Source organism: Stegostoma tigrinum, unplaced genomic scaffold (genome assembly GCF_030684315.1).
Source record: "Stegostoma tigrinum isolate sSteTig4 unplaced genomic scaffold, sSteTig4.hap1 scaffold_160, whole genome shotgun sequence".
Classification (NCBI taxonomy): Eukaryota; Metazoa; Chordata; class Chondrichthyes; order Orectolobiformes; family Stegostomatidae; genus Stegostoma; species Stegostoma tigrinum.
In genome coordinates, this window is record NW_026728101.1 from 1 (window position 1) to 67,500 (window position 67,500).

General features: G+C 49.1%; 1 protein-coding gene and 1 long non-coding RNA gene across 2 annotated transcripts in view; both read left to right on the top strand.

The window, feature by feature from the left end:
• Positions 1-17,174: 17,174 nt before the first annotated feature.
• LOC132207800 (utrophin-like) lies at positions 17,175-47,159 on the top strand. Its single transcript, XM_059643653.1, has 4 exons — positions 17,175-17,345; positions 30,128-30,264; positions 38,688-38,956; positions 44,391-47,159. Exons 2-4 carry the CDS (start codon positions 30,192-30,194, stop codon positions 44,457-44,459), a joined length of 411 nt encoding a protein of 136 aa, XP_059499636.1. The 5' UTR covers positions 17,175-17,345; positions 30,128-30,191; the 3' UTR covers positions 44,460-47,159.
• A 16,436-nt stretch (positions 47,160-63,595) lies between these two features.
• Positions 63,596-67,500, top strand: part of LOC132207799 (uncharacterized) — a 47,600-nt gene continuing 43,695 nt past the window's right edge. Inside the window, exons 1-2 of the long non-coding RNA XR_009443839.1 lie at positions 63,596-63,662; positions 67,425-67,500. The exon at positions 67,425-67,500 is cut by the window's right edge and continues 84 nt beyond it. This is a non-coding gene — a long non-coding RNA (uncharacterized LOC132207799). The remainder of the gene's footprint in view (positions 63,663-67,424) is intronic.

The following is a 67,500-nucleotide window of genomic DNA, read 5'->3' on the forward strand; positions in this document are numbered from 1 at the left end:
CCTCACAGCCACTTGCCCCCTCCGTCCCCACCCGCGGACAGCCACTTGCCCCCTGCAGTACTTAGCAACTGACAGCGACTTGCCTCCTCTGTCATTACCCGTTCCCAGCCTCTTGCCCCTGCTGTCCTGACCCCCTCACAGCCTCTTCCCCCTGCAGTCTTCACCCGTCCACGGCGACTTTCCCCTTTCCGTCCTGACTCGCTCACAGGCGACTTGCCCCCTCTCTCCTGACGCACTCAGAGCCAGTTGCCCCCGCAGCCCTGACCCGCTCACGGGGACCGGCCCCCCGCAGCCCTGTCCCGCTCACAGGGACCGGCTCCCCCGCACCCCCTGACCCGCGGACAGCTATTTGCCACCACAGCCCTGAACCGCTCACAGGGTCTTACCCCGCAGCCCTGACCCGCTCACAGGGACTATCCCCCGCAGCCCTGACCCGCTCACAGGGACTATCCCCCCGCATCCTGACCCGCTCACAGGGACTAGACCCTGCAGCCCTGACCCGCCTGAGAGCGAATTGCCCTAGCAGCCCTGTCCCCGCTCACAGGGACTGTACCCCGCAGCCCTGACCCGCTGACGGGGACCGGCCCCCGCAGCCCTGTCCCGCTCACGGGGACCGGCTCCCCCGCACCCCTGACCCGCGGACAGCTATTTGCCACCACAGCCCTGAACCGCTCACAACGGTCTTAACCCGCAGCCCTGACCCGCTGACAGGGACTAGACCCTGCAGCCCTGTCCCGCCCACGGGGACTGTCTCCCGCAGCCCTGTCCCCCTCACGGGGACAGGCCCCCGCAGCCCTGACCCGCTCACGGGGACCATACCCCGCAGCGCTGACCCGCTCACGGGGACTGTCCCCGGCAGCCCCGTCCCGCTCACAGGGACTGTCCCCGGCAGCCCCGTCCCGCTCACAGGGACTGTCCCCCGCAGCCCCGTCCCGCTCACAGGGACTGTCCCCCGCAGCCCCGTCCCGCTCACAGGGACTGTCCCCCGCAGCCCCGTCCCGCTCACAGGGACTGTCCCCCCGCAGCCCCGTCCCGCTCACAGGGACTGTCCCCCCGCAGCCCCGTCCCGCTCACAGGGACTGTCCCCCGCAGCCCCGTCCCGCTCACAGGGACTGTCCCCCGCAGCCCCGTCCCGCTCACAGGGACTGTCCCCCCGCAGCCCCGTCCCGCTCACAGGGACTGTCCCCCGCAGCCCCGTCCCGCTCACAGGGACTGTCCCCCGCAGCCCCGTCCCGCTCACAGGGACTGTCCCCCGCAGCCCCCGTCCCGCTCACAGGGACTGTCACCCGCAGCCCCGTCCCGCTCACAGGGACTGTCCCCCGCAGCCCCGTCCCGCTCACAGGGACTGTCCCCCGCAGCCCCGTCCCGCTCACAGGGACTGTCCCCCGCAGCCCCGTCCCGCTCACAGGGACTGTCCCCCGCAGCCCCGTCCCGCTCACAGGGACTGTCCCCCGCAGCCCCGTCCCGCTCACAGGGACTGTCCCCCGCAGCCCCGTCCCGCTCACAGGGACTGTCCCCCGCAGCCCCGTCCCGCTCACAGGGACTGTCCCCCGCAGACCCGTCCCGCTCACAGGGACTGTCCCCCGCAGACCCGTCCCGCTCACAGGGACTGTCCCCCGCAGACCCGTCCCGCTCACAGGGACTGTCCCCCGCAGACCCGTCCCGCTCACAGGGACTGTCCCCCGCAGACCCGTCCCGCTCACAGGGACTGTCCCCCGCAGACCCGTCCCGCTCACAGGGACTGTCCCCCCGCAGACCCGTCCCGCTCACAGGGACTGTCCCCCGCAGACCCGTCCCGCTCACAGGGACTGTCCCCCGCAGCCCCGACCCGCTCGCGGGGACCGGCCCCCGCAGCCCCGACCCGCTCGCGGGGTCCGGCCCCCGCAGCCCCGACCCGCTCGCGGGGACCGGCCCCCGCAGCCCCGACCCGCTCGCGGGGACCGGCCCCCGCAGCCCCCGACCCGGTCGCGGGGACCGGCCGCCGCAGCCCCGACCCGCTCGCGGGGACCGGGCCCCCGCAGCCCCGACCCGCTCGCGGGGACCGGCCCCCGCAGCGCCGACCCGCTCGCGGGGACCGGCCCCCGCAGCGCCGACCCGCTCGCGGGGACCGGCCCCCGCAGCGCCGACCCGGTCGCGGGGACCGGCCCCCCCAGCCGTGTCCCGTTCACGGCTACTTGCCCACCCCAAGTCCTGTCCCGCTGACAGCGTACAGTCCCCTGCAGCCGTGTCCCGTTCACAGCAGACTGGCCCCCGCTGCCCTGACCTGCTGACAGGGACTGTCCCTCGCAGCCCTGACCCGATGGCAGGGACCGTCCCCCGCAGCCCTGACCCGCTCACGGGGACTGACCCCCGCAGACCTGACCCGCTTACCGGGACTTGCCCCCACAGCTCTGACCCGCTCGCAGTGACTGTCCCCCGCAGCCCTGACCCGCTCACTGGGACAGGCCCCCGCACCCTGACCCCCTGACAGCTAATTGCCACCACAGCCCTGACCCGCTCACAGGGACTGGCTTCCGCAGCCCTGACCCGCTAACAGCGATTTGCCACCTCGCCCTGACCCGCTCCCAGGGACTGTCCCCCGCAGCCCTGTCCTGCTCACAGGGACTTGCCCCCTGCAGCCCTGACCTGCTCACATCGTCTTGCCCCCTCGGTCCTGACCTGCTCACAGCGACTGGCCCCTGCAGTCCTGATCCACTCTCAAACACCCCACCCTCCTCCTCCTCCTCCCCACCCACCCTCCTCCTTCTCCCCCCAGACCCTCTTCCTCCATCCGCCCCCCCCACACTCCTCTTCCTTCACCCCCCAACCTCCTCCTCCTTCCACCCCCCCAACCTCCTCCTCCTTCCACCCCCCCAACCTCCTCCTCCTTCCACCCCCCCAACCTCCTCCTCCTTCCACCCCCCCCACACTCCTCCTCCTTTCCCCACCACCCTCCTCCACAACCTCCTTTGCCCCCACCTTCCACCTCCCCCCTCACCACCCTCCTCTTCCTCCCCCCACCCTCCTCCTCCTTCCACCCCCTACCCTCCTCCTCCTTCCAGCCCCTACCCTCCTCCTCCTTCCAGCCCCTACCCTCCTCCTCCTTCCAGCCCCTACCCTCCTCCTCCTTCCAGCCCCTACCCTCCTCCTCCTTCCACCCCCCACCCTCCTCCTCCTTCCACCCCCACCCTTCTCCTCCTTTACCCCCAACCTCCTCTTCCTTTACCCACCAACCCCCCTCCTTTCTCCCCCCCAACGCTCCTCCTTTCCCCCCTAACCCCCCTTTCCTCGACCCCCCTCCTCCTTCCACCCCCGACTCCACTCCTCCTTCCACCCCCGACTCCACTCCTCCTTCCACCCCCGACTCCACTCCTCCTTCCACCCCCGACTCCACTCCTCCTTCCACCCCCGACTCCACTCCTCCTTCCACCCCCGACTCCACTCCTCCTTCCACCCCCGACTCCACTCCTCCTTCCACCCCCGACTCCACTCCTCCTTCCACCCCCGACTCCACTCCTCCTTCCACCCCCGACTCCACTCCTCCTTCCACCCCCGACTCCACTCCTCCTTCCACCCCCGACTCCACTCCTCCTTCCACCCCCGACTCCACTCCTCCTTCCACCCCCGACTCCACTCCTCCTTCCACCCCCTATCCTCCTCCTCCTTCCACCCCCTATCCTCCTCCTCCTTCCACCCCCTATCCTCCTCCTCCTTCCACCCCCTATCCTCCTCCTCCTTCCACCCCCTATCCTCCTCCTCCTTCCACACCCCTATCCTCCTCCTCCTTCCACCCCCTATCCTCCTCCTCCTTCCACCCCCTATCCTCCTCCTCCTTCCACCCCCTACCCTCCTCCTCCTTCCACCCCCTACCCTCCTCCTCCTTCCACCCCCTACCCTCCTCCTCCTTCCACCCCCTACCCTCCTCCTCCTTCCACCCCCTACCCTCCTCCTCCTTCCACCCCCTACCCTCCTCCTCCTTCCACCCCCTACCCTCCTCCTCCTTCCCCCCCAACCCTCCTCTTGCTCCTCCTTTGTTATCACGGAGCAGGAGGAGGGTGGGTTGGAAGGAGGAGGAGTGGGCTGGGGGGCAATGGAGGAGTTGAGGAGGAGGAGGAGGAGAGATATGGGGAACTGCAGATGCTGGAGAATCCACGTGAACAAAGTGTGGAGCTGGATGAACACAGCAGACCAAGCAGCGCCTCAGGAGCAAAAAGCTGACGTTTCGGGCCTAGACCCTTCTTCAGAGACGGGGATGGGGAGAGAGAGCTGGAATAAATCGGGAGAGAGAGAGAGGCGGACCGAAGAAGGAGAGAAAACAAGATAGGTAGAGAGGAGAGTATAGGTGAGGTCGGGTGAGGATAGGTCAGTCCAGGGAAGATGGATAGGTCAAGGAGGCAGGATGATGTCGAGGTAGGAAATGGAGGTGTGGCTTGAGGTGGGACAGAGGGATGGGTGAGAGGAAGAAGAGGTTTGGGATGCAGTGGGGGGAGGGGACGAGCTGAGCTGGTTTTGGGATGCAGTGGGGGAGGGGACGAGCTGAGCTGGTTTTGGGATGCAGTGGGGGGAGGGGACGAGCTGAGCTGGTTTTGGGATGCAGTGGGGGAAGGGGAGATTTTGAAGCTTGTTTTCTCTCCATCTTGGGTCCGCCTCCCCCCTCTCCCTATTTATTCCAGTTCCCCCACCCCATCCCCGTCTGTGATAGAGGGTCTGGGCCCGAAACGTCAGCTTTTGTGCTCCTGAGATGCTGCTTGGCCTGCTGTGTTCATCCAGCTCCACACTTTGTTCAACTGGATTCTCCAGCATCTGCATTTCCCATTATCTCTCCCCCCCGCCCCTCCCCCCCCCCCCCCCCCCCCCGACCACCCTCCTCCTCATCCTCCTCCTTACCCTCTCCCTCCTCCTTACCCTCTCCCTCCTCCTTACCCTCTCCCTCCTCTTCCTCCTCCTCTTCCTCCTCCTCCTCCTCCTCCTCCTCCTCTTCCTCCACTTCCTCCACTTCCTCCTCCTCCTCTCCACCCACCCTCCTCCTCCTCCTCCCCCCACCATCCTCCCCTCTCACCCCCACACTCTTCCACCCCCTCCTTCCCCCCCCGACCCTCTTCCACCCCCTCCTTCCCGCCCCACCCTCTTGCTCCTTCTTCCCGCCCCACCCCCCTCCTCCTCCTTCCCGCCCCACCCCCCTCCTCCTTCTTGCCGCCCCACCCTTCTCCTTCCCCCCCAACCCCCCCATCTTGGACCATACCCTTCCTCCTACTCCTCGTTTCCCCCACCCTCCTGCTCCTCTTCCTATTCCCCCCACCCTCCGCCACCCCCCCTCCTCACAGCCACTTGCCCCTTCCGTCCTCACCCGCACACAGCCACTTGCCCCCGTCCGTCCTCACCCGCACACAGCCACTTGCCCCTGCAGTACTTAGCAACTGACAGCAACTTGCCTCCTCTGTCATTACCCGTCCCCAGCCTCTGGCCACTGCTGTCCTGAACCCCTCACAGCCTCTTGCCCCTGCAGTCCTCACGCGTCCACGGCGACTTGCCCTTTCCGCCCTGACTCGCTCACGGCGACTTGCCCCCTCTCTCCTGACGCACTCAGAGCCAGTTGCCCCTGCAGCCCTGACCCGCTCACTGGGACTGGCCCCCCCAGCCCTGACCCGCTCACAGCGATTTGCCCCCGCAGCCCTGACCCGCTGACGGGGACGTGCCCCCGCAGCCCTGACCCGCTCACATCGACTTGCCCCCTCAGCCCTGCCCAGCTGACAGCAACTTGCCCCCTCAGTCCTGATCCGCTCTCAGCGACTGGCCCCTGCAGCCCTCTCCCGCTGAGAGCGATTTGCCCCGTCAGTCCTGACCGGCTCACAGGTACCGGCCCTGCAGCCCTGTCCCGCTGACAGCGATTTACCCCCTCAGTCCTGACCGGCTCACAGGTACAGGCCCCCGCAGCCCTGACCCGCTCACAGCGATTTGCTCCCTGCAGTCCTGTCCCGCTAACAGAGACTCCCCCCCCGCATCCCTGACCCGCTCACACGGACTGGTCCCCTGCAGTCCTGACCCGCTCACAGGGACTGGCCCCCTGCAGCCCTGTCCTGCTAACAGCGATTTGCCCCTGCAGCCCTGACCCGCTCACAGGGACTGGCCCCCTGCAGTCCTGTCCTGCTCACAGCGATTTGCCCCTGCAGCCCTGACCCGCTGACAGGGACTGGCCCCGCAGCCCTGAGCCGCTCACAGCGATTTGCCCCCTGCAGTGCTGTCGCGCTCACACGTCCTGGCCCCCGCAGCCCTGACCCGCTCACAGGGACACCCCCCGCAGCCCTGACCCGCTCACAGGGACTGGCCCCTGCAGCCCTGACCCGCTCACAGGGACTGGCCCCTGCAGCCCTGACCCGCTCACAGGGACTGGCCCCCGCAGCCCTGACCCGCTCACAGGGACTGGCCCCCGCAGCCCTGACCCGCTCACAGGGACTGGCCCCCTGCAGCCATGTCCCGCTCACAGCGATTTGCCCCCGCACCCCTGACCCGCTCACAGGGACTGGCCCCCGCAGCCCTGACCCGCTCACAGCGATTTGCCCCCGCAGCCCTGACCCGCTGACGGGGACGTGCCCCCGCAGCCCTGACCCGCTCACATCGACTTGCCCCCTCAGCCCTGCCCAGCTGACAGCAACTTGCCCCCTCAGTCCTGATCCGCTCTCAGCGACTGGCCCCTGCCGCCCTGTCCTGCTGACAGCGACTTGCCCCCGCAGCCCTGTCCCGCTGACAGCGACTTGCCCCCGCAGCCCTGTCCCGCTGACAGCGACTTGCCCCCGCAGCTCTGTCCCGCTGACAGCGACTTGCCCCCGCAGCCCTCTCCCGCTGACAGCGACTTGCCCCCGCAGCCCTATCCCGCTGACAGCGATTTGCCCCTGCAGCCCTGTCCCGCTGACAGCGATTTGCCCCCTCAGTCCTGACCGGCTCACAGGTACCCGCCCCCCGCAGCCCTGTCCCGCTGACAGGGACTGGCCCCCCGCAGCCCTGTTCCGCTCACGGGGACTTGCCCCCTCAGTCCTGACCCGCTCACGGGGATTGGCCCCCACAGCCCTGTCCCGCTCACCGCGATTTGCCCCCTGCAGTCCTGTCGCGCTCACAGCGACTTGGCCCCCGCAGCCCTGACCCGCTCGCAGCGACTTGCCCCCTGCAGTCCTGTCGCGCTCACTGCGGCTGGCTCCCTGCAGCCCAGTCCTGCTGACAGCGACTTGCCCCTCCTTCCTGATCTGCTCACAGGCACTCGTCCCCTCCGTCGTAACCCGCTCACAACGACTTGTCCCCTCTGTCCTGTCCCGCTCACAGCGTCTTGCCTCCCATTCCTCTTGCACAGGTCACCCCTTGCTCAGAAACGGTCCCAATTATCCATGAGCCGGAAACCCTGCCCCCTGTGCCAGCTCCTTAACCATGCATTCATCTCACCTATCTTTCTATGACAACTCTCTAACATGTGGCACTCGTGGCAACCCATAAATTATTACCCTCTGGGTCCTGCCTTTCAGCCTCTTTGCTAACTCCTTGTCCATAGTCCGCAGGATGTCTTCCCTCTTTCTGCCTATGCCATTGGTACCAACGTGCACGGTGGCCTTTGGCTGCTCACCCTCCACCTTAAGAATTTGTTGCAACCACTCAGAGATGTCCTTGACCTTGGCACCAGGGAAGCAACACACAGCCCTGGTGTTTCAAATGTGGCGACAGAATCTATGCCCCCAATGAATGAGTCTCCAACCACGCTCGCTCACTTGGATTTGCCTGACCCTGTCCCACAGCAGGGTGGTTTGTACCATGGACCTGGCTACTGCTGGTTATTTCACTGACCCAGTTTAGTTTTAGATCAGTGTTAACCTTGGTTTCGTGGATAGCCAAGCACCTCAGTAGTCTGCAATACAGGAGAAATACATTCTTAAGCTCACGGATTCTGTGACAGTCAAGGACAAGCACTGAATTGTTCTAACCTGATTTCCAACACCTGGCCCGTAGCCTTGCATGGCTTGCGTAGCACTTGCACATTTAAAAAAAAAATGTAAGGATGATGTGAGTGTAAGGACATGGAATTTTTTTGATATGGTCATATTCTCTCTTGTTGGAGCTGATTGCTGCTTAGCACTTGTATGGTGCAAATGTAACTTATCCTTTATCAGGCCAAGCCTGATCGTTGTCCAAGTCTCACTCTATTTTCTCATCATTGACTTCACTGTTGGGTCTAAACAACATTTTGTACATACCCTGCCTATTCTGAAACTCTATCACTGAATATTAAGTCTAATAAAGACAAGTATCCAATGTGCCTTCCAAACCACTTCAACGACCTCGTCCATTACATTGGGGGATCAACAGGCATACACATCAAGATCCTGAGATCCCTCTGATCATTGGTGCTTGTGAGGTCCCTATGATTCATCATGGGCTCCAAAATCTGTTTGTGCTGTGTCACCTCATCCTTATCCCGTTTGTCCTTACATGAAATAATGTTCTCAAATGCTTCTCAAAAATTCTTCCCAATCCTACTTTTTGTAATCATGATACAAGTGAGCATAAAACTTGGAACACGACAGCAACAGGAATGTGCCCTTTGGCCCACTGTGTTGGGCCAAACATGACAACAAATGAAATAATCCTTTCTGCCTGTCCTTGATCCATAGTCCTCCATTCCTTGCATATTCGTGCACTTAACTAAAAGACCCTTTTAAATGCTTTCATCGTATCTGCATCCACTACCACCCCGGGCAATGTATTCCACACTTTTAACATGCTCAGTGTGAAATATTTGCCCCTCACATCTCTTTTGAACTTACCCCCCCTCTCAGCTTAAATGCATGCCCCCTAATAGTGGACACTTCAACTCCGGGGGAGAAATTTTCTGACCGTTAGCTGTATTTATGTATCTCCTAATTTTATAGACTTCTATCAAGCCTGCTCTCAGCTTCTACTGCTCCAGAGAAAACGAAGAGTTTTTCCAGCTCCTCCTCCTCGTTCATACCCTCTATTCCAGTCAGCATGCTGGTAAATCTCTTCTGCACCCTGTCCAAAGCCTGCACATCCTTAGTGTAATGTGGCGGCCAGAATTGAATGCAATACTCTGTGTGGTCTCAACAAAGTCTTGTAAAGCTGCAATGTGACATCCTGACTCTTGCACTGAGTTTCCCTCAGCATAAAGGCAAGCATGCGATATGCCTTCTTGACCACCCTATCTACTTGGGTGGTACTGTCAGGGAGTTATGATCTAGGACCCCAAGATCCCTCTGGACTTCACTGCTGTTTGGGGTCCTGCCATTAACTGTGTATCCCTTTCCTTAACACTTGGTCTCCTAAAATGCAACACCTCATGCCTGCCCAGATTAAACTCCATCGGCCATTTCTCCGCTCGAGTTTGCAATTGGTCTGTATCTTGCTGTGTCCTTTGACAACCTTCCATGCTGTCCACAAGTCCATTGGTCCTTATATCATCTGCAAACTTACTCATCCCCCGTCTACATTTGCCACCAAGTCATTTACATATATCACAAACAGCAGAAGTCACATCGTTGCGGAACACCACTCGTCACTGAGCTGCAGCCAGAAAAACAGCTTTCCACCACTGAGACGGCAAGTACTGTAGATGCTGGAATCAGAGTTAACCAAGTGTGGAGCTGGAGGAACGCAGCAGGTCAGGCAGCATCAGAGGAACAGGAAAGCTGACATTGTTGATGCTGCCTGGCCTGCTGTGTTCCTCCAGCCCTACACTTATCTTTGTTAGCCTTCCACCGCTACCGTCTGCCTTATATGGGCAGGCCAAGTCACCATGGATCTCATGGATCCTAATCTTCTGGATGAGCATACCATGAGGAACCTTGTTAAAAACGTTCGTAAAATCCATGTATATGTTATCAACTGTTCTACCCGAATTGATCACCCTTGTCACCTCCGTGAAAACTTCAACTGACTTGGTAAGACATAACCTGCCCCGCATAATGCCATGCTGGCTGTCCCTTCTTAGCCCATACTTTTGAGACATGAGACACTCACCAATCTGTAGTTTCCTGGAAAGTCCCTGTTTTCCTGCTTGAACAGAGGAACGACTTTATCCACTCACCAGTCTCCGCAACCCCTCCAGTGCCTGGCAAGGATATCAGATCCTATTGAAAGTAGTGTGTTGATGCATTTGTGTCATGATTGTGTTTTGTTTGAGCCCTAACATTCAAAGCAGTGTAAGAATGTCTTTGTGCAGCAGGCGAGGTGTGATGAGACTGAGCCTTCATACAATTGCAAGATGTGGAAAATTTGCCATTATTTATGAAAACAGTGATAAATTTCCATGATCAACATTTCTGTTACACTGCAATGATTATCCCGTGGCATGTAAAATCAGAAAGATACGATAAAATGAGACTGGGTCATATGCAGGGAGAATGTTTGCCTTTCATGTCTAGAGAAGTAGTGAAATATTTCCATGAATCTAAAAGTCACTTTTCCGTTCATTGAAGGACACAATCATCGCCTTGGAAGCTTCATCACGATACTACTTTGCATTTCTGAAGAGGGAAGAAGAAATCAATATGCAAATTCAATTCCATGGTTTTGGAAGTCCCATTGAGAACACGATTCATTTGCGCCGGCATAATGCTCTGACCGAGAAAGAATTGAAGGTGAGTTTGTAGTTTGGAAGATCGCAGCAATTTATGCATCAACTTCTTCATCGATAATGTTCCATAGCTTTCAAACTGCATTTTCCTCTCTGCAAGATAATAACTGTTAGAACAAGCAACAGTATCGGTAGATGGTCTTCGGGGAATGCAATGTTACAAAACCCGATCCATTCAACAACATATTTCAGATATGTCAACAAATGAAATATTCCAGCACAGGATAAAACAAGGAAGATGAGAGTGAGGAGGCAATAGTTCTGATGACAAAAGAACAGAAATTTACCTTTCTCCATTCGAGCAAAAAAGCAGGCACACAAATAAATAATCAGCTAACAATGCACGTGTGCAACGGAGGCTACAGGGGGACTAAAAATGTCAATTTGTTGTCATGCGTATTGCTGAAAGGATGATTGAAACAGAATCTGTGGTAAATTTGAAGAAATACAGATGATGCATCTCAGGATGTTGGAGGAAGAACATTTATGGACTGAGGCAAATTGTATTGCCCTTTTCAGGAGTTATTAGGTTCATAATGAATTGAAAGACTTCCTTCTGTGCTGAAAGCTTGAGTTTAGTTGCAGCTGGATGACAATTTCTGTTCCTGGTAGTATTTAGCAAACTGTTAAAAGTGAATGTCACTGCACAGAATTCCAAACATGACTCCAATCAGGACAGAAAATATCCAAGGGGTATGATGCGCTGTATCCTCTCATGTTGAACAACGCAGCTATGGATACAATGGAGGCACTGATGATAATCTTCCAAGAATCCTTAGATTGTGGAAAATTCTCAGAGGATTGAAAGATTGTGAACATAACACCATTATTACAAAGATACTTGGACAAAATAGTAAGCAAGTATTGCCAATGTAGGTCAACCTGGGTAGATGTTCATGCCGGCAATGAAAGATGAAATAACAGGGTACTGAGCGTGCTATAACATCCTACAGAGTTAACATCCTTTCATGAAGGGGAAATAATACTTGACAAACTTGCTACAGTGCTTTGAGAAGGAAACAAACATTACTGATGAAGGACCACCAGTTGATGTAGTACATTGAGATTTCAACAAAGCATTTGATAAGGTACAGCTCATAAGGTGTCTCAAAAGAAAAGAGCCCGTTTGTTCAAGGGTAGTATGTTCGGATGGACAGAGGACTGCATCGTAAATAGAAGTAGAGTCGTAGCAGCAGGATGGTAACTTACAAGTCATGTACGGCCACAGAGCGAGTGCTGCGGAGGCCGAACACCTCATGTTGACTGGGTTGATTTCGGAAATGGCGGAGGGGATTGCTATGCTTAGGAAAGTTGGGCTACATTCATTGGAGTTTATAAGATTATAAAAAAACTTATTTTTTCGCCATTTAAGATTCTTAAGAGGCTTGATAGTGTATATCCGTAGAGATTACTCCCATTTGTGAAAGATTTTACGACCAGAGGCCACATTTTCAAATTGGTTGCCTACTAATTCAGGGAAGAATGACTTCTTTCAGGTTGTCACAATTTATTGAACACGTCAACCAAGAGTTCAGGCAGACCCTCTAATAAGAGACACCTCCTCTGTATTAATTCTCTAGATTTGACAGAAGATCAGCCCTGTGAGAGGGTCAGTACTGAGGTGTTGAAGCTTTGTCAGAAGGCGAATAATGAGTGCGGGCACTGAAGAAGTGCCTCATTGACAGGGGTTCAGTCCTGACCCCTGTGAGAGTTCATCATTGTCAGGTGGTCAATACTGAGACAATGCTTCCTTTTGAAAGGATCAGCACTAAAGATCTGCCACACATTTTTCGTGTCAGTATTGAGGAAATGCAGCAATATGAGGGGGTCTGAACTGTGGGAGTGCATTATTGTCAGAAGGTCAAGACTGAGGCAGCACCTCATTCTAAGGTGAGGCAATGCCATACAAACAGAAGGTCAGTCCTGAGATATTGCGACTGTGAGAGAGTCAGAAATAAAGGTGCCTCCTTGTCAGATGGTCAGAACTGAGGGATTGAAGCATTGTCAGAGCTTCAATACTGAGGCCTTGCTTCGTTGTCAAAGGGTCAAATCTGTGGGAGTGCGATATTATCAGAGGATCAATGCTGAGGCAGTGCCTCATAATAATGGTGTGTTTTTGATGACAGCGTGCATCGAAGTGGTTCTTTTGTGATTCTATCAAGTGCAGTTCAAGGAATGCTTGCCAATTTTCTGAAAGATGAACATTTATTGAGGAAATAAAAGATGGAGAAAGAGTAATTAAAAAGAATAACAAGTAGAGAGTAAAAAAGAATAAGCCTCATGTTCTTGTGGCCGTGAGGGACCCCTCGATCAACGGCTGGCCTGGAGGCTGAGGTTGTTCCTGGCACCGTTCGCGGTCTCATTCCGAGATGACGTCCAGTGCCGAGGAACAAAATGCTCCCTCTGCTCCGGTGTAACAAACGACTTGGCAAAGAAAAAAACCAGTTACAGAAATAAAATTAACTGTAAAACAGGAATGCTGACAGGACTCATTCAAAGTCAACCATTTCTCAAATATCAAGAAATGTTACCCTTCAGCCCATCCTATTCATGGGGTTGGTACTGCTAGTACCACACGAATGCAGCATCACGACTGAGGCAATGCAGCACTGTGCGAGGGTCAGGATTAAGGGTCAGTTTTGAGGCAGTGCCTTGATGTTATGGAGTCAGAACATTATTGCCACATGTTCAATACAGACAGTGTGTTGACCCTCTGTCAATGCTTCAATGCCTCAGTGCCTACCCTCTGATAATGAATCACTCCAACAGTTCTGACCCTATCTTGCAAGACCTCAGTATGACCTTTCTGACCCTATTACAGTGGGCCACTGCTGCAGTTTTGACCATCTGATAATGATGCAATACCTCAGTTCTGACCCTCTGACAGTTGTGCAACACCTCAGTCCGCACCCTTTCATCATTCGGCACTTGCTCAATTATGAGCCCTTTGTGAGTTAGTTGTGAGGCAAGACTTCATTGCTGCAGTGTCAGTGCTGAGAGCGGGCCTTTTTATTAGCTCATCAGTACCTAAGGTACTGGCTAATTGTCAGCAGGTCAGTTCTGAGGCAACGACTCTTTGCCCGAACCCTGACTCTAAACCCAGCCTCAGCCCGAAACCCATACAAACGCTCACCTCGGGCTAACCCTCACCTCAGCATTAACCCTAACCCTAACCCTATCCTCAGCGTAAACCCTCCCTACCCTCAGCCCTAATGTTGATCCTCAGACCGAACATGTAGTCTCAGCCCTAAAGTGAGCCTCAGCCCTACCACTAGCTATGGCTTCAGCCCTAAAATGAACCGTAACACACAGCCCCAATTAACGCTTAGCCTCAACCCCAACCCTCGCCGAAGCTCCAAGTCTAACCTCAGCCCTAACCTGACCCCCAATACTTGCCTGCCGAGAGTTAGTACTGAGGAAGTGCTTTAGTTTCAGAGGTTTAGTCCTGAGAATGCGCTTCGTTTTCAGAGTGACCATCTGAAACAGCGTCTCATTGAAATGGGGTCAGAATTGCTGGAATGCTACATGGAATGGTGACAGATTGTAGGACTGTCAGTGGGTCAGATCTGAGGTAGTGCATCAATGGTGGATGGTCAGTCTTGAGGGAGTTCAGAGGATCAACGAAGAGGGAATGCCTCAATGCAATGGCGACAGAACTGAGAGAGGGCCACAGGATTAGAGATATGCCACATGATTCGAGATGGTAGGAAGTGCCTCATTGTCAGCAGGTCCGTTTTGTGGCCGGTCGCCATAGCTGGAGAGTCAGTTCTGAGGCAGTGCGTCTTTGTCAGAGGGTCTGGACTGAAGCAGTGCCTCATTATTCAAGAGGGTTTGGTGTGAGGCAGTATCTGATTGGTGCAAGGTCAGCCCTGAGGGAGTGCCTCTTTGTCAGAGGGTCAATACTGAGTTAACGACTCATTGTGAGGAGTTCAGAATTGAGGGACTGCCACGTGATGAGAGGGTCAAAACGGAGGTAGTGTGGCTGTATCTGACAGTCCGAAGGGAGTGCCATTGTTAGAAGGTCAGTTGAGAAACTGCCTCCGTGGAATGGCATCAGCATTGAAGCTAACCACGTGACGAGCCGATAAAAACTGAGTTATTGCAGTAGCATCAGAGGGCCAGATCTGTAGGAGTGCATTATTTTCAGAGGTGAATACTGAGGCACAGCCTCAGTGTGAGGGGGTCAAAATTAAGGGAGTGCCACACAATTACAGGGCAGTACGGAAGTATTACAGCACTGTGTGCGGCGCAGAATCGATGGAGTGCATCATTGTTATCCAGCCACAAGTGAGGCAGCGCCTCATTGTAATGGATCAGAATAGGGTCAGTACTGAGAGTCAGTACAGAGGTAGTGCAGAACTGTGGAGGTGTCAGAACTGAGGGAGAGCACCATTGTCAGCTGGTCAAAAGTGCACCATTGTCGTAAGATCAGAACTGAGGGTGTGCCGCACAATGAGAGGGTCAATATAGAGGAAGTGACTCTTTGTCAGTGTTAATACTGAAGTATGACCTCATCTTGAGGGGATCAGGCTTCAGAGAATGCCTTGTTGTCAGAGGGTCGGCACTGCAGCAGGGCTATGTTGTAAGGGGGTCAGAATTGAAGGAGTGCCACCCATTTTAGAAGGTCAGTACAGAAGTCATCTAGCACTGTCAGAGGTAAGTCCTGATGGAGTGCCTCATTGTCATTGGATCAGTTTTCAGGCAGTACCTCTTTGGCAGAGCGTCAGTACTGACGCAGTGCCTGATTGTAATGGGATCAGAATTCAAGGAGTGCCACTGCCTCACTGAGGTACTGCAGCTCTGTCAGAGGGTCTGTTTGAGCCAGTGCCTACTTGGCAGAGTGTCAGCAATTAGGGAGTTTGCCTTTATCAGAGGGTCAGAACTAGAGAGTGCATTTGTAGCAGAGTGTCAATACTCAGCCTTGTCCGCCCAAGTCCAACACCAGCACCTCCACATCATCCGCCCACCCTGAGGACTGACCCTCCACCAATGAGCTACTGCCTCACACTGGACTGCCAACAATGAGACACTATCCCTCCAGACCCCCTGACAAAGAAGCAGTGCCTCAGCACTGACCGTCAGGCAAGGAAGGCTCTCTGTCAGTACTGACCCTCTCACAAGGAGACACTGCCTCAGATCATGACCCTCTGACAATAATGCACGCCCACAGTTCAGATTCTCTGACGCTGTTGCAGTACCTCAGTACTGAGTCTCTGTTAGTGTGGCACTGCTTCAATTCTGACCCTTCTATAATGAGACACTGCCTCAGTATCGACAGTCTGACAATAGTTCACTCCCACTATTCTGATGCTCTGACAGTGCTGCTATACCTCAGCACTCACTAATTAACAATGAGGGTTAGCGTGAGAGGGTGGCGAGGGTTAGGGTTTGGGTTAGGACCAAGGCTAGGGGTTAGGTGTGAGGATTGGACGAGGTTTTGGATGAGGGTAGAGTTAGGGTGAGGGATGAGACTTGTGTTCGGGCTACTAATGAGGTTAAGTTTGGAGTTCGGGGTAGGACTCGGGAGAGGTTTTGGGTTAAGGCTGAGGTTAGGCTTAGGGCTGAGTCTATGGTTAGGGTTAGAGCTCAGACAACAAAAAGGTTTGGGGCTGAGGCTTCTGCTCAGGTTGAGGGTGAGTGTTAGGCCTGAGGCTAGGCTTCGGCCTGAAGCCGCGGTTAGGTTTGGGGTTGGACTGATTAGACCCACTCTGACCCATTACAATGAGGTACTACCACAGAACTGACTCTCTGTCGATAAAGACCATGAGATGCTGTCAGCTTGTCCAATCAGAGGTCCAATATTAAGGAAATAGTGCACTGTTGGAGGGTTGATAAATATAATATCATATAAAGGGAGTGCTGCACTGTCAGAGGGTTAATGACGTGGGAGTGCTGAAATAGCGCAGAATCAGACCTGAGAGAGTGCTGCACGTTCAGAGAGTTAGTACTGAGGGAGTGCTATAATGTCAGAGGATTGATATCAAGAGGCACCGCCGAAGGATCAGTAGCGCAGTACTGTCCGAAGGCCAATATTGAGAGAGTTCTGCTGCATCAGTGGGGGTCGATATTACAGAATTGAGACACTATCAGTGTATCGATGTCAGACGATCAGTTCTGAGGGAGGGCTACGCTGTTGGAGGGTCAATATTGAGTGTGTGCGCAACACTCAGATGATCACTTTGTTGGAGTTCTGCACTGTAACGGAGTGCCACACTGGCAGCGGGTTAATATTAAGGGAGTGCTGCACTGTCAGAGGGTTCAAGATGAGGGAGGGCTTCTCTTTGTGGGGGTGGGTATGAAAGAGAACCTCCCGTTCGGGGATCAATATTAATGTTGTAGAGTCAGTAGAGAGGCAGTGCTGCACTGTGGAGGGTCAATAAGAAGCATGTAGCTCCACTGGCAAGGTGCCAATGATGACAGAATGCTGCACTGCCAGAGGATCAGCAATGAGGGAAAACTGTATTGTCAGAGTGTCTTTGTCAAGAAAGTGCCACTCTGTCGGAAGGCCAATATTAAGGGAGTGCTGCACTGTCACAGGATCAATATTAGGGGTATACTGCACTAACAGAGGGTCAGTGTTGATTGAATGCTTGACTGTTGCAGAGCCAGGACTGAGGGAATCCTGCATCGTTACGGTGTCATCGTTGAGGGAGTGCTGCACTGTTGAAGGGCCGATAGTAAGGGAGTGTGACACTGTCAGAGTGTCATTACCAAAGGTGGGCTACAGTATCAAAGGGTGAGTAATGAGGGAATGCTGCGCTGCCGGAGGGTCAGCACTGAGGTGGGCTGTACTGTCAGATCGTCAATATAAATAATAATGTCAGGGGAGTGCTGCATTGTGAGTTGGTCCATATTAAGGGAACGCTGAAACTGTCAGTGATGCTCAGGGTGTGCAACACTGTCAGAGGGAGTGATGTATTCTGAGTGTCAGCACGGAGGCTGACCTTCACTGTAATTGTGTCAGAATTAAAAGAACGGTCAGAGGATATAAAGTGAGGCATTTCAGAGCCATCAGAAGGTCGAAACTGAGGTGTTTCAGATCAGTTTGAGGGTGCCTCATTTGAATGTGGTCAGACTTGAGCAAGTGCTTCATTGTCAGAGGCTCAGAACCAAGTGAGTGCTTCGTTATCAGACACTGTCCTAAAGAGGGCCTTGTTGTTCGTGGCTGTGTTGTAAGGCAATTCCTCATTGCTGCAGGATCAGCCTTGAGAGTGTGCCAGTCTGGAAGGAGTGCCTAAAAACTGAGGGAGTGCGACACAATTAGAGATTCAGTGCTGAGTAAGTGCCTCATTGTCACAGAGTTAGTTCTGAGGAAGGGTCACATTGCCTTAGGGTCAATTCTGAGGGTGTATTAGGAGCAGACTGTAAATACTGAGTCAGTAGCTCAGTGCATTGGATTCAGAGTTGATGGAGTACAAGATGATTAGAAGTTCAGTCCTGAAGTATTGCAGCTCTGTCAGAGGGTCAGAACTGACGGGGCAGTGCTTTACTGTCAGCGGATCAGTTCTGAGGCAGTACCTCATTGCTGGAGGGTCAGATGTGGACGAGTGTCACATTGTCAGAAGGCCAGTTCTGAATAAGTGACTTTTTGTCAGAAGGCCAATACTCAGTCAGTGGCTCATTTTGAGCAGATCAGAATTGAGGGTTTGCAACACCTTTCGAGATTCAGTCTGGAGACATTACTGCTACACGCCTGAATTGAGGGAGTGCTGCAAGATTGGAGGGTGAAAATAAACCTGAAAACAGTGACCCCTTTCAATAACCTGTAAAACACAGGGATGACTAAATAATCCCTAAAACGCAGAGGCCTTTGAAGGAGAGCCTCAGTGTGATGTTTTCAGAATTGAGGGAGTGCCACGTGATGACAGATTCACTGCTGATGGAGTAGCTCATTGTCACAGGGTCAGTTCTGAGGCAGGGCTGCTTTGCTGGAGGGTCACTTCTGAGTGAGTGTATTAGTATCAGCCCAATGTTGTAGGGACTGTACTTTTCCAGGAAGACAGTTAGAATAATCTTGAATTATAAACTAATCTGAAATACTGTTTGACTTGTTAAGGTTACAATACATCCTGAGTCACCTGCAGAATACGCACTTGCTCTCCCTGTGTCTCTGGGTAAGCAAAGGTAGTTTCTTTCAGACTACTCTCAGAAATAAAGTGCTGTGCTGGTGGTCAGTATTGAAGGAATGCTTCATTGTTGGAGGATCAGTACTGATGGAGTGCTGGACTGTCACAGGGCCAACATTATGGGTGTGCTGTGCTTTCAGAAGGTCACAAGCAAACAAGCACTGCCAGACATAAAAAACAAAAGAACTGCGGATGCTGCAAGTCGGGAACAAAAAGAAAGTTGCCGGAAAATCTCAGCAGGCCTGGCAGCATCTGTGCAGGAGAAAACAGATTCAACGTTTCGAGTCCATTGACCCTTCCTCAGAAGTGGGGATCTTCCTCAGAACAGTTCTGAGGAAGGGTCACTGGACCCGAAATGTTAGCTCTGTTTTTGCCTCCATAGATGCTGCCAGACCTGCTGAGCTTTTCCAGCACTGCCAGACAACTGACGCTCTGATTGTGAAACACTCCCTCAGTACTGACCATCCCACACTGCGTACTCTCTGATGACTGATTCTCTGACGGTGCATCTCTGCCACAGAATTAACCCTCCGTCATACTGGTGTTCTCTCAGCAATAACACTCTGAGAATGCCATGCTCCCTTACCATTGACACTCTGGCCGTGGGACACCACTTCAAATTTAACCCTTCAGCAGTGCAGCACACACTCATCATTGCCTCTCTGATATTGCAGTGCTGCCTTCATACTGACCCTTTCACAGTGCAGGACACAGTAATATTGAACATCTTCAAGTGCCGCTCTCCCTCAGTGCTGACCCCCCTCTCATTTCTGACCCATTCAGTGTCGCATACCCTTTATTCTGAACCCCACAGTGCAGCACTCCCTCAACGCTGACCTGCTTCAGTGCTGACCCCCTTCAGTCCTGATCCCCCTCAGAACAGCACTCCCACAGTGCTGACCCCACACTGTGCTGCACTCCCTCAGAGCTCACCCACTTATCGCTGACGACCCCCTCACTTCAGCACTCCCTGATCACCTGGTCGTGCATCACTCCCTTTCTCCGACCCCCTCGGACGGTGCAGCACTACGTCAGCGCTGACCCGCCAACAAGATAACGTCAGAGAGATGTTCTCCCATCACATTGACCCTCTGAGACTGGAGCATTTACTAATGTTGGCCCTCTCACAGTGAAGCTCTCCGTTTAGTCCCTCTGACAGGCCGCATGCCTTTTATTACAGGTCTTTTCACAACGCACTGCCCCGTCATCATTGATTCTCTGACAGTGCAGCCCTCTGTGAATATTGAATTTGTGACAGTGCACAACTCCATTAATATTTGCCCTCTGATAGTGCAGCCCTTCCTCAGTCCTGACTCTCTGACAATGCAGCAGTCCCCTAATTACTGTCAGAGGGTCATACTGAGAGAATGCTGCGCTGTCAGAGTCAGCTGCCCGCAGTCCTGTCAGACATTCAGTATTGAAGGTATGGGAGAGGGTGAGTGTCAGTGAATTCTGCACTGCAACAGGGCCAACAGTGTTGTCCCATGGCCGGAGTGTCCATGGTAAGGAAGAACTGCAATGTCAATGTAACAGGGTCAGGACTGAGGTCAGAATTGAGACAGGACTGCAGGATTAGAGAGTCAGTGTTGTGGCTGAGGAGCACTCTGAGGTCCAGTACTGAGGGAAAGCTTCATGATCAATGGGTCAGTTCTAAAGCTGTGCTACTTTGTCAGAGGGCCATACTAATGCAGTGCCTCATTGTAATGGGATAAGAGTTGAGGGAATGTCGCACATGCATCACGAGCTCATCATTGACTGTCTAACAGTGCAGCACACTCTTAGTATTGACCTTCCAACAGTGTAGAGCTCCCGCAGTGATGACACTGACCATGCAACACTCCCTCAGTACGGACTGTCCAACAACGCGGTGCTTCCTCAAGAATGACCCTCCGAGAGTGGCGCACACCCTTATTATTGATCGTCAGATAGTGCAGTACTTCCTTCATATTGGATCCCCCTCGGTGCAAACTCGCCCCTCATGGCTGAAACCCCTTTCGTGGAGCACTTCCCCAGTGCTGACACCATCCCAGTGCTGAGTACCCCTCAGTGCAGCACTCCCTCAGTGCTAACACCCCATCACTGCCTCAGTGCTGACCACCTCTCCATGCTAACCCGACCTCAGTGCAGCACTCCCTCAGTGTTGACCCTGCTCAGTGCAGCACTCTTTCGATGCTGTCCCTGCTCAGTGCAACACTCTGTCATTCTTTTCACTCACACCGCCCTCAGTGTCAACCCCACAATGAGGCACCGCATTAGTATGGCCCTCTGACAAAGTAGCACAGCCTCAGAACTGACCCATTGACAATGAATCTTTCCCTGTGTACTGACCCTCAGAGTACTACTGTACCACAGCACTGACAACTCTAATCCTGTCGCACTGCCTTGATTCTGTCTCCTTGACGAGGAGTGCGGTGTCAGAATTGAAAGTGGTCAGCACTGAGGGGGTACTGCACTGTGGGTTGTTAGCACTGAGGGGGAGTCAGCACAGTGGGAGAGCTGCACTAAGCGGGGATGTGCACTCAGTGGCCGGTCAACAATGAGGGAGTGCAGCACTGTAGTGGTTCAGCTTACGGGAGGTCAGCACTCGGGGTGGGGGGGTTCAGCACTGAGTGCAGCTCAGCACTGAATAGGGGTCAGGCTGGGGGGGGAGCTCTTTACTACGGGAGTGCTGCACTGAGGGAGGGCCAGTTTTCAGGGAGCACTGCACTGTCAGAGCGTCAAGAAGAAGGGTCTGCTATGTTCTCATTGGGTCAACAATGAAGGAATTCTGCATTATCAGAGTGTTAAAATTCAGGGAATGCAACAATTTCACAAAGATGATGTTGATGCGGTGGGGGGTGGGGCGCGGTAGCATAAGGTGGTGATGGGAAAGTGGTAAGTCATGCGACACCACTGAAGGGTCAGCACTGAGAGAAAGTCACCCTCTCAGAGGGTCAATATTAAGGGAGAGCTTCACTGTCAGGAGGTCAATCTTCAGACAGTGCTCCAGGACTGAGGCTCAATATTAAGTGACTGCAATACTGTCAGAGGGTCAATGATGAGCACGTGCTGAAGTGTTGCAGAGTAAGTACTGAGGGAGTACTGCATTGTCAGTGTCATCAATGAGTGAGCTCCACACTGTCGGAAGGCCAATTTTTAGCAAGTGCTGCACTGTCAGAGTGTCACTACTGAGGGAGAACTGCACTGTCAGAACAGTGAGTCATCACAGAGTACTGCACTGTCAGAGGGTCAATATTAATGGTATGCTACACAGAGTTGGGTTAGCAATGAGGGAGTACTACACTGAGGGGAGTCAGTACGAAGGGAAACTGCCCTCTCAGAGGGTCAACAGTAAGAGTGTGCCAGCGGTTCAGTGCTGGGGAATTATAGCACTGAGAGACGGTCAGCAGTCCCTCAGTCCTGACTCTCTGACAGATTAGCCACTCCCAGAGATTCGGTCCTCCCTCATAACTAGCCGCCTGGCAACAAGGTACAAACTCAGAACTGACCCTCTGGCCATTATGCCCTCTCTCTGTTTTGACATTTTAAACATGAGGGTCTTCCCTTAATCATGGGGATTTTCAGCACTTCCTCAGTACTCCTGGCCTCCTGACAGTGTTGCACTACCTCAAACTGACCATATTAAGATGAGGCATCATCTCAATTTGATCCTTTGACAATGATGCACTCCCTCAGCACTGACCCTCGAACAATAAGGCACTCCATCAGTCGTGACCCTCTGCTGATAGTGCTGCAGGACCTCAGTACTGATCCTCCGATTGTGCGATTCCCTCAATTTGTATCCCATTGCAATGAGGCACTGCATTCGTATGGCCCTCTGACGAAGTAGCACAGCCTCAGAAGTGATCCATTGACAATGAAGCTTTCCCTCGGTACTGACCCTCTGAGTGCTACTCGACCACAGCACTGACACTCTAATCCTGCGTAACTGCCTCAATCCTGACCCTCTGATTGTGAGGCACTCGGTTCTGACCCTGTTACATTGACATTGCAGTTCTTCCTCATTGTTGACCCTCCTGCAGTGCAGAATTCACTGACGCTCACGCACTCCCAATGCGGCATACCTTTAATACTGAACATCTGATAGGACTGCAGGGAGCTGACTCTGACAGTGCAGCATTCTCTCAGTATTGACCCTCTGACAGTATTTCGGGGAGTGCTGCACTGTCAGACAGTCAGAACTGAGGAAGAGCTGCACTGTCAGTGGGCAAATATTCATGGATTGCTTGGGTCAATTTTCATGGAGTTGTGCAGTGTGACACATTGAATATTAAGAGAGTACTGCACTGTCAGAGGGTCAATGATGGGAGAGTGCTGTGCTGTTGGAAGTTGTGTACTGAAAGGGAGCTGCCCTGCCAGAGGGCCTATATTAAGGCAGTCAGCATTGTGAGAGGGTCGATATTTAGTGCATGCTCCTGTCTCAGAGGGTCAATTTGATGGGACAACATGCCTCTGAAACTAACTTGTTGGAGTGCTGCACCGCCTGAGGGTTCGTCTGAAGGGAGTGATGCCCTGTCAGATGATGAGCTTTCCCTCATCTTTAACCGTCTGACAGTGCAGCACTCCCATAATATTAACCCGCTACCAGTGTGGCACTTGCTTACAATTGTACTTCTGACAGTGCACAAGTCCAACAAAATGATCCTCTTGAGTGTCGCACACACTCAATATTGGCCCTCCAACAGTGCAGCACTCCCTCAGGACTGACTGTCTGACATTGATACGTGGATCGTGTAGCAATCCTGTAATATTGACCCACTGACACAGCAGAACTCCCTCAATATTGTTTTTCTGACAGTATTGCACTCCTGATCCTTCGGCAGTGCCCCTTGATATCAATCTTTTCACATGAGACCACTCCCTCAGCACTAACTCTCTGAATGTGCAGCACTTCTCAGGACTGATTCTGTGATATTTCAGCACTCCCACATCATTAACCCTCTGACAGTGCAGCCCTCCCTTTATATCAACCCTCCAACAGTGCATTGTTTCCTTAATATTGGACCTCTGATTGTGTGATACTCCCTCAGTGCGAAACTCTGACAATACAGCACTCTCTCTGAAATAACTCTCTGATTAAGCACTTCCTCAGTGCTCACCCTCTGAAAATGGAGCTTTCTCTCATTACTGACCCTTTGCAGTGCTGCACTGCCGCAGCACTCCATTAAGAGTGATCCTCTGACAGTGTGGCACTCCCCTAATATTGGTCCACTGACTGTGTGGCACTCCCTTAATACTGACCTGCTCGCGGTGCATCACTGCTCTAATATCAAACCTGCAGCTCTATCAAAGGGTCTGTCCTGAGCAAGTGCCCCATCGTCAGCATGTCAATTCTGAGGCAGTGCCTCTATATCATTGAGGTAGCTCCTGACGGTCAGAATTACGGGAGTGCCTCATATTTAGAGGGTCATTAACTGAGGGACAGCCTCATGATCAGCGGGTCAGTCTTTACGGACTGCCTTATAGCCAGTGTGTCAGTTCTGAGGCAGTGCCCTCAATGTAACAGATTTAGAAATGGGGGAGGGGGCACATGATGAGAAGGTCAGTAGTAAGCTATTGGAACTTTGTCAGAGGGTCAGTACTCAGCGAGTGCCTCATTGACATCGGGTCCATACAGAGGGTTTGCACTGAGGGAATGCTTCCTTGTCAGAGATTCAGAACTGAGAAAGTGCCTCATTGTCAGAGGCTCATTCCTGAGGCAGTGCCTCATTGTCAGAGTGACATAATCAGATGGCACTCCCTCAATTCTAAACCTTAATACTGACCCTCTGACAAGGAAGCACTGCCTCAGGACTGACCCTATGATAATGAAGTGTTCCTCAGGATTGAACCATTGACGATGTGACTCTCCATTCGTGTTGACCTTCTGATAATGGGGTTCTCCTTAAGTACGGACCCTCTGACGGTTGTGCACTGCCTCAGTACTGACCCTCTAAATATCTGCCACTCCGTCAATTCTGACCTCCTTACGCTGAGGCATTACCTCAATCCTGACTGGGGTGCAGGTCTCTGGCACAGAGTCTGTTGCTCTTGCAACGAAGGGAAGGGGGTATAGGAGGAGAGTGTTAGTCATTGGGGACTGAATAGTTAGAGGGACAGATAGAAGGCTTGTTTGGAACCGAAGAGACTCACGATTGGTGCGTTGCCTCCAGGTGCTAGAGTCCGTGTTGTCTCGGATAGTGTCTTTGGGGTCCTGAAGGGAGAGGGTGACCAGCCCCAAGCCATGGTCCACATCGGCACCAACGACATAGGTAGAAAGAGGGATAGGGATGTCAGGCAGGATTTCAGGGAGCTCCGCTGGAAGCTGAGAGCTCAAACAAACGGAGTGGTTATCTCTGGTTTGTTACCCGTGCCAAGTGATAGCGAAGCAAAGAACAGGGAGAGATTTCAGCTGAAGACGTGGCTGCAGGGATGCTGCAGGTGGGAGGGCTTCAGGTACATGGACAATTGGGGCTCATTCTGGGGAAGGTGGGACCTCGACAAACAGGATGGTATCCACTTGAACCAGAGGGGCACGAATATCCTGGGCGGGAAATTTGCTAGTGCTGTTCGGGTGGGTTTAAACTAGCTTAGCAAGGGGATGGGAAACTGTGGTGTAGTTTCAGTACACAGGAGAAAGAGAATAGAGAGGACATGGACAGGATCTCAGTGTCACAGGAGTGTGCTGGCAAACAGCAAGCTGAATTGAAGTGTGTCTACTTGACTGCCAGGAGTATCCGGAATAAGCGAGGTGAGCTTGCAGCATGGATAGGTACCTGGGGCTTCGATGTTGTGGCCATTACGGAGACATGGATAGAGCAGGGTCAGGAATGGATGTTGCAGGTTCCAGGGTTCAGATCTTTGTGTAAGATCAGGTAAGGTGGGAAAAGAGGGGGAGGTGTGGCTTTGTTTGTCGAGGACAGTATAACGGAGGCTGAAAAAACTTTTGAGGAGGACTGGTCCACTGAGGTGGGATGGGCTGATGTCAGAAACAGGAGAGGAGAGGCCACACTGCTGGGAGTTTTTTAATGGGCCTCTGCAAAGTTCCAGGGATCTGAAGGAGAGGATTGGCAAACCGATTCTGGGCAGGAGTGAAAGGAACAGGGTGGTCATTATGGGAGACTTTAACTTCCTAAGCATTGACTGGAAATGCTGTAACTCTCGTACGTCGGATGGATGAGTTTTCGTCCAATGCACGCAGGAGCGTTTCCCGACACGGTACGTCGAAGGGCCGACAAGAGGGGAGGCCACACTGGATCTGGTACTTGACAGTGAACCAGGCCAGGTGTTTGATTTAGTGGTAGGTGAGCACTTTGGAGAGAGTGACCATAATTCGGCTACGTTTAGTTTAGCGATGGAGTGGGAGAGGAACATGCCACAGGGCAAGACTTAGAGATGGGGGAAGGCAATTATAATTGGGCAAGACTTAGGAGGCAAAGAATGGGGTAGCAAAATGCAGGGGATGGGGACAATCGAAATGGGGAGCTGGTTTAAGTAACAGATATTGCGTGTCCTTGATAGGTACGTCCCTGTCCGGCAGGGGTCAGTGATAAGGTAGGGGAGCCGTGGTTTACGAAAGAAATTGTATCTCGCGTTAAGCAGAAGAGCGAGGCTTATGTGATGTTGAGATGAGATGGATCAGTTGATGCAATGGAGAGTTACAGATGAGCAAGGAAGGATTTAAAGAGAGAGTTAAGAAGAGCAAGGAGGGGTCCTGAGCAGTCATTCGCAGGTGGAATAAAGGAGATCCGTAAAGTTTTCTCAAGGTATGTGAGGAATATAAGGATGACTGGGGTAGGAATAGGGCCAATCAAAGACAGAAGTGGGAAGTTGTGTGTGGACCGGGTAGAGATCGGAGAGGTGCTAAATGAATATTTCTCATCTGTTTTCACTGAGGAAGAGGAGAATTTCATCGAGGAGACGACTGAGATACGTGCTATTAGACTTGAAAGGATTCAGGTTAGTAAGGAGGAGATGTTATCAATTCTAGAAGGTGTGAAGCTAGATAAATCCCCTGGGCCTGAGAGGATTTTTCCGAGAATTCTCTGGAAAGCTCGGGAGGAGGTGGCGGAGCCCTTGGCTTTGATCTTTGAGTCCTCATTGTCTGCAGGTTTAACACCAGAGGACTGGAGGACTGCAAATGTTGTGCCCTTGTTCAAGAACGGCAGTAGAGATGAGCCAGGCAATTACAGCCAGTGAGCCTTACGTCTGTTGCATCAAAAGTTTTGGAAAGGGTTATAAGAGATAGGGTTTATAATCATCTCGGAAGCAACAATTTGATTGGAGATAGTCAACATGGATTTGTTAAGGGCAGGTCGTGTCTCACAAACCTCTTGGAGATTTTGAGGAGGTGACCAAGCATGTGGATGAGAGAAGGCCAGTTGACGTAGTGTACATGGACTTCAGTAAAGCCTTTGATAAGGTTCCACATGGTAGGCTATTGGAGAAAATACGGAGCCATGTGATTGAGGGAGATTTAGCAGTTTGGATTAGAAACTGGCTTTCGGTAAAAAGGCAACCAGTGGTGTTTGATGCAAAATATTCAGCCTGGAGTCTGGTCACTAGTGGTGTGCCTCAAGGATCTGTTTTTGGCCCACTGCTGTTTGTCATTTTTACAAATGACTCGGACGCAGGCATAGGTGGATGGGTTAGTAAGTTTGCAAATGACACTAAGGTCGGTGGAGTGGTGGACAATGTGGAAGAATGTCGCATGTTGTAGGGAGACTTGGATAAAGTGCAAAATTGGGCGGAAATGTGGCAAATGGAGTTCAATGTGAGGTGATTTGCTTTGTGAGGAATAATAGGAAGGTACAATACTGGGCCAATGGAAAGATTCTTGGTAGTGTGGATGTGCAGAGGGACCTTGGCGTCCATGTACATAGATCTCTGAAAGTTGCCACCCATGTTGATAGTGCTGTGAAGAAGGCAAAGGGTGTGTTAGACTTTATTGGTGGAGTTCCAGAGCCGTGATGTCATGCTGCAACTGCACAAAACGCTCGTGCGACCTGTTCTGGTCGCTCCATTGCGGGACGAATTCGGAAGCATTGGAAAAGGAGCAGAGGAGATTTACCAGGATGTTGCCTGGTCTGGAGTGAAGGTCTTAGGAGAGAAGGCTGAGCGACTCGAGTCTGTCCTCATTGGAGAGAAGAAGGCTAAGAGGGCCTTTAATAGAAACATACAAGACGATCAGAGAAAGATGAGTCAGGGTGGACGGTGAGAGTCTTTTTCCTAGGATGATGATGTTGGCTTGTACGAGGGGGCTCAGCTACAAATTGAGGGGTGATGGATTGAAGACAGATGTCAGAGGCAGGTTCTTTACCCAGAGAGTGGTAAGGGCGTGGAATGCCCTGCCTGCCAATGCAGTTAACTCAGCCACATTCAGGGCATTTAAACAGTCCTTGGATAAGCATATTGATGATGATGGGATAGTGTGAGGGAATGGGCTTAGATTAGTTCACAGGTTGGCGCAACATGGAGGGCCGAAGGACCTGTTCTGCACTGTATTTTTCTATGTTCACAGATGACACTAAAATGAGTGAGAGAGTAAAGTCTGAAGAGGACAATGAAAATCTGCGGAAGGATGCAGAAAGTTTAAGTGAATGGACAAGGGTCTAGCAGATGGAGTCCAATGATGGTAGATGTGAGGGTATCCATTTTGGTAGCCATTATGGAAAAATGGAGTCTTGCTTAAATGGTGAAAAATTGTAGCATGCTGCTCCGCAGAGGGAGCTGGGCAGCCTTGTGTCTGAATCAGGTAGTTTGCAGATGCGGCTGGTAATTGAGACAGCAAATGGAATAGTGTCCTTCGTTGCGAGAGTGATGCAGTTTAAAAATCGGGAGGGTATGCTACAGTTGTTTAGGGTGCTGGTGAGGCTTGGTGTGGAGTAGTTTGTACAGTTTTAGTCTCCTCACTTGAGAAAGGATGTACTGGCACTGGAGGGGGTGCAAAGGAGGTTCACGAGGTTGATTTCAGAATTAAAAATGTTGCTGTATGGGGAGAGATAGAGTAGACTAGGATTGCAGTCACTGGAATTTAGAAGAATGAGGGGTGATCTAATAGAAACTTTTAAAATTATGAAACAAATGGATCGGAAATTGTTTCCACTGATGGGCGAAATTCCAACTTGGGGGCACAGCCTCAAAATAAGTGTGAACAGATTTAAAACTGAGTTGAGGATGAGCTTCTTCATCCAAAGGGTTGTGAATCTGTGGAATTCTCTGTCCACTGAAACAGTTGAGGTTCCCTTGTTGAATGGTTTGAAAGCCAAAACAGATAGATCTTTGAACAGGAAAGGAATTGAGGGTTATGGTGAATGGGAGGGTAAGTGGAGCTGAGTCCGCAAAAAAGATCAGCGGAACGAGCTGGAAGAGACAGATGGCCTACTCCTGTTTTATTTCTTATGTCCGTACGTCCTTAGATTGCCATCCTTGTCATTCCTCCTTCCCTGGAATAGGCCAGTTCTGAACTGAAGAGAAGGTCTTTAAATAACTCCCACGTATCAAATGTTGACTTGTTCAATAAAAGCTCCTCCCAATTAATACTGCTCAGCTCCTACCTAACACTGATGTAATTTTCCCTCCCCCAATTTCGTCCCTTCCCACAAGGTCCTGATTATCCATGGCTGTCTTAAAATGTAAGGAGATGCGATCGCCCATTTAAGAAGCTCCTGGCGCACTGTTTTTCCCAAGTGGAAGTCAGCTACAGGCTTTCTTGTTCCACGATGGGGGAGGAAATGGCCTAGTGGTATTATTGCTGGACTGTTAATTCAGAGACTGAGATAACATTCTGGGGACCTGTGTTCAAATCCCAGCACAGCAGATGGTGGAATTTGAATTCAATATAAAAGAAAATCATGAATTAAGAATATAATGATGACCATGAATTCATTGCCAAATGTCAGAAAAACTCACCTGGTTCACTGATGTGCTTTAGGGAAGGAAACTGCCACCCTTACATGATCTGGCCTACATGTGACTGCAGACCCACAGCAATATGATTGACTTTGAACTGTCCCTGAGGCAATCAGGGATGGACAATAAACACTGCGTAGCTAGGGATGTCCTCCTCCCACTAACAAATAAATAAAATTGGATTCTACATCTTCCGATCCAAGATCGTTTCTTGCTCTCATACTAATTTCTTTGCTTACAGTCACTTTCCCTCCTGCCTGTCTTTTTGGAATGTCGTATAGCCCTGCGCACTTAACTCCAGTGTTGATCTCCTTGTAACCATGTCTTTGTAATAGCTATAAAATCATGCCCGTCAACCTAGAAATGTGCTATTAATTTGTTGATTTTGTTCTGAATACAATGAACACGCAAGCAAAGAGCCATGAATTTAGCTTTATCACTTGATTTCACCTCTTGACACTATTTACAGCTGTTTTCTGTTTGTACATGCTGTCTCTTCCAGTACCACGCTGACTATTGTTATCCCGATAGTTCTTTCGTATCAGTCCGTGTGTATTCCTGGGCGAATGTGCTCGTGTGGTCTCAGGAGTTGCGGAGGTCACGGCTCTGGGACAGCCGTTTCATCGCCCTATGCTGCAGGTGAGAAGAAAAGAAAATCTCTTGCTCTGAGCTCTGCAAACCAGGGCAATGTCAAAAGGGAAACAAGGTCAAAAGAATTTCAACAAGAATCTCAAAATTAACTGCTGAATTCATATCAACATTACGGGGATCGCCCAACTTAGTGGCCACAACATCCCACTTTCTGTTCTTCACAAACAACCCAAAGGCTGAAGTATCCGTATCCCTCTTAACTTTTATGGTTTTTGAGCTAATTTCTTGTTTCTAACTTGTGCATATTTGTGGTGCCTTATGACTTGTTGCATTTAGCAATTGATAAACTCACTCTCTCACGAGTTCAGGAGAAGCTAGTTTTATCGAATCCCCAGTGTGGAAACAGGCCACTCAGTTCAAAAAGCCCACAGCAACCCTCCAAAGAGCATCCCACCTAGACCCATCCCCATTCCCCTACTCTATCCCTGTTAGCCTGCATTTCCCATGGCGAATGTACCTAACCTAGACATCCGTGGGCACTGTGGGTAATTCAGCATTGCCAATCCACCTAACCTGCACATCTCTGGACTGTGGGAGGAAACCAGAGCACCCAGCAGAAACCCACACAGACAAGGGGAGAATGTGCAAACTCCACACAGACAGTCATCGGAGGCTGGAATGGAACTCAGGTCCCTGGTGCTGTGAGGTAGCATGACTAACTACTGAGTCACCGTGTCACCCTGAGGTATCTTGACTCCTTCTGAAACATAGGAAGGTATCCACAAGACAAAGATCCTTTTTAATCAGCTTAATTCGTACCAACTGAGGTGGATCTAGTTGGGTGTGTAAAGAAGGGGAGTCTTTCACGAGGGAACTTAACAATTTGGGAGACTCAGTCACCGAGGGAGCCTGACCCGAAGACTGGTCAAAACAATAATGATTCGATATGAATTAGTTAGAATGCAGCTGTTAACAGTAATCCTCCATCCCTATGTGGGAGCGAGATTTAACATTCAAAATCAAAACTGAAACTCTTGAACAAGGTAGTTCAAAACAGCCAGTTCTCTGATTGAGGTTGTGGACTTGCTCGCCGAGCTGGCTTCTTCTCATTCAGACGTTTCGTCACCATGATCGGTGACATCATCAGTACAGCCTCCAATGAAACGATGTTATTCTACTCTGTCTGGAATTGACACTGTCCAGTCTGTTACCAAGAGTACTGTCATTTCCGGTTTTGATGTGTATGGGTTTGTGTGTGGGGGTCCAATTGTATCTGTTTGTTGGTTGCATTATGGGTGGAGAATCACGCCTCTCAGAGGACACTGCGACAAGGTAACCGTAGTAGCCCAAGCCAAGCATAGACACGCACAGGAATTCCGAGAGGCATGGTTCTGCACCCATTCTCCAGCCTCACATTCTTGGTCTCTTCAGTCTGAATATGATCACTCAACCATATCCTTGATGACAAACAGTGGAGTCTTACTTCCCAAAATCTACAAACAGGACTGTCCAGGCAGATCCATTTGTTCTAATGATATCATCTTCTGCTGGAGGGATTCCGAAATGTCTGCATTCTTCCTCAACTGAGCATTCCTTGCATTCGTGGTTGACAGAGCTGTCAGCCATGTCCATTGTGCTGCAGGGTTCCCAAGCGGAATATGAGTTGCTGTTCCTGCAACTTTGGGGTGGCATCATTTGTGGCACTGCAGGAGGCCCATGTTCAGTTTGGTTATGACTTTTGAGGAACGGATGGTCCCTTTGAGATTGAAATTGGAGAAAGATTTCAGGATTTTTTCATGTTCTTGTCTTTCTGTTATGCCCCTAGGAAAAAAGCAATGAAAGTGTCGTTAATTTTTTGCATGGCGAGCTGCTGCATACTAACCGGTCTCACACCATTACCATCACCTTGCCCTTGTGAAGGCAGATATGGATAAGGTTCTCAAAGCTGATAGAAGATTGAAACCACTCTCATCCTGTGACGATTGTAAGTTTCCCTTCTTGAAAAAAAAATGCTTGCAGCTGAATTCACATAATATAGAGCACAGTGGTTCTGGTTAACACCACTGTCTCAATTCCACCCTTTGGTGACTTTCTGTGTGGAGTTTGCACATTCTCCATGTGCCTGCATGGGTTTTCTCCAGGTGCTCGAGTTTGCTCCCACAGTCAAAAGATGTGCAAGGTCGGTGGATTGGCCATGCTAAATTTCCCAAGGTGTTCAGTGATGTGTAGGTTAGGTGAGTTATAGGTGGATGGGTCTGGGTGGGATGCTGTGAGGGGCAGTGTGGACATGTTGGGCTGACCGACCTGTTTCCACACTGTAAGGGTTCTCTGATTCATGATTCCATGATTTTACTGAGCGCAAAGGTACAACATTGACTCGTCATATTTGTCTCACCTCTTTACACATTGACAAGAAAGCTTTAATGTCAGTTTCGATGCATTTGCAACATGTCTGCTGTCTCTGACAAGGCTGACTATATCTCCTTCTCTAATGCACATCTCCTGTCCCCTAACACTGAGAGGTGACACTTGCTTTTCATTTAGTACAATCAATAAAACAATAGCCTCCATATTACATCCAGCGGCTTCTCTTAACACTCACACACTGTTCTTTTTTTCCTCCAGGTATTGACCACTCATCATTTCTAATTCCTCATCTCATCTCTCTCTCATGCTCTCTCTCTCTCTCCCTCTCTCTCTCCCTCTCTCTCTCCCTCTCTCTCTCCCTCTCTCTCTCCCTCTCTCTCTCCCTCTCTCTCTCCCTCTCTCTCTCCCTCCCTCTCTCTCTCTCTCTCTCTCTCTCTCTCTCTCTCTCTCTCCTGTCTCTCTCTCTGTCAGTCTTTCTCTCCTCTCCCTGTTCTCCCCCATCACTTCACTCACAGGCACCAACAGAGGTTCACAGTCACACTATGTTGCACATGCATATTCTGTCCCTCATGCACAAACACACCACACACACACACAAAAAAAAGTCAGGAACACAGTCTCTCACGAACACACTCTGTCACATTCTCACTCATTCATACTCCATACCGTCACACAGTCGTACACGGTCTTGCACACATTCTGTGGCACACTTGCATGCACTGTCGCAGGATCTTTTGCCAATGCTCTTACTCTCAAGTACACACACACTACCACAAATCTCTCCCTCACACACTTAGGTTTGCAAATTCACTTGCTGTCAAGCTCACTCACACTTAGAGACACACTCACTCCCTCATGCATGCTGTAACACTCCCTTCTTGTGCTAACTCCCTTTCACACACTCTCAAGCACAGTCACTGGCACACACATTCTGTCGTGCGCACACACACACTTTCATGCACTGCCTTTGCACTCTTGAGCACAATCATATGCTCACCTCTCTCTTGCACACAGTCAATTTGATTTGAGTCAGAGATAATGGGAGCTGCAGATGCTGGAGAATCCAAGATAATAACATGTGAGGCTGGATGAACACAGCAGGCCAAGCAGTATCTCTGATGAAGGGTCTTGGTCCGAAACGTCAGCTTTTGTGCTCCTGAGATGCTGCTTGGCCTGCTGTGTTCATCCAGCCTCAGATTTTATTATCTTGATTTGAGTCATCATTGTCACATGTGCCCAGGTACAGTGAAAAGTTTTCTTCTGCATGCAGTATAGACAGGTGATATCAAACAAGGCGCATTAGTGAAACGGAACAGAGTGACAGCAACAGAGAAGATGCACAGAGAGCAAGATCAAAATTAGATTTAAGCTTTTCAGTGTCCTATTCAGATCTCCAATAACAGCGGTGAAGAAGCTGTTCTTGAATCTTTTCATGCATGTATACATACTTTTTTTACATCTTCCCTTCAGAAAAAGGGAGAAGAGGGTGTAATTGTGGGGTGAGAAGGGCCTTTGATGATGTCAGTTTCTTTCCCGAGGCAGTGGGAAGTAGAGGTGGAATCGACGAATGGAAGGCTGGTTTGCATGATGGACGATGCTGTGTTCATGACTCTGTAGTTTCTTGTGGTCTTCGGAAGAGCTGTTGCCAAACCATGCTGTGATATGCATCCAGATAGGATGCTTTCTCTGGTACATGAATGAAAGTTGACCTTGTGGACACTCCAAATTACCTTAGCCTGCTGGGGAAATAGAGACATTTGGTGTGCTTTTTTGCCGATTGCGACGATCTGGGTGGACCAGGAGAGATTGTTGGTGATGGACACTCTCAACTATCTCCACCTCAGCAACATCTCTCTCACTGTCTGATGCAGGCGCTCACACACTCACATTCTGTCACCTATTCTGTCTGTCTGTCTCTACCTCTCTCCCTCATTGCCCATCTCTCTCTCTCTCACTCTCTCTCTCGCGCTCTCGCGCTCTCTCTCTCTCTCGCGCTCTCTCTCTCTCTCGCGCTCTCTCTCTCTCTCGCGCTCTCTCTCTCTCGCGCGCTCTCTCTCTCTGTCTCCCTCTCCCACCCCCCCAACCTCTCTGGCTTTGTCTCTCTCTCTCTCTCTCTCTCTCTCTCTCTCTCTCTTTTTCTCACACACCAACTCATTGCTCAGTATTCCATGGTATCTGAATTGTTGGAAGAATTAACTCAGACTGAGCGTGGATTTTCTCCCAAATTAGTTATGACAAAGCAGAACCAATTCTGCCTGGAAGAAGAAAGGCAGGAGCCATAATAATTCGGGATTGTTTTGCTAGAGGAACCGTGCTGTGACATGCATCCAGATAGGATGCTTTCTGTGGTACATCAATGAAAGTTGCCCTTGTGGGCACACGGAATTGCCTTAGCCTCCTGGCAAGTCGAGACAACGGTGTGCTTTTTTGCTCATTGCGATGATGTGGATGGACCAGTGAACTAATCTAAGCCCATCCTCCACGATCCCATTATCATCCATATGCTTATCCAAGGACTGTTGAAATGCCCCTAATGTGGCTGAGCTAACTGCATTGTCAGGCAGGGGGTTCCACATCCTTACCACTCTCTGAGTAAAGAACCTGCCTCTGATATCTATCTCAAATCTATTATCCCTCACTGTTTAGCTGTGCCCCCTAATACAAGCTGACGTCATCATCCTCGGAAAAAGACCCACACTGTCCACCCTGTCTCATCCACTGATCATCTTGTATGTCTCTATTAAATCCCCTCTGAACCACCTTCTCTCCAATGAGTACAGACCCAAGTCCCTCAGCCTTTCTTCAGAAGACCTTCGCTCCGGACCAGGCAACATCTCCTCTGCACCTTTTCCAATGCTTCCACGTCCTTCCTGTAATGGGGCGACCAGAACTGTACGCAATATTCCAAATGAGACCGCACCAGCTTTTTGGACGGTTGCTCTGGATCTCAATCCCACTGCCAATAAAACCTAAAACACCGTAAGCCTTCTTCACAGCACTATCAACCTGGATGGCAATTTTCAGGGATCGACGTAGATGGACACCCTCTGCACAGCAACACTACCAAGAATCTTTCCATTGACCCAATATTCTGCCTTCCTATTATTCATCCCAAAGTGAATCACCTCACATTTATCCGCATTGAACTCCATCTGCCACCTTTCCGCCCAATTCTGCAGTTCATCCAAGTCTACCTGTCACCTGCAACATTGTCCACCACTCCACTGACTTGAGTGTCATCTGCAAACTTACTCACCGATCTACCAATGCCTCCGTCCAAGTCATTTATAAAAATGACAAACAGCAGTGGTCCCAAAACAGATCCTTGAGACAAACCAGTAGTGACCAGACTCCAGGCTGAATATTTTCTATCAACCACCACTGGTTGCCTCCTTCGCCAAAGCCAGTTTCTAATCCAACCTGCTAAATCTCCCTCAATCCCATGTCTCCATGTTTTCTCCAATAGCCTACCATGTGGAACCTTATCGAAGGCTTTACTGAAGTCCATGCCCACCACGTCAACTGCCCGACCCTCATCCACGTGCTTGGTCACCTTCCAAAATTACTCAATGAGGCTTGTGAGACACGACCTGCCCTTGACAAATCCATGTTGACTATCTCCCATCAAATTGGTGCTTGCTCGATGATTATAAATCCTCTCTCTTATAATCCTTTCCAAAACTTTTCCTGCAACAGACGGAAGGCTCACTGGGTTTATAATTACCTGGGTCATCTCTACTGCCCTCTTTGAACAAGGGCACAACATTTGCAACCCTCCAGCCTTCTGGTACTAAACCTGTAGACAATGAGGATTCAAAGATCAAGGCCCAAGGCTCCGCCACCTCCTCCGTAGCCTCCCAGAGAATCTGAAAGTTTCGAAGGATGATGCGTTGTATCCGGAGGTTGGTGGGGTGGTACGTTAGGACGAGGGAGACTTTGTTTTGGTTGTTGTTGCGGGGTGGGGTGAGAGGGATTTGTTGCAGGAAATGCTGGAGACACGGTCGAGGGCGTTATCAACCACAGAGCGGGGCAAGTTGTGGTCCTTGAAAAATGAGGACATCTGAGATATACGGGAATAGAATACCTCATCCTGGGAGTGCAGATGCAGAGGCAAAGGAATGGGGAATAGGGGATGAATTGTTGCAGGAATATGGTGGGAGGAGGTGTAATCTTGGTAGCTGTGGGAATTGGTGGAGTTGAAATGGATATTTGTTTCTCAGTGGTTGGAAATAGAGTGGTCCAGGTAGGAGAGAGAGGTATCAGAGATTGTCCAGGTTAACTTCAAGTTCGGGAGGAAGGTGTTGGTGAAGTGGATGAACTGTTAGAGCCCCTTGTGGGAACACGAGGCGGTGCCAATACAGTCATCAATGCAACGGAGGAAGAGGTGGGGTTGAGGGCCAGTGTAGGTACGGAAGAGGGAGCGTTCCATGTAACCTACAAAGAGGCAGGCATAGCTTGGGCCCATTTGGCTACCCTGGCCACCCCCTTTGTTTGTAGGAAGTGGGAGAAATTGAAAGAGAACCTGTTGAGGGTTGTTAAAGGACCGGAACTTCCCCCTCCTCAGTGGTCAAAAACGCCCTCGACCGTGTCACCCGCGTTGCCCACAACTCATCCCTCACACCCGCACCCCATAATAACTACCAAAACAGTGTCCTCCTCGCCCTCACGTACCACCCCACCAACATCCGGATTCAATGCGTCATCCTCCGACCCTTCTGCCATCTGCAATCCGACCCCACCACCAAAGACATTTTTCCCACCACCCTTAGGTGACCCCCGTATCCGCTCCACACTCCTCTCTAGCACTCCCTACACCCAGCACTTTTCCCTGCATATCCATAAATGTTGTCATCACAACGTTTAAAATTCACTGGTCCCGATACCTCCCCCCTCACCCCCATCCCAGGCCCCAGGAAGAATTTCCTCATCAAACAGATGTTTACCTGCACATCTGCTAATGTGGTACACTGTATCCACTGTTGCCATTGTGGCCCCCTCTACATCGGGGAAACCAAACAGAGGTTTGGGGACCGCTTCACTTGTGCTCAGTTTGCACGAAAGAACTGCACCTCCCAGTCGCGAACTGTTTCGACTCTCCCTACCAATCCTCAGGTAACATGTCTATCCTGGGCCTCCTGCAGTGCCACAATGATGCCACCTGAAGGTTGCAGGAGCAGCACCTCATATTGCACTTGGGAACCCTGCACTCCATGGTATCAATGTGGACTTGACCAGCTTCAAAATCACCCCTCCCCCTCCCGCATCCCAAAACCAGCCCACCTATCCCATCCTGCCACCTCAAACCCCACCCCCATTTCCTACCTCCTAACCTCTTCCCGCCCCGGAGACCTGTTCGTCCTCCCCGGACTGACCTATCCCCTCCCTACCTCCCCACCTACACTCACCTCTGCTGGCTCCATCCCCAACTCTTTAACTTGTCTGTCTCCTCTCCACCTATCTTCTCCTCTATCCATCTTTGATCCGCCTCCCCCTCTCTCGCTATTTATTTCAGAACTCTCTCCCCCTCCCCCTTTTCTGATGAAAGGTCTCGGCCCAACATGTCAGCTTTTGTGCTCCTCAGATGCTGCGTTCATCCAGCTGCACACTTTGTTATCTCTACATCTCTTAACAACCCCATGAAGTGAGTTCTAGAGAGAACTATGCAGAGTCGACTTTGGGTTTATCATTCTAACTTGCCAGTCCTGAAAGATGAAAGTTGGTTTGTGTTGGATGTTTGTCTCATAGCTATGAAAGATATCCTGAAAGGATTTTTCAAATCTTTTGTTGAGAATTGTACCCATTTAGTCACTAATCCTTTTCCTTCTTTAAAGTTTCCTTGGTAGTGACAAATTTCAAATATCTGCAGAATTTTATTTGGCTTTGTATTGGTTCTCTGTGATTCTCTGTTAATGGCTCCGCGACCTGCCAGCTAATTACAGAATTTATCATTGATGTGCCGGTACCAAAATCTTTCGTCTTATACTATATATCCCAATTTCAGGAGAAAGTCCATAGAGACCTTTTAAAGGAAAGGGGATTAGAAAGAAAATCTATCGATCAAAATCATGAATCGTTGATAAATTATTTGCATTCCATATTTCCAGAACCTGCCCCGGAAGAGCGAGCCCAGAGAATTGCCAAAGCTGTCCGCAAACAGTCAATAGAAGTGAAGGAAAATTGGGAACAACTGAAAATCCGTGCGAGCAACTGGCAGAAACAGGTGGAAAAGGTGTTGGAGAAACTTCAAGAACTGCAGAAAGTTCTGGATGATCTTGAGGCTCATGTGATAACAGCCGAGGGGGTCCACACTGATTGGCAACCTGTGAGTGACCTGCTTATTGACTCATTGCAGGATCACATTGATAAAACCACAGTAAGTGGAATTACATTACACTTCACTTATGAACAGATGGAACCACAATGTTGTATGGAGACGATCAGTAATATGAGTACTTCAGTAATATTGATTGAATGGTTGTTAACTTAATTTGCAAATTAAAACTTAGTTGAGCATGCCTTCTGATGATATCACATCGTTAATATCAGTATAATTGAGGATTCTATTAGTCAGTGACATCAGCTGAGTTATCTGCTTATTGCCATGTTATCAGGGTTAAAGGTCAAGTCTTAGCACGCCATTTGGCGACTCCTAAGAGAGAGACAACTGGTTATGATTTAACCTGAAGATCACCACGCCTCAGGGAAGTAGAGGGGTTGAGGCGAAGACCCTTTGTGGTCAGCTCACTGGTGTGGCAATTGAGCCCTCTCTGCAGGGCATCAGTCTGCATCACAAACCAACTGAATTTGAATAGAGTTTAGGATTGGAGAGCAATCCATGCAATTATTTTTTTTTAATGAATGTTTCTCACTGGGACTCTCTCACCGGCAAACCTAAAAGCCAGCTCAGCCATACAGGCGAGATCAGTTCCTGATCTCAGCTGAATTTTTTGACCTGGGGTGGGTCAGCGTTAGGAGTTCATTGATTGGAATGAATTCTCATTAAGTTAGCGAGAGGGATACTACACGTGAATAGATCGATGTTTTGAAAAGAGGATGAGATATGAGCAAAAGTTGAATTGATGTGGAAGACCAGCCACAATCATCATCGACGGTGGAGCAAGCTTGAGCGGCCATGCAACATTGTGCTGCCGCTATTTGACTTGTTCTGTGGAAAGGAAGGAAAACGGTCCAAGTGTCAAAAATGCCGAAGACCACATCATTCTACAACCTCAAAATTTGATTGTGTTCAGCATATTATCACTCCTGGTACCCCTAAATCCTGGTCTATCATCTCAGCAGCTCGACTCTGCCCAAAAGCTGGTTACTTGTGACATTTTTGTAGTATCTTCCCAAGTCTGAAAATCATTTTTGTTTTTGTAGAATCAGAGTTGGCCAGTGTGGAAGGAGGTCGTTTGGCATATCGTAGCTCTTTGAAATAACTCCCCAATTCGTCCCCCTCTGCTGGGCAATGACTTGAACCACTTATAAAATCTCTTTAATGGAGGGAAACTTTGAAGGCGTCTGATTGGAGTATTAACGATCCCAGAATACAACTGAGCCTTATGAAGTTGTTCGTTCTGATGATGAAGAGCTTGATGAAAGAGGATGGTTTGAAAAAGTGCCTTAAAAGAGGAACTGTACAGAGGCTGAGAGGTGTAGGAAGTTAGCGAGTTTTGAGAGGATTTGTTGATTGGGTTGAGGTTCTGGATGTGAGTTTGCTCGCTGAAGGTGTAGGAAGTCTCTAATTGGGTTTGAAGCCGACACAATTAAATGTTTGGCAACTAGCAGTGGGCCGTTTAAAATAAAGAGTGGGCAAGAGGACGTAATTAGACGAGTGCAGATATCCTGAAGTATGGTTGGACTGGTGGAGATTACCAAAATAGCGATAGGCATAGCCAAGGAACGATTTGTCAACAAAAATGAGAATTTAATAAAATTACTGTTAATAGTATCAGTCAGGTAGAAAGTACAGAGAATAGGAATTGGTTCAAGTTGAGACTCTGGCAGTGAAGTTTTAGACGACCTCAAGTGTTCAATGGACAAATGTGGGTCTCCATCAGGGAATGCATTGGAATTGTCAGGTCCAGAAGTGAAGTAGTTCCAGGTGAAGGTTTCACTGCTAATGAGCCGAGACAAAAGACAGGTAGGCAGGATTGAAAAGATGTAAAGAGACAGCTTTAGGGATTGCATGAATGTGTGGTCGGACATTCATCATGGGATAAACAAGATGCCAAGGTTGTGTTGAGACAAGTGTAATATTACATTGTTGCCAAGGCGGAGTAATGCAATCAGTAGGTCGTGAATAGAGATTGGTGTGGGGACCACAAAGTGGACTTCCCAGTTTTAAATTGTGATCTCCACATAGTTGCGCAACTTTATGTTCTGTTCAAAAGGCATTACTGACAAGGAAACAGAAGTTAGCCATTTGTTTACTTGTCAATATATCTTGATTTTTCCACCATGTTCTCCAATTATTGACACAACATGTGCAGTGTACGAAGTGAACCGTTCAAACCTTAAAAGGAGATGTTAAAATTATGGAATGTAAAGTTAAATTTATTTTATTGAAAATTTTAAATAAATTACATGAAGGTTTGACCAAGACTGCAAGGAATTAGATGGAACACCAGATGAATAAAACAAGCAGTAGTAAGGTGGTATTAGCTGGATGTTCCTGAAGAAAGAGAACGCAGCCAACCTTTCTTCCATCAGGGGGATGAATTGTGTGGTGTCAGACACAGTCGATGAAATCATTCCTTCTGTCTTTACTGTCTGACTAGATATGGTTGTAATATTTCCTATTTTAAGCGCTCAAGGTTAGACATACTTCACTTGACATTCTCATGTTATAAATTTTAAGAAGTTGACTTATTGTCAAGTCACGATAGGATTGAAAACACATTCTATAACTGTTTGAAGTCAGAAGTCACATGACACCAGCTTATAGTCCAACAGGTTCATTTGAAATCACACAAGCTTTTGGAGTGCAGCCCCTTCATCAGGTGCAGTTAGTGAGGTGACCACAGAGAGACACAGCTTATCAGCAGAGAGATCAAAAGATCATAGAATTGGCGTGAGTGGAGTGTCAGATAATAACTCTATACAGGTGACCAAGAGTGTTAGAGGCAAGTAAAGCGTTTATAAAGTCAATGTCAGTGCTGTGTTGTCATGATAATCAGGCAGCGCAACAGGAATGTACAAAAGGTGACATCTCAGGTCAGACTCTGACTTGTAGTTGAGAGGCTTGTGTTCAGAATCTGTCTTAGAGTTTTAACCTTTATTTCAAAAGCAAGAATTTATAAGATACCACACTGACTGTAACTACAGGTTGTGTGTTTCTTCAACAAAATATCTGCAAACAAACAAACATCCTGGATGAAGACTTATTATCTGACACTCCACTCACACCAGTTGTATGATGTTTTGATCTGTCTGCTTATCAATTGTGTGTCTGTGTGTTTTCCTCCCTGACCGCACCTGATGAAGTGACTGCACTCCGAAAGCTTGTGTGATTTCAAATAAACCTGTCAGATTATAACCTGATGTCATGTGAGCTCTGACTTTGTCCATCCTAGTCCAACACCAGCACCTCCACATTATAACTGTTTGGAACCAAGTCAGCGCAACAGGTATATGTCGAACATTTGACTTCGGAAGAATGCCGAGTGCTGAAAAATTCATTGATAACAAAGGATTTCTTCATGGTGCCATCTGTCGTAACATGCTGTGTCTCACAGTCACAATGAAAGGATGGCCACTTGAATTTAGCAGGGCCAAGAACAGTTTTTTTAGCATGGGAGGAGGCCATTCAACCTATTTTAACTGTCCCAGCTCTCTCCCAGCGCAACAAAATTAATCCTTCTCTCGAACTCATTCCACATATTTCACAGAATTGAAATATATAGGTACATACTGAAGAGATTTTAACATCAAGTGAACAGTTCTCGCACTTCACCTTGTCACTAAAAATGGAAAACGTGACTTACAAGGAGTGGGTCTTTATTTTGTTCTGTTTGGATGATGAAGCAGATGCAAGTCAAAGTGCTGGAACTGGCGTCTTGAACTTAGCAACTGTTCAACGTGTATAAAATGAATTCTGTGCGCATCTACTAAAAGCAGTTTTATGGAAGGAAAAGGTACCAAAGAAGATTTGGTGTATTGTGCTTGATGCTATTATACTCCAACCTGTGAAAACAGAACTCTACGACTGTGAGAGTTGAGTTCTGAGAGGGGGCTATCTTGTTTGAATGTACATTGCTAAGCCGAGGCCTATTTTCCCAACAGCAAAATTGGTAATCCAGCAAGAAATGGATATTTCTCACATTTGTTGGCTGTAAGTGTCTGTTTAAAGTTTCCTTATATACAGGTGCTTAACCTGCTTTTCCAGTTTGAACATTTGTTGTGCCAATGAAAATTTTTTTGAATGGTTTCACCTCCAGTTTTCCTCTTTATACATATTGGGTATTCTTTCAGGGTAAGGACTATCTGCAAAATATGAGATTGGGTTTTGAAAGACAGCAGCCTTTGTTTTGGAGAGATAATGGGAACTGCAGATGCTGGATAATGCGAGATAACACCGTGTGGAACTGGATGAAGACAGCAGGCCAAGCAGCATCTTAGGAGCACAAAAGCTGATGTTTCGGGCCGAGAACCTTCTTCAGAAAATGGGGAGGGGGTGCGGGTTCTGGAATAAATAGGGAGAGAGGGGGAGGCGGATGGAAGATGGATGGAGGAGAAGATAGGTGGAGAGGAGAGTATGGGTAGGGAGGCAGGGAGGGGATAGGTCAGTCTGGGGAGGCCGGACAGGTCAAGGGAGCGGGATGAAGGGAAATAGGGGTGCGGCATGAGGTGGGAGGGGGTATGGGTGAGAAGAATAGGTCAGGGAGGCGGGGACGAGCTGGGCTGATTTTGGGATGCAGTGGGAGGACAGGAGATTTGGAAGCTTGTGAAATCCACACTGATACCATTGGGCTGCAGGGTTCCCAAGCAGAATATGAGTTGCTGTTCCTGCAACCTTGGGGTGGCGTCATTATGGCACTGCAGGAGGCCCAGGTTGGACGTGTCCTCTCAGGAACGGGAGGGGGAGTTGAAATGGTTCGTGACTGGGAGGTGCAGTTGTTTATTGCAAACTGAGCGTAGGTGTGCTGAAAAGCGGCCCCCAAGCCTCTGCATCGTTTCCCCAATGTAGAGGAAGCCACAACGGGGACAGCGGATGTTTTGGATATTTCTTGAGCATTGATTTTCATTCAGAGTTGGTTGGATTTTGCTGAAGCAATCGACATAACTCACGATGACGTAGACAATGTCAGAGTTAATGTTTCGCGTCCTGTGACCCTTCCTCAGAGCTCACTCTTCACTGATGCTGCCAGACCTGCTGAGCTTTTCGAGCAACTTCTGCTTTTGTTGCTGATTTACAGTGCCCACAGTTCTGTTGTTTTTTACAACACAGACAAAACTTGATCTCTGCAGGAAGCATGATGCTGCATTCTCCAACTTCCCTGGCCTTTTGTAATATAATATTGTCTTTTTAGGACAGAAGTGGCTTATTTTTGTTTGTTTTAACTTCTGCACATACTTTCTATGCAGGTTAAAAGTCTACACCTTTTCAGTTCACTGCAGTGCTGCATAATGAAGACTTGGAACAATTTTTTTATATAAAGTACAAAATCAATGTGGTTTGTTTTCCAAAATGTGATGTGTAAGTGCAACACTTAACAGTGTGTTCATCAAACTATTGTTTCCTTTGATCTTTGTGTTGCAGAAATTTCTAGAATCATTTCATATGTATTTTTCTTGATATATTTTAGCAGCTTTCCTGGAGCAAGTCTGGTTTCCCTCGGATGAGACGACTTTCAGACATACTCCCTTTATTATGAGATTTAATTGCGGTAAAATGAGGAGGATTTTTATTCACTGAGACACACATGACTATATGTTTAAAGCATTGGAAAATGCATTCTGTTCGGACTATCATGTTATCTGGTGTTTGTACCAGGCTTTCCGATTAAATGCAAGTGATTAAGGATGCTAATGATGCCACATGTTATTACAAGAAGAAATGAACATCCAACTAAGGATTTTATGCCACATTAATACATAGCATGGACCACGCAGCATGGATGCAGTGACGGAGTGAAATGGGAGGCCGTGACCGAGTGAAATGGGATGCCGTGACCGAGTGAAATGGGATGCCGTGACCGAGTGAAATGGGTTGCCGTGACCGAGGGAACTGGGATGCCGTGACCAAGGGAACTGGGATGCCGTGACCGAGGGAACTGGGTACAGTGCCTCAGTGAGATGCTCACAGCGAATTGTCCCCTCCGTCCTGACCCGCTCGCAGCGACCTGCCCCTGCAGTCCTGACCCGCTCACACTGACGAGCCCCTGCAGTCCTGACCCGCTCACACTGACTAGCCCCTGCAGTCCTGACCCCTCACACTGACTAGCCCCTGCAGTCCTGACCCGCTCACAGTGACTAGCCCCTGCAGTCCTGACCCGCTCACAGCGACTTCTCTCTGCAGTCCTGACCCGCTCACAGCGACACGCCCCTTCAGTCCTGTCCCAATCACAGCGACTTGCCACCTCAGTCTTGACCCGCTCACAGCGACCTCCCCCCTCTGTCCTGACCCCCTCAGAGCGACCTACCCCTCCGTGCTGACCCGCTCACAGTGAGTTGCCCCTGCAGCCCTGACCCCCCTCACAGTGACCTGCCCCCTCACTCCTGACCTGCTCTGCGTTGAGGAAACCAAGCAGAGGCTTGGGGACCGCTTTGCAGAACACCTCCGCTCGGTTCGCAACAAACAACTCCACCTCCCAGTCACGAACCATTTTAACTCCCCCTCCCATTCCTTAGACGACATGCCCATCATGGGCCTCCTGCAGTGCCACAATAATGCCACCCGAAGGTTGCAAGGACAGCAACTCCTCATCCGCTTGGGAACCCTGCAACCCAATGGTATCAATGTGGACTTCACAAGCTTCAAAATCTCCCCCTCCCCAACTGCATCCCAAAACCAGCCCAGTTCTTCCCCTCCCGCAACAGCATCACAAAACCAGCCCAGCCTGTCTCCGCCTCCCTAACCTGTTGTTCCTCTCACCCATCCCTTCCTCCCACCTCAAGCCACACCTCCATTTCCTACCTACCACCTCATCCTGCCTCCTTGACTTGTCCGTCTTCCCTGGACTGACCTATCCCCTCCCTACCTCCTCACCTGTACTCTCCTCTCGACCTATCTTGTTTTCTCTCCATCTTCGGTCCGCATCCCCCCCTCTCCCTATTTATTCCACTTCCCTCTCCCATCCCCCTCTCTGATGAAGGGTCTAGGCCTGAAATGTCAGCTTTTGTGCTCCTGAGATGCTGCTTGGCCTGCTGTGTTCATCCAGCTCCACACTTTGTTATTTTGGATTCTCCAGCATCTGCCATTATCAGTGGCCTTTCCTCTTTGTCAAAGTTTGTGCAAAAGCAACACGATGTGGGGCGGCACGGTGGCTCAGTGGTAAGCACTGCAGCTTCACAGCACTGGGGACTCAGGTTCAATTCCAGCCTCAGGCAACTGTTTGTGTGGAATTTGCACCTTGTCCCTGTGTCTACGTGGGTTTCCTCCAGGTGCTCCGGTCTCCTCCCACAGTCCAAAGAGGTGCACGCTAGGTGGATTGGCCATGCTAAATTGCCCATAGTGTTCAGGGGCGTGGGTCTGGGTGGGATGCTCCAAGGTTTGGTGTGCACTTGTTGGGCCAAAGGGCCTGTTTCCACACTGTAGGGAATCGAAACAATCCTGTTCCCACATCTCCATGTTATAACCCTGCTGATCACTGCACACACAGATGTTTGATAACAAAAGGATAACAATAATATTCAAACCCAGTGCTGGAGATGTATTTTAAATACACTGAGGCCAGTGTCGATCTCCAATTCAACTTTTATTTACAAATGAACTGTCTTCAACTTTAGCACTGCCTCATTCAGAGATAGTTGCCAGGGTGTCAGCATCTCTGACCCTCACACGACTGATCTGTCAGCCAGGGCTCCCTGATTTGGGCTGTTAATATGGACCAGTCAGGCAACTCATATTCTGTGAGGTTCAACTGGCCGACCTGGTCACAAACCAGTGCGGTGTGTTCATCGAAAATCAAACGTACTAGAAAGGTACCATTACATACCAGTGCAAAGGAAGGCATGAGGCTAAACTGGGGAGGGAAGGGAACTGCTTATTGGGGGTGGCCCAGAGAGTGGAAGAAAATCGAATGGGAAGAAGACCATTTGAGACTGAGGGAGAGAGATGTAATTGCCTGAATGAGGCATTCCAATTGCGAAATGGATTTTTGTTGTACACCATGTTCAGTTTCCCCGATCTTAATCTGTACTCCTCTTTAAGTCATATAGTATCTGAAATTTCTGTATCATTTCCAAATGTTCTGTCTCTCATGTTGTGCTGTTGGAATTGGTTGAACTGCAGAGATATTATTTATTTGCACAAATGTGTTCAGTGAAATGAGTTGCATGCTAGAGATGTATTATTCTTCCTGATTCTATTGTACACATACAAATTAAAGTTAGTTCCACTTTTCAACAACAAACTGCTTTTAGATGTCTGATGTATCTCATTTGCCTGCCACTTACTCTTGTTGATGAGTTGTGTTTCTGTTTTGTGAAGAAATATGAATGAGCTGGAGCACTAATGGCAATGCCCAATGTGGTGATATTCCAACATTGCAGCTGGAAGGTGGGGCGGGGAGGGGGTTGGGTTTCACAAGAACGATTACAGAGGGAAATGGAGAGACAGGTGATGTATGTGGCAGCACCGAGACAGTGAGGAGAATGAAATGCAGCCTGAAGGGGAATCTGGCTGTATTCTCCAAGGCACGGGCTGAATGGAAGAGGACAGAAAGGATTCACTCAGAGGAAGAGTCGATGAGACTGGACTGATGATGAAACAGGCAATAATCATTGGCAAGTTCCTGATAGGAGGGTGAATCAATCGGGCTCACTTTAAGACTGTTTACAGTTACCATATAGTTCCTGGGAGATGTGTAGATCAGGCCAGGCTCATACAGAAACGCTTCCCGGAGTAATTAACATGTAGACCCCACTGGGAAAGAGTGAGGGGTTGGCCGTCCTGCTACCACTGATGCACGAAAAGCTTGGGGCACAACTGGGACGATGGGGCTGCTGCTGCCAAGGCACAGTCGGGAAGGACCACTGAGATTTTCCTGCTGAAGGTAAATGGGGGTCCATTCAGTTATCGGACCCTCCCCGTGTCTCACATGTATGTAAATAGTTTTGTTGTATGTCTAAGAGAGGTCTTTGGTTCATTGGGTGGAGCCAAAGTCCAATGCTTTATTTGTTTATTTGATATGCAGCTGGACAGAACGCAACTGCAGTTGTGACATTGTACATATACAAAGAGATTTCTTGTGAAAAAGGTGTATTTTTCAAATCAGAAATGTGACTGGGAGGAGTGTGGATGAGCCCAGGCTCACTGTGGGTCTGGTTACCGTCACCATATTGTCACTAAGATGTGTGTATATGAGGCATGGCTGGCTGTGAGACTGTGAAAAATCAGTGTAATTAATAAGAGTTTGTTTCTTCAATTATTTGTTGGATGTGTGTGTCACTGACTGGTCCAGCATTTATTGCCCATCCCTAATTGCCCTGGAGATGTTGCTGGTGAGCTTCCTTCTCGAACCGCTGCAGTTCGCCTGTTGTGGGTTGCCCCCACAGTGCCATGAGGGAGGGAATTCCCATCTTTTGAACAGTCGCAGTGAAGGATTCCGGATATATTTCGAAGTCAGAATCACGAGTGGCTTGGAGTGGGATAGAAGGTGTTCCCGTGTACTTGATGCCCTTGTCCTTCGAGATGGAAGCTGTCATGGGTTTGGAAGGTGCTGCATGAGGAGCTTTGGCGAAATTCTGCCATGCATCTTGTAGATCGTACACAGTGCTGCTGAGGCCGCTCATCATTGGTGGTGGAGGGAGTGGATGATTGTCGATATCGTGTCAGTCAACTGGGCTGCTTTGTCCTGGATGGAGTCAAGCTTCTTGCATGTTGTTACAGCTGCGGCCATCCTGGTAAGTGGGGAGCATTCCATCACAGTCCTGACTTATGCCTTGCAGACAGTGGACACATTTTGGGGAATCAGGAGGTGAGTTCATCGCCGCAGCATTCCTCACCTCTGACCTGCTCTTATAGTCACTGTGTTTATCTGGTGAGTCTGGTTCAGTTTTTGTTCAAAGCTCACCCCCACGACGGTGACAGTGTGGGATGCAGTGAATGTAACAAATTGTTTGTCAAGGGGGGGTTGTCTCTTGTTGGTGACGGTTATTGCCTGGTATTTCTGTGGTGTGAATGTAACTTCCGCTTGTCTGACCAAGCCTGGGTATTGCCCAGATCTAGTTGCATTTGGACAAGGACTGCTTTAGGATCTGAGGAATCATGAATGATGCTGAACATTGTGCAATCATCAGGAACATCCCAACTTCTGGCCTTATGATGAACGCAAGTTCATTGATGAAGCAGCTGAAGATGGTTATATCTCGGACACTGCCACGAGAAACTCCTGCAGGGATCCCCTGGAGCGAAGATATCTGACCTCCAATAAGATCATTCATTTTCCTGCGTGCCAGGTATGACTCCAGCAAGTGGAGAATTTGTCCCCTTACACCCATTGAGTCCAGTTTTGCTCGGGCTTCTTGATGCCACACTTGGTCAAATGTAGTCTTGTTGTAAAGGGCTGGAGCTCTCACTTCCCCTCTGGAATGCAGCTGTATTGTCCATGTTTGAACCAAGGCTGTAATGAGGTCAGGAGCTGAGCTGCCCTGACGTAACCCAAACTGGCCGTCGCTGAGCAGGTGCTGCCTGATAACAATGTTACTGACACCTTCTATCACTTTCCTGATGATTGAGTACAGCCTGATGGGGCAGTCTACATTGTCGGGTAGATACCAGTGTTGAAACTGCACTGCAACAGCTTGGCACGGGGAGCGGCACGTTCTGGAGCACAAGTCTTCAGTATTATTGCCAGAATATTGTCAGGGCCTGTGACCTTTTGCAGTATCCAGTGTCTCCAAGTGTTTCCTGACATCACGTGGGGTGAATTGAATTTACTGAAGACCGGTATCTGTGATGCTGGCGGAGTCCGAGATGAATCATCCACTTGGCCCTTCTGGCTGAAGATTGCTATGAATACTTCAGCCTCATCTTTTGCACTGATGTGCTGGGCTCTTCCATCATTGAGGATGGGGATATGTGTGGAGTCTTCACGTCCAATCAGTTGTTTAATTGTGCACCACAGTAAATGACAAGATGTGGCAGGACTGCAGAGCTCAGATTTGATCCAGTGATGGTGGGGTCACTTTGCTGTGTCTATCACTTGCTGGCTATGCTGTTTGGCGGCTTCACCAGGTTTCTTTATTTATTCATTCACAGGACAAGGGCATCATAGAATAGAATCGGAGAATCCCTACAGTGTTTTGGTATTTCCAGGGGGTCCCGGGAGGGGTGGTGTGTCGGTATTTCCAGGGGGTCTCAGGGAGTATGTCAAGATTTACAGTGGGTCGCAGGGAGTTTGTCTGTACAGGGGTCTGGGGCTGTGTGTCAGTATTTGGAGGAGCTCCTGGGGAATGTGTCAGTGTTTAGAGGGGACCCTGGGAACTGTGTCATTATATACAGGGAGTCCCAGGGAGTTTCTCAGTACTTATAGCGGGGACAGGGAATGTGTCAATATTTGCAGCTGGTCCCGGGGAATATATCAGTATTTACAAAGGGTCCTGGGGAGTGTGGCAGTATTTTCAGGGGTTCTCTGGGACGTTGCCAGTGTTTAAAGGGTGTCTAGGGACTGTGTCAGTATTTAGAGGGCTTCCCGAGGAGTGACAGAATTTACAGGGGTCCCGGTGCATGCATCAGCATTTGCAGGGTGTCCCAGGGAGAGTATCGGTATTTACAGGGGGTGGAGTGTGTCAGTGTTTACGGGAGTTCCGGGCTGTGTATCGGTATTTACAGGGGGAATGGGGAATGTGTAATTATTTCCAGGGGGTCCTGGGAGTTTATCAGTGCTTACGGGGGTTCCGTGGAATGTGTCAGTGTTTCGGTGAAGTCCCGGGGAATGTGTTCGTGTTTGGAGGGGTCCCTGGGAAATGTGTCCGTATTTAGATGCAGCCCCAGGGAGTTTCTCAGTATTTACAGCGGATTCCAGGGAATGTGACAGTAGTTACAGTGTGTCGTGAGGTGTGTGTCGGTATTTACGGGATATCCCAGTATTTGTGGTTAGTTGCGTAGAGTGTGTCTTTCCATCCAAGGGTCCGGGTATGTGTGTCAGTATACAGAGGAGGCCGAGGGAATTTTTCAGTCTATAAAGCGGGACCTGGGAAATGTGTCAGCGTTTACAGAGGGACCCTGGGAGTGTGGTGGCATTTTCAGGGATTCTCAGGTACTATGTCAGTATTTACAGGGAGTCCTGCGGAGCGTGTCAGAATTTATAGGGGCTCGGTGCATACTGACACACTCCCCTGGAATCCCTGTAAACACTGGCACACTCCCTGGGACCACCTTGAAATACTGTAGCTCTCCCTAACACCCGCTGAAAAAACAAAGTCCACGGGCCCCCCCACTGAAACTGCTGTCACTCTCCCCAAGTCTCCCTGTCAATCCTGACACAATCCCTGAGACGCCCTGTAAATACTGACCCTCTATGGAACCGCCTGCAACTACTGACACACTCCCGGGAGCACCTGTAAATAATTACAACTTCCCCGCAACACCCTGTAAATACTGACACTCTCACCAAGAGCCCCTGTCAATACTGACACAGTCCCTGAACCCCTGTAGGTCGCGGGAATTTTTCAGTATTTAAAGGGGGCCCCGGGAAATGCGTCAGTCTTTGCAGAGGGTCCCAGGGACTGTCAGTATTTTCAGGATTTGCTGGGACTGTGTCAATATTTACAGGGGGTCCCACGGAGTGTGTCAGTTTTACAAGTGATTTCAGGGGCTTTGTCAGTATTTCCAGGGGGTCACACAGATGTGTCAATATTTACAGTGTGTCCCCGGGGACTCTGTTGGTCTTGACAGGGGATTACCAGGTCGTGTGTCAATATTTACAGGGTGTCCCTGTGTGTGTGTGTGTGTGTGTGTGTGTGTCAATATTTACAGGGTGTCCCTGTGTATGTGTGTGTGTGGGTATTTACAAAGAGCCCCTGCGGAGTGTGTCAGTGTTCATTGTGAGTCCAGGAGAGACTGTCTATTTATAGGACGTCCAGGAAGACTGTCAGTCTTTACAGGGGGTCGTCAGGAGTTTGTCAGAGGGTGAACGCTGAGGCAGTGCCTCATTATGCAGGTGTCAGAATTCAGATAGTGTCCCTTGATGAGAGGGTCAGTACTGAGGTATTGCAGCTCTGTGAGCAGGTCAGTTCTTAACCAGTGTCTCGTTGTCAAGTGGTCCGTGCTGAGGCAGTGACTCCATGCTGGATGGTCAATGTTGAGGAAGTGCCTCATTGTTAGAGGAACATTACGGAGGGTAAGTCTCAAGGTAATGGTGACAGAGCTGAGACAGAGCCACATGATCAGAGATTCAGGGCTAAGGGATTGACTCAATCACAGCATTGTCTTGAGGCAGTCCCTCTTTGTGAGAGGTTTAGTTCTGATGAAGCGCATTTGTCAGAGGCGGTCCATACTGATCCAGTGCCTCATTGTAGTGGGGTCAGACTGAGAGGCTGCTAAACAATTATCAAGTCAGTTGTGACATATTACAGTTCTATCCTGGGGTCAGTCCTGACAGAGTGCCTCATTGCCAGAGTATCAGTACTGAAGTATTGAAGCGCTGTCTGAGCATCAGGGGTTAGGGAGTGCCTCATCGTCACAGGGTCAAAAATGTGCGAGTGCGTTATTGTCAAAGGGTCAGTGCTGAGGGAGTGCTGCCATTTAAGGGGGACAGAATTAAGGAAGTTGTTCACATTTCAAGGGCCAGTACTGAAATAGTTTTGCACTGGGAGGCCAGTGTGGAGGGAGGGCCTCAGAAGCAGTGGGTCAATATGACGGTTTCCCTTATTGTCAGGGGGGCAGTTCTGAGGCACTGACCCGTTGTCAGAGGGTCAGTACTGAGGTATTGAAACACTGTCAGAGCATAACGGCTGAGGTGTTACAGGTCTATGAGACGTCAGTACGACGGGAGTGCCTCATTATCAGAGGTCCAGTACTGAGGGAGTGCACAATCGTCAGACTGTCAGTACTGAGGGAATGCCTGATTGTTCAAAGGGTCAGTACACAAGGAATGCAGTGCTGAAGGAGTGCCTCATTCTCAGTGTCAGGTCTGAGGCAGGGTCACATTGCTGGAGGGTTGTTCTGACTTAGTGCATTAGCAACAGAGGGTCAATACTGAGGCAGTATCTCATTTTAGGAGCTTAGAATTCATTGGTGCTACATAATTAGGAGGTTAGCCCCGAGGTATTGCAGCTCAGGTGCAGTCATAAGTGAGGGGGGAATGCAACATTGTCAGGGGTCAATTCTGAGGTGTCAGAAAAAGTCCTCCCAGAAACATCAGCAGGACTTGACAAAATCTGTGCAAGTGAAGCAATGCCTGGCCCGTTAAATAAGAGCACGTTTGTTGGAGCCTATATAAACGATAGACCTCAGTGTAATGGAGGAAGCATTGAGGGAGTCCTGCACTGATAATACAAGATAATAATTCATACATAATTGCAGCATTGTCAGAGGATCAGAACAGCCAGAGTGCATTATTATGAGAGACTGAACACAGAGGAGGAGCTTCATTGGAACGGGTTCAGAATTAATGGTGAGAAACCCATTCAGAAGGTCAGTACGGAAGTATTGCATTTCTATTGGAGGCTCAACACTGAGGAATTACCTCTGTCAGAAGTTAGTACTTTGTCAGTAGTGAGGAATTGTGGCATTGTCACTGTGTTGGTCTGAGAAAGTGCCTCTTTATGAGAGGGTCAGATTTGATGGGAGTGCTACATGATGAGATGCTCATGACTAACAGATTGCAGGACTGTCGGCGAGTCAGATCGATGGGAGTGATCATTGTGAGATGGTCGCTGATGTCCAACCCTAAAACATAGAGCGCCCTGTAAATAACTCCTGAAAAAAAGGCCCCTTTAACTGAACCCGAAAACAGAGCCCCCGTATCTAAGTCCGAACACACAGAACCCACTAAATTACCCCTAAAACACGAAGCTCACTGTGAATAAACCCCAAACACAGATGGCCCTGTAAATGAACACTAAAGAAGAGAGCCTCCTAAAACAAACAGCACCCGTGAAATAAAGCCTAAAACACAGGAACCCCAGTGTATAAACCCTGACATTCAGAGCCCCCTGTAGATAAACACTAAAAAAAAGTAAAAACTAAAAGGAACTGTGGATACAGTAAAATCAGGAACAACAACAAAATTGCTGGAAAAGCTCAGACCTCACGCTAGCCCAATCCGGCACTCACCAGAGCCTCAGGCCCAAACGAAACCAAGCTTCAGCCGCACTCATCGCCCTCACACACGGAGCCGCCTGCACAGAGGCCCTCAAACACCTTTCTATCATCCGTAAAAAGCGGGCTTCACTGTAAATAACCCCTAAAACACAGAGTCCTCTTCAAACAAACTTCTACAATATCAACTTCACCCCCTGTAATTGTACGCTCAAATACAGAGACCCCTTTAAACGAACACGAACACATATTCCCCAGGAAGTAAAAGGTGAAATACCGGGCTCCTTCGAAACAAAGCCGAAGGCACAGAGCACCTGTCAATACACCCCAACATCGAGCCGACCTGTATATTATCCGTAAAACAGGGCCCCTTACAAATAAACCCTAAAAGACAGAGCTGGCTGTAAGTAAAGAGCCCCTTGTAAATAAATACCAAAAACACACAGTAAAAACCGGAAGAACTGCGGATGCTTCAAATCAGGGAAAATACACAAAGTTGCTGGAAAAGCTCAGCAAGTCTGACAGCATCTGTGAGGGAAAAGAAAGAGTTAACGTTTTGGGTCAGGTGATCCTTCCGCAGAATCTCTGGCTGGCGCGTCTTCCGTAATGCAGGGTCAATTGCTTTAAAATATCCTTTTTCTGTGAGGCTCTATAACATTATAATAGAAAAACATCAGAACTAAGCAGGAGGAGGCCATCCGGCCCCTCGAGACTGCCCCGCTGTTCAATAAGATCCTGGCTGATCTTTTTGAGACTCAGCTCCACTCACCCACTCGCTCACCATCAACCTAAATTCCTTTCATGTTCATAACGTGATCTGGTCTTGCCTTAAACACATTCAGCGAGGTAGTTTCAACTGCTTCACTGGGCAGGGTATTCCACAGATTCACAACCCTTTGGGTGAAGAAGTTCCTCTTGTCCTCAGTCTGACATCTGCTTCCTTTTATTTTGAGCTATACCCGCCTCGTCCTCGTTTCACCTGCCAGTGGAAACAACCTCCCTGTCTCCACCTTATCTATTCCCTTCATAATCTTGTATGTTTCTATAAGCTCTCCCCTCATTCTTCTGAATTCCAATGAGTATCATCCCAGCCAACTCAGTCTCTCCTCATATTCCAACCCTCTCAAGTCTAGAATCAACCAAGTCAGTCTCCTCTGTGCCCCCTCCAGTGAGAGTATATCCCTTCTCAAGTCAGGAGACCAAAACTGCACACAGTAGTCCAGGTGGAGCTTCATCAGGACCCTATGCAGCTGCAGCATAGCCTCCCTGTTTTTCAACTCCATCCTTCTGGCAATGACAGACAAAATTCTATTTGCCTTTATAATTACCTGCTACAATATTACTTTGAGCGATTCCTGCACAACGACACCCAAGTCACTTTGCACAGTAACATGCTGCAATTTTTTTACCATTTGAACCATAGCCTACTTTGTTGTTATTCCTATCAAAATGGATGACCTCACATTTATTGACATTGAGCTCCATCTGCCAGACCATTGCCCGCTCACTTAGACTGTATAACCATCTGCAGGCCTTCAGTTCTTCTGCACACTTTGCTCTACCGCTCATCTTAGTGTCATCTGCAAATGTTGACACACTACACTTCATCCCCGACTATAAATCATCTGTATCAATTGTAAACATTTGCAGTCCCGACACTGATCCCTGAGACACACTACTAGCCACTGACCGCCAACCAGATAACCACCCATTTACCCCGACTCTTTGTTTTCTGTTAGTCAATCAATCCTCTGTCCATGCCAAAACATTACCTGTAATGTCATGCAACTTTATCTCATGTTGCAGCCTTGGCATCTAGTCAAATGCCTTCTTGAAATCCAGATACATGATATCCACAGGTTCTCCATTGTCCACCATGCAAGTATGTCCGCAAAGAATTCCACCAAATTAGTTAATCATGACCTCCCCTTCATGAACCCATGCTGGCTGTTCCCAATGAGACAATTTATATCCAGTTGTCTTGCTATTATCTTCCTTAATGATGGATTCACGCATTCTCCCAACAAGCGAAATTAAGCTAACTGACCTATAGTTACGTGCTTTTTGGAAAACAGCCAATGTGACACCACTGTTTAAAAAGGAAGTTTACAATCTGCGGGAACCAGCCCAGATTCCAGTGAATTTTGGTAAATAATTACTGGTGCAAGCCTCTTTACTATACTGTTGTACTAAAGGTCCTCTTTACCAATGCACCCACAAGCACTACATATTAGCGCTCTCACGCTCTCATTCATCCATAACTTTACTGACCTCTGGCTGGCGTATCTTGTTTAATATTACCGCATTTCATTCATAAAATTGCCATCTTGTCATACGTTTCACTATGAAAGGGAGACTGAATTAAAATGCTCCTTCCACCCCATTTACAGCCCTTTCACAGTTTTAATCCTCACGGCTTTATTTTGCTGACAGCTGCAAAACGTGGGTCTACATCAGTGTCTATCCCTGAGTACATGTTAATTTTCTAACCTATTCAGAACAATACCATCGTGTCATCGTTTGAAGAAGCATAATATTAATCAGCCCTCAGCAACCGTCTCCCAGGGCTTGAATAGCTTGCAGGATATCAAACAAGTTTTCTGCATTAGCAGAGATAGTAGGAACAGCAGATGCTGGAGAATCTGAGATAACAAAGTGTAGAGGTGGATGAACACAGCAGGCCAAGCATCAGAGGAGCAGGAAGATTGATGTTTCAGGCCTAGATGCTTCGTCAGAAATTGGGAAGGGGAAGGAGGTTCTGAGATAACGAGGGAGAGAGGGGGAGACGGATAGAAGACGCATAGAGGAGAAGGTAGGTGGAGAGGAGACAGACAGGTCAAAGAGGTGGGGATGGAGCCAGTAAAGGTGAGTGTAGATGGGGATGTAGGAAGGAGCTGGGTCAGTCCAGGGAGGATGGACAGGTCAAGGGAGCGGGATGAGGTTAGTAGGTCGGAGGCGGAGGTTGGGGCTTGAGGTAGGAGGAAGGACAAGGGTAGGGAGGCAAGGGCGAGCTGGGCTGGTTTTGGGATGCGATAGGGGGAGGAGAGATTTTGAAGCTTATGAATCCCACATTGACACCATTGGGCCGCAGGGTTCCCAAGCGGAATATGAGATGCTGTTCCTGCAACCTTCGGGTGACATCATTGTGGCACTGCAGGAGGCTCAAGATGGACATGTCATCTGAGGAATGGGAGGGGGTGTTGAAACAGTTCGCGACTGGGAGGCGCAGTTTTCAGTGCAAACTAAGTGTAGGTATTCTGCAAAGCAGTCCCCAAGCCTCCACTTGGTTTCCCCAATGTAGAGGATGCCACAACGCGAGCGGTGAATGCAGTATACCACATTGGCAGATGTGCAGGTGAACATCTGCTTGAGGTGCAAAGTGTTCTTAGGGCCTGGGATGGGGAGTGAGGGGAGTGGTGTAGGGGCAGGTGTAGCACTTCTTGCAGTTGCAGGGAAAAATGTGCCAGGTGTATTGGGGCTGGAGGGGAGTGCGGAGCAGACAAGGCAGTCACAGAGACAGTGGTCCCTCCAGAAAGCAGATAAGGGTGGGGAGGGAGATATGTCTTTGGTGGAGTCGGATTGCAGATGATGGTTGGAGGATGATACGTTAGATCCAGAGGTTGGTGGCGTGGTACGTGAGGATGAGGGGGATTGTGTTTTGGTTGTTATTGCGGAGAGGGGGCATGAATTACGGGAAATGTGGGAGACGCGGTCAAGGGCGTTCTCGACCACTGTGGGGGTTGGGGGGAGGATTTGCGGTCCTTGAAATATTCGGAAACCTGAGATGTATTGGAGTGGAATGCCTCATCCTGGGAGCAGGTGTGGCGGAGGTGAAGGAATTGAGAACAGGGGATGTTATTTTTGCAGGAAGGTGGGTGGGAGGAGATGTATTCGAGGTAGCTGTGGGTGTCGGTGAAATAGATATCAGTTTCTAGGTTGTTGCCGGAGATGGAAACAGAGAGGTCCAGGAAGGTGAGACAGGTATTAGAAATAGTCCAGGTGAACAGGTATTAGAAATCGTCCAGGTGAACTTATGGTTGGAGTGGAAGGTGTTGGTGAAGTGGATGAACTGTTCAAGCTCCTGGTGGGAGCACAAGGCGGCGCCGATACAGTCGTTAATGTTATGGAGGAAGAGGTGGGTTTGGGGCCAGTGTAACTACGGAAGAGGGACTGTTCCATGCAACCTACAAAAAGGCAGGCATAGCTTGGGCCCATGCGATGTTTCTTGTGACTGCAGCCCCCTGGCGACCCGCCCGTGGTGGTGCTCATCTTTGCTGCGATCTGCCAGCTCGGTCCCCGAAAGGCAGCATCGGTTCCCAATCTCCGCCCTCCCGACAAACCAACCCTTTGAAGGCGGAAGGCACCCACCCCCTTCTCGTGAAGGTCAGGTTGCTGGGTTCGGGGGGCAGGGCGAGAGGGTGCCAGAGGCTGCATTTATTTTGGCGCAACCCTAATCTGGGGGTTATCTAGCACCCCCGCGCCCCCAGAAATAAGGATTATGGATGCACACCGCTAATTTTGGATTCCTCTTTCGAATAAAAAGTAGAGGGGGAGTGTGAATAGGGTTTTGGGATGGGGGATGGGATAGGGTGTGGGGGTGGGGGTGTAGGTCGGATTGGGGGAGAGGGGGAAGAAGGTGCCCCTCTCCTTCCATTTAAGGGTGCGTACCCACAATTTGGCCCCTTAGGCTCTTTCCTGTTCTGGTTAGGGTTCGGCCGATGGTGAAGGTTCGGGTTTGGGCAAAGGTTAGGGTGAGGGCTGATGCCTGGCACTCCCTCCGTACTGACCCTCTCATATCTATGTACACCCTAAAACACAAGAGTTTCCAGTAAATATGCTCTAAATCACAGAGTACCGTGTTAATCAGCCCAAAAAAGAGAGGGCCCTGAAGATAAGCCCTGTAACGCTGAGTTCACTGTAAATAAACCCTAAAACACAGATCACTGTAAACAAACCCAAAGACACAGAAAACCCTGTAAATAAACCATGAAATCCAGAAAACCCTGTGAATAAACTCTAAAAACACAGATCTCACTGTAAATAAACCCTAAACACAGATCTCACTACCTACAAACCCTCAATCAGAGAGCTCCCTGTAAATAAACCCTAACACAAAGCTAGCTGTAAATAAACCCTAAAACACAGTGCCCTCTGTAAACAAGCTCTAAATCAGAGTTCACCGTAAATATTCCCTAAAACACGGAGATCACTAAAAAAGAAACTCAGAACAAAGAGCCGCTCGTAAATTTTCCTAAAACACAGAGTGCCTTGTAAAAAGCCCGAAAACACAGAACGTCCTGTAAATAAAACCTAGAACACAGAACCTTCTGTAAATAAACTATTAAGCACAGAAACAAAGTTGCTGGAAAAGCTCAGCAGGTCTGACAGCATCTGTGGAGGAGAAAAATGAGTTAACTTTTCGAGCCTGGGTACCCTTCCATTCTGAGGAAGGGTTGTTGGACCTGAAAAGTGAACTCGTTTTTCTCCTCCACAGATGCTGCCAGACCTGCTGAGCTTTTCCAGCAACTTTGTTTTTGTTCCTGATTTACAGCATCCACAGTTCTTTTGGTTCTTATTAAACACAGAACCCACATTAGATAAAACCTAAAGCACAGAGCTCAAGTACATAAAGTACATAACCATAAACGCAGAGCCCCCAGTAAATAAGATTTAGGGCTGAGGCTAGGCTTCATGTTTATGCAAGTGTGAACATTAGGGCTGAGACGAGGCTTAGGTTTAAAGCTGGTGTTATCTCTGAGGGTAGCGTGGAAGAAAGCAGCTTTGCATTCCCAGAGACAGAGCTGAGGGAGAGCATTTGTGTATTCGATAGGAGGCACGGGAACCATTGTAACCTTCACAGATCACATAATATGACAGAGATAATGGGAACTGCAGATGCTGGAGAATTCCAAGATAATAAAATGTGAGGCTGGATGAACACAGCAGGCCAAACAGCATCTCAGGAGCACAAAAGCTGACGTTTCGGGCCTAGACCCTTCATCAGAGATGCTCTCTGATGAAGGGTCTAGGCCCGAAACGTCAGCTTTTGTGCTCCTGAGATGCTGCTTGGCCTGCTGTGTTCATACAGCCTCACATTTTATTACATAATATGACAGATTAGTTTACAATTAAAGATCATTGTGACTGTGGTCACAAGGTGAAGAGCTGGATGAACGCAGCAGGAAAAGCAGCACTAGAGGAGCAGAAAAGCTGACGTTTCGGGCCGAGACGGGGGAGGGGAAGGGGGTTGTGAAATAAATAGGGAGAGAGGAGAGGCCGATAGAAGACGGATAGAGGAGAAATTAAGTGGGAGGACGGGATAGGTTGGAGGAAGGACAGGTTAGGGAGGCAGGGACCAGCTGGGCTGGTTTTGGAATGCGGTCAGGGGAGGGGAGATTTTGAAGTTTGTCAAGTCCACATTGACACCATTGGGGTACAGGATTCCTAACCTGTCATTCCTCCCACCTCAAAACCCAGCCCCATCTCCTACCTACTAACCTCATCCTGCCCCCTTGGCCTGCCCATCCTCCCTGGACTGACCTATCTCCTCCCTAACTCCCACCTACATTCACCTTTACTGGCTCCATCCCTGCCTCTTTGGCTTGTCTGTCTCCTCTCCACCGATCTTCTCCTCTATCCATTTTCTGTCTGCCTCCCCCTCTCTCCCTATTTATTTCAGATCCCCCTCCCCCTACCATTTCTGAAGAAGGCTCTTGCCCAAAACGCCAGGCTTCCTGCTCCTTTGCTGCTGCTTGGCCTGCTGTGTTTATCCAGCTCTACACCTTGTTAACCCTGTAAATATGCTCTCAAGCACAGACACCCCTTTAAATAAATCCTAAGAAGGGTCATTCAGGAACTAAAATGTAAAAGAAACTATAAAAGCCAGAGTCCCTGTAAATAAAGTGTAAAACATAGAGCTCCAAGTAAATAAATCCTGAAACACAGTGCCCCCAGCAAATCCTCCCTTCAACTAAGCCTCCTGCAAATAAACTCGCAGAGGCGACTGCAAACAAACCCCAAAACACAGGACCTCCAGTTGATAAAGCCTAAAACAGAAAGCCCACTGTAAATCAACATGAAAAAACACAGCTCCCACTGCAGCACTGCGAATTAGTCGGATTGAGTTAGTACCTCAGTCAGCAAGTCAGTTCTGAGGCAGGGCCTCTTTGTCAAAGAGTCAGATTTGAGGGAGTACCATTGGATGATGGTTATTGCAGCACTGTGAGAGTACTGGAGTGAGAGAGCACCTCACTGTCAGAGGGTCAGTACTGAGGGGGTACCTCACTGTCAGAGAATCAGTACTGAGGGAGTACCTCACTGTCAGAGAATCAGTACTGAGGGAGTACCTCACTGTCAGACAATCAGTACTGTGGGAGTACCTCACTGTCAGAGGGTCAGTACCGAGGCAGTACCTCACTGTCAGAGGGTCACTACTGAGGGAGAACCTCACTGTCAGAGGGTCACGACTGAGGGAGAACCTCACTGTCAGAGGGTCACTACTGAGGGAGAACCTCACTGTCAGAGGGTCAGTACTGAGGGAGAACCTCACTGTCAGAGGGTCAGTACTGAGGGAGCACTTCATTGTCAGAGGGTCAGTACTGATGGAGGACCTCACTGTCAGCGAATCAGTACTGTTGTCATGTTCGTTTTCGGAGACCCTCACGGATTTGTTGCAATATCAAGACACTGACCTGTTTAGGAAAACACGAATCCTTTTATTACCAAGCAAGTACAAGCTGTGGAGAATCACAGTACTTAACCCGGCACAGAGCGCAGAGTCTCGCAGGTAATTCTCCCCGAGCAGCGGACAGTCCCCGCTCTTCATACTTTACAAAATACATGATACATAAAATAATTACACATTTTACAATTACATGATACATAAAACAATTACTACAACAGACAAAGACAGGATACCGAACAATTATTATATCAAGAACATAAAAGACCAGGATTTCGTCCCGAAGATAATAAAATGTGAGGCTGGATGAACACAGCACATCTCAGGATGCTGCTGGACTTGCTGTGTTCGTCCAGCCTCGCATTTTATTATCTTGGATTTTCCAGCATCTGCAGTTCCCATTTTCACAGGATATAGTATCGATTGCTCTTGAAGTGGCTGCTGATGGCATGAGGCGATTTCAAGTTGTTATCCGGACAGATTGTTCTAGCCAGACACACTGGCAACTTGAAATCACAAATTCAGTGCCCTGGCCCCTTTGTCAGCGACAGAAATTGCATGCTTTAGAAGTTTCACACCTTTACAAATGTTCCCCACCGAACCCTATTTGACACAGTTTAATTCTAATTGTATTCAGTCAGGAAGCTTCAGACAGTGTCTGCATACCGATGTGTGGGAAGACAAAGAGTTACAAAAGTTTTACACTGAATTCCTAGCTGGGCAGGAAGCTTCAGGGCAGTGCCTGCATCCCTGTGCGTAGGCAGATAAAAGACTTTAATTTGCAGAAGTATCGAAATCAATGGGATGTTATACAATAACATCTCATTGTGAGAGTACCTCATGGTCAGAGGGTCAGTACCGTAGACGTGCAGTGTTGTCTGACTGCCAATCGGGTCAGGATTGAGGGCTATTACAGGGACAGGACTGAGGTATTTGAAATAGGGCAATGACTAGTGTGGATCCTTTTTATTTTTTAAAAATTAGACGACACCAGAAAGATTATCAACCCGATGTGATTTGATTGGGCTGACAATCAGTTGATGACAGCAGAAAGGTCAGTGGCCTGATTACCGCGGCCGGGACTTGAGATTTCACTACTGCCGACCTTCTCATTCTTCTCGCTCAATTTCACGGAAGAGCTGTTTTGAGAGAGAGTAGGAACTTTCTGAAAGTGATCGCGGGCCCTATTCAATATGTATCTAACAGAGACGTGGTAAAGCAGAAACTTGTTTGATGTCCCGCCAGCTATTCAAGTCCTGGGAGACGTTTGTTGAGGGCTGATTAATATTATAATTATTCATAGTTTCGGGTGACACGATGGATGGGAAGATATTGTTCTGAATAGATTAGAAAATTAACACATAGTCAGGGATTGACTCTGATGTAGACACAGGTTTGGACACTGTCAGCAACACGAGTTCAAACTGTGAAAAGGCAGTAATGCGTGGAAGGAACATTTTAATTTATAGTCTCCCTTTATGAGTGAAAAGTATGGCAAGATCGCAATTTTATGAATGAATGAATGAAATGCGTAACAGTAAACAGAGGACCCTAGTGAGTGGTCAGTAAAGTTATGAATGAATGAGAGCGCGATAGTGGTCACATGGAGCGCTGTGGGTTCATCGGTAAAGAGGACCTTTAGTGCAACAGTAAAGAGGCTTATGATATAATGTCACACAAAAACCACACAAAAGGATATTTGAAGGCGATTGGCCCTGTATCACTAAAGACACACCAGCAAGCCTCCGGAAGCCTTGTTAAGTGCTAACCGATATGAGTAAACAGGGCAGACCACAGGATATTCAGGGGCAAAGGTTACAAGATTAACAAGTGACCACTTTTCTGAAGAAGGGTCTCGGCCCGAACCGTCAGCCTTCCTGCTGCTTGGCCTGCTGTGTTCATCCGGCTCGACACCTTGTTCTCTCAGACCACGTGAGCGAACGAGTTTGGCGTGTTTGAGTCTGACTGGTAAATATGTGATACACCACCATTTGATGTTACTGACTGCCTGGTGAATTGAAAACTGAAATAACTGCGGATGCTGCAAATCAGGAACAAAAACAAAGTTTCTGGAAAAGCCCAGCAGAACTGAGGGAGGTTCTGTGGAAGGGTCACCGAACCGGAACCGGTTAGCTCTGTTTTTCAGCTGACAAATGCTGCCAGACCTGCTGAGCTTTTGCAGCAACTTTGTATTTGTTTTCTGATTTGCAACATCCGCAGTTCTTTGGGTTTTTACTCAGTGTTTTAGGGTTTATTTACAGGGCGCTCTTTATTTATCGCGAGCTCTGTCTTTTAGGGTTTATTTGTGAAGGGCCCTGTCTTACAGATAGTTCACAGGTCGGCTCAGTATTCGGGTGCATGAAGAGGTGCGCTGTGTTTTCGGCTTTATTCAGCCCTGTCTTTTCCTCTCAACTTCCTGGGGGATGTGTGTTAGAGTTCATTTTAAAGGGGTCTGAGTATTTGAGTGTACAATTGTAGGGGGCTCTGTGTTTTACAGTGTCCTGTATGTTTTTGACTTAATTTACAGGGTAGATCTGTGCTTTATGGCTTCTCTCCAGGGGGCTCTGTGTTGCAGTGCTTCTCCACTGGCGGGGGGGAGTTCTCTGTTTTCGGGTTTATTTACAATGAGGCCTGTGTTTTAGGGTTATTTACAAAGAGCTCTGTGATTTAAGGTTTACATGAAAAGGCTGTATTCTAAGGTTTATTTTCAGAAGGCTGTCTGGTTTATTTACAGTGAGCAGTGTAGTTTAGGATTTATTTCCAGTGAGCTCTAGGTTTTAGCATTTATTTACAGGAGGATTTTCATTTCATGATTTTGTTACGGTTGGGTCTTTGTTTAAAAAAAACCCTGAAACAATGAGCTCCGCGTCTTATGGTTTATTTACAGTCCCATCTGTGTTTTTGAGTTTATTTGCAGAGCATTCTGTGTTTTTGGGTTTATTTCCAGGAGGCTCTCTGTTTTAGCGTTTGTTTGCAGGAGCCTCTGTGTTTTAAGATTTAATTTACATGGGTGTTTTTACTGCTTATTTGCATGGGTACTCTCTGTTTGAGGCACTGGCTGAGTACTGACCTTCTGACAATGTGGTACTCATTCAGATCTGACCCTCCAGCAATGAGGTACTGTGTCAGTACTGATCCACTGACAGTAAAGCACTGCCCCCTCAGTTCTGACCCTCTGACAGAGCTGCAATCGTTCAGGACTGAACTTCTGATCATGTTGTACTCCATCAACTCTGAACCCAATGCATTGAGGTACTGACTCAGTATTTACTGTGTACAACTAATATACTCACTCAGAACTAACCCTCTAGCAATGTGAGCCTGCCTCAGAACTAACCCTGTAACAATGAGGCACTGACCTCAGCACCAAATCTCTAATTACGTGGCTCTCCCCAGTTTTGAGGCACTCCTTCCGTACTGACCCACGAACAATGCGGCACACACTCAAGAATGATCCTTCAATGAGGTATCACCTTATAACAGGGCTACTGACAGCAAGCCCCTCTCTTTGGACTGTGTCTGATAATGAGGCACTGACTTGGCTCTGACCCTCTGACAATGAGGCATTCTGTCAAGTCTTACTGCATTAAAATGAGGCACCTTCTGACTGATCTGAAATGCCTCAGTATAGACCCTCTGACTGATCTGAAACACCACTTCTTAGACCCTCTAAATGACAATCTTTTAATTCTGACACCATTACAGTGAGGGTCTGCCTTGGTGCTGACACTCTGTCAAAGAGACGTTGCCTCAGAACTGAGCTGCTGACAATTAGCCAGTGCCTTAGGTACTGATGAGTGAATAAAAAGGCCCGCTCTCAGCACTGACACTGCAGCAATGAGGTATTGCTACAGAATGAACCCACAAAGGGCTCATAATTGAGGGTGTGCCTCCTGATTGAAGGGTGCGGATTGAGGTGTTGCAGAACTGTCAGAGGGTCAGAACTGAGGTATTGCATCATTGTCAGATGGTCCATTCTGAGGCAGTGCCTCAGTGTCAGAATTGAGGGTATGCATGTGTTTAAATCATCAGGAATGAGCTTTATGCAGCTCTATCAGAGGCTCAGCACTGACTGCCTGCCTCATTCTCATAGGATCAACACTGATATATTGAAGCACTGTTAGATCTTCAGTGCTGAGGGGGTCAGAACTGAGGGAGTGCACTGCTGTCAGAGGCAGTGCCTCATTGTGCAGGTGTCAGAATTCAAGGCATGCCCCATGAATGGAGGGTCAGGACTGAGGTATTGCAGCTCTATTCAGAACCAGTGGCTCGTTGTCAAGCGGTCAATGCTGAGGCAGCGACTCAATTCTGTATGGTCACTCTTGAGGAAGTGCCCCATTATTAGAGGACCATTATGAAGGGTAAGTCTCAATGCAGTTGTGATAGAACTGAGACAGAGGCACGTGCTCAGAGATGAGATTACCTACAGTGTGGCAACAGGCCCTTCAGCCCAGTAAGTCCACACCGCCCGTTGAAGCATCCCAGCCAGACCCATCCCCCTCGAACCCACACACCCCTGAACACTACAGGCAATTTAGCATGGCCAATCCACCTAGCCTGCACATCTTTGGTCTGTGGGAGGAAACTGGAGCGCCCACAGAGTTAGCGGGAACTGCCAATGCTGGGGAATCTGAGATAACAAAGTGTAGAGCTGGATGAACACAACAAGCCAAGCAGCATCATCCAGCTCGACAGCTGTTATCTCAGATTCTTCAGCGTCCATTTTCTGACTAAAGATCTAGACCAAAAACGTCAGCTTTCCGACTCCTCTGATGCTGCTCGGCATGCTGTGCTCATTCAGCTCGACCCCTTGTTATCATAGAGACAGCACGTTGGGTGTCTTTGCTACATCATGTTTTGTAAGTGTCATAAGAACTTAGATGAATGGCTTCAACATACAAATAATTTTAATGTGAATACATTTACATTTGGTCTCTGATAAAATAAAAAGGAACCTAGACTTGTTTGAAAATTAAATCGACTTACTTAATTCAGCCATATAATTGGCATAAAAATCTGAGAAATTAATCCTACTCACAATCTTGGAGATGTGTTTGTTTGGAATTAGGGTGTTGAAGGTGGAGATGTGGTCAATAAGTAGGAGCTTGACGTAGATGCCCATGTTATCTGGACATTCCAGAGATATGTGTAAAGCCAAGGAGAGGGCACCTACCATGGATCTGCTGCATCAGCAGGTGAATTGCAGTGGATCAAGGGAATGTGGGAGGCTGGAGTTGATGTGACCCATGACCAACCTCTCAAAACACTTGATAGTGATAAATATGGATGGAAGAGCCGCTGGCCAGTAGTCATTGAGGCTTCTGGAAAAAATTGCTGACATTCAGTGCAAGGATCTTAAACCATTAGCAGGAACATCAGAAAATTGGAGAAGCCTCGAGCATATGAGCACAGGTCGCTGAGGGTAGGGATGGCGGGTATTACAGAAATCAAAGAGGGCGAGAGAGTGAGTCAGAGATCATAGTGAGCAAATGATTAGCCTGGTCGGCAGTGGAAAATACATGATTTTACATGGAACATGCAGACATCTTCGAAAAACAGGACATTGAGTTTTCAAAGCTTTGGAAATTAGTGTTATAGTTGATTTAAAGTGAATCAAATTACTTTTCACTTTGGTTATGGATTTTGATGAATGGATGGTCCCCCTGAGATTGAAATTGGAGAAAGATTTCAGGATTTTTTCATGTTCCTGTCTTTCTGTTCTGCCCCCAGGGAAAAAAGCCTTGAAAGTGCCGTTAATGTTTTGCATGGCGAGCTGCTGAATACGAACCAGTCTCACACCATTACC

Bases quoted from the DNA above. Each gene is read 5' to 3' on its own strand.
- LOC132207800 (XM_059643653.1), top strand. From the start codon at position 30,192: ATGTGCTCGTGTGGTCTCAGGAGTTGCGGAGGTCACGGCTCTGGGACA. The intron at 30,265-38,687 runs GTGAGAAGAAAA...CCATATTTCCAG, and splicing joins TTCATCGCCCTATGCTGCAG to AACCTGCCCCGGAAGAGCGA. The intron at 38,957-44,390 runs GTAAGTGGAATT...GATATATTTTAG, and splicing joins ATCACATTGATAAAACCACA to CAGCTTTCCTGGAGCAAGTC.